This window comes from Camelus bactrianus, chromosome 8, assembly GCF_048773025.1.
Source record: "Camelus bactrianus isolate YW-2024 breed Bactrian camel chromosome 8, ASM4877302v1, whole genome shotgun sequence".
Taxonomy (NCBI): Eukaryota; Metazoa; Chordata; class Mammalia; order Artiodactyla; family Camelidae; genus Camelus; species Camelus bactrianus.
Window position 1 is genome coordinate 79949747 of NC_133546.1, and position 61532 is coordinate 80011278.

The 61532-nt window shown below is 42.5% G+C and overlaps 1 long non-coding RNA gene across 1 annotated transcript; it reads left to right on the top strand.

Annotated features, from left to right (window-relative positions):
* Positions 1–33384: 33384 nt before the first annotated feature.
* Positions 33385–57696, top strand: LOC141578491 (uncharacterized). The gene is made up of 4 exons (XR_012508876.1): positions 33385–34432; positions 38521–39093; positions 40466–40635; positions 57555–57696. It is a non-coding gene; the product is annotated as an uncharacterized LOC141578491 (long non-coding RNA).
* Positions 57697–61532: the final 3836 nt, after the last annotated feature.

Here is a 61532-nt window from a genome sequence, read left to right on the forward strand (position 1 = left end):
ACAAGTCCTCTCACATTGTTCTTCTTTTTCAAGTACGTTTTGGTTACTGAGACCCTCGAATTCCCATATGAATTGTAGCAGCAGCTAGTCAGTTTCTGCAGAGGAGCCCGCAGGGATTGTGATCGAGACCACGTTGAATATACGGATCGTTCTGGGGAGCACTGCCATTCCAAGAGCGCTGTCTTCTGATCCAGCAATGTGCTTGGTTTGTCTGTCCAGGTATTTAGGTTTTGTTCATTTTTTTTTTTAACAATGCTTTGAGTTTACAGAGTTATTTTACTTTTTTTTTTTTGCCTTTATACTGAGGACAAGTGTGCCATGTACCGGGATCAGAAGTGTATTTGAGCCCCGCCACTTGCTGCCACCATGGTCGCTGCGCTCTTGCTTCACGCGCTCTACAATCTTGCACAGAATAGGACCTCAGTAACTCTCTCTCTCGAATGATTATATGCTTGTTGGATGATGCTTGAGAGTCCGTGTGATGATTTTTTTTCCCCAGCCTTTCCCCACTTCTTTACTATGCCCTTTCTCTTCCTTTCCTCCAGCCTGGGTTTCAGTTTACCTGTGGCATTGATTTTTCTTGTCTGTAGACACTTCCTTTCACTGGTTCACGATAATTGTACATGTGGGCTGTGGAAACTTGCTAGATGTCAAGAAAGAGCCAATCCATTGCATGCTAGTATTTTTAGAGTGCATTATTGTTTTATCGATTGAAATTAAATCAGGGTGACCCCCTGAGCCCTCCCGTGAGCTGTTTTTGCCTTCCTACATGTGATAAAGCTCTGGTTGCTGAATGTGCCCTTTCCCCAGACTTGGTTTTGGAGTTAAGTCACCATCAGTGGAGCCCTCTCTTTAAAAGATGAAGAAAACATTTGCTCCTTCTCCCTGGTTGGGGACTTGGATGAGATGAGGTACCAGATAAATAATGGAGCCCCACCTCATTCTAACACCCGCTCGTTCCTTTCCTTTCTCCACGGAAAAAGAGTACAATTCAACACTATAAAGATTGATTGTGACCAAATGAGATAGACAGGACAACCGATCATTTATTAAATATACTTTCATGCCAGAAACAAATGTATTATACACACAAAAAGCACACAAAGCACGGTAGTACCGTGATTACAAAACTGGGTCCGAGTTCGAGTCCTGCTCTGGAGTGACCAATCCTGTGAGATGGAGAACTGGTAGGTCGGCTTAGCCTCTCTCGGGCTTGTTTTCTGTCCTGCAGAGATGGGGCTCGCTAGGCGTCCCTCCCCCGTAGAGGTGCTGTAGGGTGCAAATAATGCACGTGGGCAGCCCGAGCACAGCTGCTCGTTCCTCGTAAGTGCAGGAGAGCATAGCTTTTGTGGTGAAGGCTTTATAACTGCCCCGTGTAGACTCTCAGTGCTCCGAAGGGATGCCTTGTGGTTTGGAGATGGGATTCTCATTTCTGTAAATACCCAAGGATTGTGTAATTGGGCCCTGCTGATTTGAATCTATTCTTTAGAAAGTACATATTGTAGATATATTTTTCAAGCATGCATGCTTTTTTCTTTTATTATTTATAGTTCAACCCTCTCCCTTGGTGGGACTTTTCATGGAATCCAGGAAACAGCCCTAAGCCACCTGCCTCTTCACACGTCTCCGTGGCGGTTTTCTTCCCTGACTAGAAGAGTTTTCTGCATAGGAAATTTTCTTTGTTCCCCTTTTGTTGGAGTCTCTCTGTCTGTCTGCCCAACTCTCACCTGTCCAACTGTCCATTTCTCTACCCACTCATTCTTCTGACTTGTTCCAAAAAGCATTTCAGGCAGCTTACAGAAGAACAGATACCAAATAAACAGGTGAGAAATTGGGGCCAAGTTCAGACAGTGAGGCTAGGAGGCGAGCCTGTGTGAGGGTGGCAGGCATGAGAGACACGCGTCTGCCCTGTGACTTATAAGATCGACAGCAACAGTGTGCCTGAGGCTCCCAGCAGACACAGGGAAACAGGGTGTGTGGGAGATGCTCACTGGCTGTGAAATAAATAAGTGGCTGAGGAGAAGCCCAGCCTTTCCAGCTACTAAGGCTTAGGAGAATAATTTGAGTGTCTTCAACATCAGATTATTTCATCTTTTCTTTTGTCAGAGTTCTACATATAGTTGGTTACATTCTGTACCTTGAAATTTCTACAAAATTTCTTCCCACGTGAGTCCCATGACTCGGGAATGGGGTGGTTCTGCTCATTGACTGGGGATGGCCAGAAACCGAAAATGACAGCTTCAAAGGAGCCTGGGATTTGTCAGTTATGTTTTGTCAGTACTGTAGAGTTCAAAAAATGCTTTCACAGTATCTCTCCATCTGAGGCGGCAGCGTGCTCTCTTAGCAGCATCAGGAGCTCAGGGCCACGGGATGGTGGGGGCTGACTGCTTTGCCGTCAAGACAGCTGAGCTAGTCACTGCAGGTGTGGTTCTTTTACGTAAGGCCTTTCATGTTCTTTACTTGAATGTTTCAACAGGGAGTTAATTAACTGAGTCAATTAACATTTAATGAATATTATGCTTTGTTGTAAAGACAGTTATAGACATAATATAAGCTCTGAAGCCTTTAAAAACGGTTTCATTACTGAAATTTCACTAGGGGAGATACACAGTTTATCTTATTTATGCCTCTCTTTTAAAGTAACAAAGAAACAAGACAGAAAAGGCAGAGGATGGTTTCTGTTCTTCCTTTCTGCTTGCAGGTGCCCTCACCTCCAGTAGCATCCATCCAGACACCGGAACTGACACTGACCGTGCTCAGAACTGCCTCAGCCCTGAAGACACAACTGACAAATAGAAGGGGACCACGCCCTGTTACAGCAGGTGCTCTCACTTTCTGGATCCTTATGTAACTGAGCGGTGTCAATCAGGATTGCCCGTTTTACATTGTGTGGCGCTGCTGCGGTGTCTCCTAGTTATTTGTTTCTGTAAGTATTCATGTATTATTCCCCAATGCGTGGTACTACACGTCTAAAAATGCTTTTTTCAGATGAAAAATAATGTGCATTTAATATAATATGTCTGAAAAAAGGGGCAAAAGATTCTATCCTGGTCCCGCTACTCAGAGATAATAATTAACAATTTAACATTTATTTTCTGTTCTTTTCGTCACTGTGTAGCATCTCTGTCATAAAAACCAGTGAGCACTCCGTCCCTGTTTACTGTTCGGAGACCTCCATTTTCCATTCGGCTTATTACATGTTTTTCTACAATATTCTATCTCCCCTGGCATGATTTTTAAAGACCAGTGTAGCATTCTGTCTTATGGAGGCATGGTCCATTTTACTTCGGACTTAAATAAACTTTTAAATTCCAAGTATACTTAACTGAAATACTGAAAAGAGAACTGTGGTGGTACAGGAAGGCCCCTAACTCCCTTCCCATTATTTCCTGAGAGTAAAAGCTGTTGAAATTTTGGTATATATATTTCATGACCTTTATGCCTATGAGATACATATATATACACATATGAGAAATCAATATATAGGTGTGTGTATATATGCTTTATTTAAAAATGAGACCATACTATATGTTTTTCTGCAGCTCGCTTTATTCACTCAGGGGTATATCATGGACATCCTCCCACTCCAGACTCACCCGGCCCTTTCAGATAGATTGGAGGGGTCTCCTGATGTGTGGGTGTCGTCTCTTGTCCACGGACACATTTGGTGGGATAGTGCTGTGGACAAGGCCCTGGACCACGGCGAAACGCCGGCTCCCTCAGCGCCCGCAGCTCGCCTTGATTTACCGCATCATTGTCTTGATGGTGGACAGTTAAGTTTTCTCCATTTTCCACTGTCAGAAAGAATGTTTGAGTTGCATCATTCTTGTACAGAACTTCCTGTGATCTTGTATGTGTATTCCTTTAGTTAAGGCTTCTGGAAATTTAGTCCCTGGATGTGACATTTACATTCATCACAGACTCCTTTCAAGTGACTAGAAATTCCTTCTCCATTGGGGAAAGAAAAAATGCACAATTACTTATGTAACCAATTCTCTATCGCTGGATATGATTTCACTTCAGTTTTTCTTCCCACCTTTCTAAACAGTGCTGTGTAAATGCCCTGATGGGTACATCTTTTTGGACTGATTTTTTTTTTCCTAAAGGAAACGATTCCTAGAAGTGGAGTTGAGTCAGTGTGTATGTACGTTTTTCAGAGCTTACAAATCCATTGATATGTCATCCTCTGAAAAAGTCGCTCATGATTTGTTCTCCCACAGATGGACACTAGCTAGAATATCTTAAAAATATTTGCCAATATGATAAGCAAAAGTGCTTTTTCATTGTTTTTGTTTGCATTTGATGACCAGTGAAGTTTTGAGCATTTTTCACTCATTAGCCATTTGACTTTTTTAAAATGAATGATTCTTTTTTATCCTTTCCCACATTTAAGTGAGGGAGCTTCTTGTTGCTTTGTGACAGCTTTTTGTATGTTATGAAAATTAACTTCGTGAATTCATCAACATGTATCACAGAGCTTTTTCTTGTCATTTCTTTCCTTTCATTTTGTTCAGGAAGTTTTTTGATTTTTGTTGTGACTCAAACTATTCTTAGGATAGTAAATGTCTTCCTTATGGGTATTATCTTTGACATTATTCTTAGAAATACTCTCTTATAATGGAATAAATCTCTTCTGTAGTTTTTTGTTAATCTCTAAGATGGAGATTATAATAGTACATGTTATAGTGAGGAGAAGTTGAGTTAATAAGAGCAAAGAGTTGTATTTGCTGTTACTAGTACTTTTTAATATTTACATCGCTATCTGCAATTTATCTTGTGGTCATTATGACAGGAGTAGAATTTATTCTTTCCAGGTGATTCTCTGTCCCAGGACAATTATCGAATTCATAATTTTCTCTTTGATTTGAAATCCCACCTGTACAAAATACTTACATACACTAGAGTCTATTTTGAGCTCATGGTTCCCTTCTGTCCATCTCCTTTCCTTACTCCAGCACCATATCTTACATGTTGTAAAAATTTATTTAATAACTGGCAGTCTGATTTTTTTTGATTCTTTTCTTCCATCCCAAATTTTCTTGTCAAGTATTATGACTTTATTATTCCTGAAGAATTCCAAAATATTTTGTTCAAGTTATAAAAAATCAGATTGGAATTTTCACGGGATTTTTTAGTAAGTTTTGAATTATTCTTAGGAGAACTTACATCTTTACAAAACTGCTTTTCTCCATGCAATATGTTTATGTCTCTACATTCATATCTCTTACTTTAACCCTCAGTACAGTCCTGAAGTTTCTCCATTTAGAATATGGGCATTATTTTTGAATTTATTCCAGATTATTGTTTATGTTTTTGTTAATTTTGTAAGTGAGAATTTTTTGCTATTATATTTTTAAATGTTTAAAACTGACATTTAGAAAGGAAGATTCGGTTTGTCAATACTCACTTTGTAACTTGTCATTTAAAATTGTAAGTATTAAGTACTTGTTCCAGAATCCTTTCTTTTCTGTTTTTTAAAATTTGTTTCCAAGATTCTCAAAATGTTCATAGCTAAGTAGTATAGGTGGGGACACAGATGGAGAGAGGAAGTGTGGCTCACGAACAAACTGTGAGCACTTTCATGGCTGCCTTTAGGCTGGAGAAGCCACAGAAGAGCCCAGGTTAGACCAAGGGTGGCTTTGTATGCACTTGAAAGCCAGCTTTCCTGCCTGTATGGTGAAGCCTGGTGGGCGTGGCAGGTAGATGATCAAGGTCTGATCAAGGTCATTGGCTGCACAGAGCACTGTGTCTGTGAGAACTGGAGACCATTACCATGGGAAATGCTTGGCGCCAGGAACACTGCAGGGGAGCTGGGGAGCCTGTGTGTTAAGGATTTTCCAGCCCTGGGAGTGGGAAGATGAGACTCTGCATTCAGATCTGAGTTTGTATTCATCCTCTCTTGTTTACTGGTCCTCTGACTTTTGTCAAGTTATCTACCCGCTTTGAACTCCTGTTTTCTTGTCTCTCAAAACAGGAGAATTACAGCCTGCTGCTAGAGTGTTTGATCAGGGTAAATGATTTGTGTCTATAAGATGCCACGTACAGTCACAATCTCAGTGAGAAATGGGCTGTCGCCTCTTCTTCTGCAACTCAGTGCTCGATAAGACATCGGGGGAAAGCCAGTCCCTAATTTGTATGTGATGCAATGAGGAACAAAATTAACGTCTTGCCTTTCCCTAGCTGTATTCTTATTTCTTTGCTTCATTTACCTCTTTCCTCCTTTACTCTCCCCTTTCACCTCCTCCACCAAAAGAGACTGAGTCTGTCTCAGGACACTACATTCAAATTACTTTAAATGTTGGCTCATCCCCATGAAATTACAGTGAAATTAAAAATAATCTGTACACGTCCCAGACATGATTATATTTGATTTACACACACACACACACACACACACACACACACACACACACACACACACAATCAGGCTACCTCCCATTTGCTGAGGGAGAAGGACCACTTTTTCTGAGTTTTCATTCACTGAGCGTGAGAGCAAAGTCTCTTAAGCAGAAATTCGCCTGGCTTCTTGCATGGTTTTTTAAATTGGATTTCTGCTTTGTGTCCACAGAAATAGACTCCTATTAGAAGAGGGGAAGTGGAGACATAGATATTCTGCTGAGATATTGGTGTCATCATATTTGAGTTGGAAAGGACTTACGACAGCATAGAGTCGTACCTTTTTATGGGTGAGAATCCATGATAGTGTAACTTGGACAAGAACCCGGGTCTTCTGTCTTCATGTCCACGCGGATGAAGAGGTAACTGGGTGGGGGATGGCAGGGATCCTTGCTTGAGTTCCGGGGTCTTGCTAGTTTCCATTGTTCAGCTGCCTTTAATTTATGTCCATGTGGCCTCTCATGGGAAGGTCACTCTATCCTGATAGATTGAGTTTCTAATCAGCAAAAAGGTCTGGACCCACTCATGTTTCCCAGAGATTTTCTGCTGACCTGCTGACACTTTATATACATGAGATCTAAGAAACTGCTGGATATAAAATCCTTATTGTTATCATTTGCCCTCGAGTTCCACAGGAATGGGGTACTGTCTCAGGCTGTCTAAGGCCAGCTCTGAACAAAGATAGGGTGATAGGCTGTGCAGCTGGACACTCCCCAGTCGAATGGGATTTCCACCTTAGTTTTTAGAATCAGGCAGATGAGTTCAAATCTTACCTTTACCAGTTATTAGCTTTGTGACCTTGAGGAAGAAACTTTACTTTTTTGGGGACAAATTTTCTTTATCTGTAAATAACTTCAGTATTTATTTTAGGGTTTTTGTTTTAGAATTGAGTGAGCTAATTCCCTCATTTATTCCTAAAATACTGATCACATGGTTCTATGCTGGTGACTTAGTGGTTGATTACTAAGGGACTCAGTAGTGAGAATGTGGGTGAGGCTCCCTGGATAAAAGAGCTTATATTCCATGATATGCTTGTAAAAGACTGGATTGCAGTGGATTTTTAGTAAATGTCCATTCCTTTCCTAATCCCCATTGATTGTGTATATATCTTTATACTAATATATGAACAATTTTTTATTGCAATTTAAGTCTTTTTGTAGTATTTAAAGTATGTAGCTATAACAAAAATACGTGAAATAAAATGATTTGACTTTTATTTTCTTTTCAATAAGCAAAACAAAATAAAATAGAAAAGAAAAGAAAAAGTTTTGAAGGAGTAGAAATAATTATATTTCCGTGGAATCGACTCTCTATGTTAGGTTTTTCCGTTGTGTTCTTAAACAGCATATAAAATTGACAGGTTTTGACTTCAGTGTTGATAGCTGGGTGAGTATAGTTTCTTTTTGTGGTTGTCTTTGATGAATTATTTGCACTAGATCATAAATAATGTGCATGTTACATATTGGAAACGAGGAAAGAGTGGAGACATACTACCTCCAATGCAGTCATTTTGTTACCGAGTCCAAACTCATTCTGCTCACCAAATGACAGGCCAATAAACTGGGAGATGAGGTGTTGGAGCAAGGAATAGTGACTTTATTTGCAAAGCTGGCAGACCCAAAAGATGGCAGACTGATGTCCTGGAGAACCATCTTCCCCAAGTCAGAATTGAGTCTCCTTTTATACTAAAAAGGGGCGGGGCTGCAGTTGGTTGTTGGAAACTTCTTGTTGTATGAATTGCTTGTCCTTTGAATCCGCTGTTCTTGCAGCTGTCCATGTGGATCAAATCATGTTGCCCCTGTAAAACCTCCAAAAATAAAACAAAGTTATTCTCTATTTTGCAACTTGCCATCTCTACATAAGTGCAGATTAGTTAGCATCCTTCAAGATCACGGCCAGGAGTAGAGGCTGTCCTGGATATTTCAGTCTAAAGGCAACTTTCTTTTACAAATGGTGCAGAGATAGCAAGTCTGAGCCTAGAAAACAGGGCACAGGGTTAAAGCCAAAGGAACAGACCTAACATGGGGTCAAAATTGTTCTTTTCTATTACAATTCCCTTTTCCGCTTCATAGATAATTTTAGTAAGAAACATGAGCAATTTTGTATTTTTGCTCCTTAATAACCGATAAGTGGGCCAACTATATTTTTGTGAGCAGGGATGCTGTGCGGGCATAGGGGTCACAGCAAACTCTTGTTGGGGTGGCCGACCCTGGAACATGTCTGATGCCCCGTGAGTGTTGGTGAGGGTCCCCCTAGCCAGCGGCTCTCTTCAGGAGCCAGCATATGGGCATTGATATCTGGAGACCTCATTTTCGGCTGCAGGAAATTTTTTAGATACTGCGATTGATAAATCACTCCAGCTGGGGATAATTAGGGAAAAAAGGAAAAGGAAAGGGGTTTGGAGTAGAGTAGAAGAGAAGGACATCAGATCACGGAGCCTGAGTGCTTGGCAGCGTGGCTTCGGTGGAGAGGGGAGCAGACGTGGGGAGGGGCCTGGCCCCGGAACCAGCTCCTGCACCTGTCCCCGTGCCCAAGCCACATAGCTTTTAATTGGGCCACCTCTCTGGGCTGGATGTCACCCTGGGCAGAACCTTGAGAATCGAAGGTAAGGGGTGGGCAGCACTCACCTAGGGGGTCACTGTGGATTTCGGTCAAGTCCACAGTGCCTTTCCTGGTCATGTGTCTTCACTTGTCCTTTATCTCAGGATCTGAGGAGGAGGAGAAAGGAACTCAGGTAGAGATCCAGGAAGATATCCGACTGTGTTAAGAGAGGACAGACACAGTGACACGGGGAGCGAGGACACTTGCAGCAAATTAAAATGACTTCACAAATATTGCTTCAGAGCTGCCGGTGTGAGAAAGCCTAAGCCTGTCTCAGAGTGCAGGGGACAAGTGGAAAGGAATGGCAAAATTTCCGCTGAAAATTGAAATTTTGTTAAAAAGCTTGTATCACTTGAATGAATGCAGGCATATTTCTGTGGGCATTTATAGGTTCACTCAACCCCACCAGCCCCTCTTGCCCCCATTGGGGATGGGATTTCTCAAGCACAGTGCCCCTCCTGCTTGGGTGGGCCACGCTGCGTGTCCTCGCCTGGGGCCGAGCTGCTGCAGGGCACTGAGTCCCCGAGGCGCGGCCTGGGAGACACGTCAGGAATATCTCTGCTCTCGACTGAGGGCCTCCTTTTCCCCCTGCAGTGTAAGAATGCCAGTGACTGCGTTAGAAACATGCTCCCAAGCTGTCCGTGTCCTGCCATTAAGAAGCGGACCCTGGAAGCTTCCAAATTTCTCCAGAATGCGTTCTACATTCACCTTCGGCAGGTGAGGGTATGTCTTTACACAAGTGGAGGAATTACTGCCGTTTTCCTGGAACTTACTCACCACTAGTCCATCTGATTTTTCTGTGCTAGGATTCAGTATGGCCTGCTAAAATATCTGGAGTCAGATCTTGAAACACTGATGAAGAGGATCATTTATTTTATTTCTATATATGATAGCCTTTTACTTTCAAAATTCAGAATTTTTGGTTCTTTCAGGAAATTTTGGGGGGTTGGCGAAACAACTTTGCTCTTACCATCTTTGAGACCTGTTGCTTTGTGCCTCTCACCTGTCTTCTGTCACTTGTGAGGCGATTCCATTTGTGACCCTCTCCGGGTTGTTCATGTTATAAAACATATAGTCTGTTAAAGTACAGTCCCTTTTACTCCGAAGACATTCCACAAATACTACTAAAACCTGGGTGTGGTTTTAAGAAGACAGAATCATTAGAACATGTACTTGCAGGTTGCTAGTGCAAAGTCCCCAAATCAATAGTCTAGCTCAACATCTAAAATCTTTCTAATCTACCTTGGATTTGTATGGATAAGTGATGCAGTTTGGTAAGAACTCAAGACCAAGGTTAGAATACAGGCTGGTGTAGCTCAGCAGGTCCTCCAGATCCAGCACCGTGCCAGAGGGCGGGGTTGAGGGGGAGAGGGCTGGGCCTTGGGGAAAGGGGAGGGCCAAGAAGGAGGGGTGTCCTGCCGTTCCTGAGCTCAAAGTTTCTTGGCAAACACCTTCACCAGGTGAAAAACTTGGAGTTTCTTCTAAGAACAGTAGGTTTGAAAAGAGTCATAAAAGCACGGGAGTGACAATATCCCTTTTGTGTCTAGTATTGGAGAGCGTCTGTGGGGCCACATGTGAGACTCGTGAGTCCAGGTGTGCAGTGTTGGTGGCTCCCACCTGAGCGGTGGGACAGTCACTGGGAAAAAACGAACATACTTTAGGCATGTTTAGATGGTAAAAAGGAAAGGATGAATGATGTCTGTGAAGGTAGGATGGAGTTAGGCCCAGGTTTCTGGGTGGATTAATGAGGTAAGTCATGGTCCTGCTGTGCTCTGAGGAGGGAAAGCTGCAGAGGGAGCTCTGGGGGAATACTGATGAGTTCAGCTGTGGGTAAAGTGAAAGGATGTTCGATGTGTGGTCTGGGAGCTCAGGTGAGAGCCAGTAGCGAGTAGCGGGAGGGGAGAGAGACTGTCAAATCATTTTGTGAGCATACAAATAATTATGATTAATGATACCCTTACGTCTCTACATTCTGGATTTAAAACCCATTAACATTTTGCTATATTGACTGCAGAGGTTCCTAATTTTTTTTAACAGAAATAAAAAAAATAGAAACAAAATAGTGGAGTTAATGAACATCATAGAGTTGATGTGTGTCCTTGTATGTATTTTGATACCTCATCTGTTTATAACCATAATCTATAAAAAGTTAACTAGTATAGCATAAGTGTTAAACAGAGGGACGTGACACACAGTGTTGGGGCTTGAAGCTGATCTTCTCAGGCAAATTATGTCGCCTCTCTGTGCCTTAGTTCCATCTTCTGTGACTGCCCCCGGGCTCCTCATCACAGCTGATTTCCTAGACTAGATGTTGGGAGGGAGGCTGCTGAAGGGAATAAGAAGTGGCAACTGCTAGGGACACTGAAGGGAGACACAAAAAGTGATTAAAGCCGATAAACTCAGTACAAACAAATACTCTCAAAAGAGAAAGAATTCCGCAGTGTTTTGAGCCACTTAGCGTATGGGAAACAAAATCACGTGGACCCAAAGCTCTTGAGCATGTGAATATTGTGGGTGGGAGGGTGTCATCAGAAAAGGGTTGAGAAAAGGCCTTTTGGTTTCCCTTGACGTGTCCAGTAAGGATGATGAGCAGAAGAGAAAACCCCCTGCTTCACAGTGGAAGCTGCTGTTTTGTGCAAAACTGACCAAAGGTTGGAGACCAGTCATCAGCGGTGCTGGCAAATGAAGAGACTTCGGGATTGGGTGGGGCACTTGCTGCGACTTCCAGGTGACCTTCTGGCTGGGGGCTGTATGGCGGGCAGCAGGTTTGCAGGGTGACCCGGGCATAAACCCTGGCTCTGGTCTGACTAGCAAACCTTGGCACCCGCAGTCCTAATGGGGCAGCTCGGGATGTGGCCTGGGACACTTGCTGTGCTGAGGGCGAAAAGAGGGCTTCCCTGTGAGGGTGTCCCTGCGGAGAGTAGGATCGTGTTCCTGCAGGGGAGGAAGAGCCTCTGAGCAGGGTGCTGGATGCACAGGCAAGACCACCCTGAGCACGGAGGGTTTGGGGAGCCGGAAGTCACACAGTGTCCCGAGCAGCCTTGTTCCTGAGAAACTAGAGGGAGAAGTGGCTGAAAAGGCAGGCTAGTGTCAGTCCCTGTGGTGTTTTATGAGTGACAGTAAAGGACTGGTCCGGCAGGCACGAGAGAACCCTGTGGGAGTCCCAGAGGGGGCGTCACAACGGAGGGTGTAGCTGGGTTACAGACTTTGCCACTTATTAGCTGTGTGACTTTGAGCAAAATCACCCCACCTCTCTCTATATATCTTCATCTGTAAAATGACACAGTGACAAGCTGGTGTCATCAGAAGGCTTAGTTTAGCTCTGATCCTCTGTGTCCAGTCTTGTCAGTGCTTCCCTGCAATGTTCTGCATTGGCTGCTCTTACCCTCAGATGGGAGGGCATAGAGGGACATTGTAGCACCTGACGGCAGGAAGGGGTTGCTCTAAAAACAGACATGTAGCCGCCTGCAGCTGCAGGCCTGCAGACAGTTTGATTGATGGTCCTGGAGGGGAGTTTGGAGGCCTTAGCATCGTTTTAAGACTTGTTTTCCCTTGGGGGCAGCATTTGCCTTTGCAGATTAATGTTGAAGATTTGGGCTTCTTGCAAAGCTGTCTTCAGAGATGGTTATATATGTAAAATATCGTATAAAATAAAACGCTTTTATTTAATGTGTGGGACTTTGCAGCTGTTGGGAACAGCTCTGTTGGCCTGGTCTCCACGGAGGACACTAGTGGTCAGCAGAGCGTGCGGGAGGGCAGGCAGCCCGCCATGCTGCTGTGGGGTGTTCTCCCCAGCACGGCACTCTGCTGAGTTGACTCTTCTCTGAGTTTGGTTGCCAGATGAGCAGACAGCAAATTAATGAGTTCTGGTGGGATTGTATAATGACAGGAAGAAAGAGGGTCCCGTAGTTTTTCTGGACTAGAACATGCTTTTGGTTCCTGATCCAGTGTGTTCCATTACAGAATTGATGAGTTGTGTCTATTCTGGGACTTGTCGACTGAAAGAAATGTGTAGCCTGAAAGTTTAGAGTTATGCTTTATTTGGCGGGAGGACTCGAGGCGGGATGACAGCCTTCAAATCTGTCTGAGTGACTGCTCCCAAGAAGTAGGGGAGGAGCTAGGATTATATAGGAACTTTACAACAAAGACCAGGGAGTTGGAAGAATAAAAGATTGCTTGTTATCTAAAGAAATCCAGGCATCTCAAGTTCAAGAATTTAGTGATTTTCTTTGTATGGGAAGAAGTAAATATTTTGGCTCATTGAATTCACTCCTTTTACAAGCACCTAGTTATCTAGGGCCAGTATTCTGTCCTTTCTTATTCTGAGTCCCCTCAGAGGGCACCATTCTGAGTGGCTGCCTAGGCTGAGCAGGGGAGGAAGAGCCTCTGAGCAGGGTGCTGGATGCACAGGCCTGTCCTCCCTGGGAGATGGTGGCAGCTGCTGATGACTTGGTTTCAGCATTCTTTGTTTACTGACATGGTTGCCGTATTTTCATTCACATTGTAGTATTTTCATTCACAGTGCTCCCCCTTGGTCCTAAATTCGACCAATATTTTGAGAGACATTTCATGACCAATTTTGTCCCAGGGTGCTGTGAAGGCTCATTCCTAGTTCAGGTTGAAGAAACTTCTGACCTGCCATTCAAGGTGTTAGGTGTTTTTATCAGGCCCTGTTGATACTAAAAGTTCTCTGGATGGCCTGTCTTACTAGTCTGTTATGATCCAGGAAATGTTTACCCTTCGTTGCTCATTCCCATACCTAGAATCACACTGTTATAATTATTTTATGCAGGGTTAGAAATTTTATGTATTTCTTCAATATGATTTGCCATCATCAATCTTGTTGTAGGCCTAGCTACACTTTGGGAAATGTAAGAGAAAACAATCTTATAAAAATAGACAGGATATAAGTAATACAGCTAGTAACGTTAATAAAGTCACGATTAAGAATTTAATAGTCAAGAAGTTATATTTTTGGGTTAAAATTTTTCTTGTGTTTCTGACTGAGTTTGAGTGATCTTACGAGAAAGTTCGTATTTATGGTCAGGCTTCGAACAGGTATTAATTGGCCAGGTGAGGTCTCCCACCTTGTAAGATCAACAGTGGCCTAAACAGAACTATAATTTCCTTTTTAGAATAACGTTTCTGAGGGCTATCTAGTTAGAGCCTTGGAGTAGGGAAACCCACCAAGGTAACACAGAAGTACTAGACATAGGTAATTTACCATAAACTTAACAATTGGAGTAGTTCATAATCAAAGGTAGGAGAAATTATCAAAGTAATTGGTATACAGGCCTGATCTGGTGTCTTGGGTCAGCTGTCTACCTCATATGTCGTCGTCTTCTCATCCTGGCCTGGTAGCTTTTTCTCCATTTGGGCCTTGTTTTAAGGTGAGCAGTGCTCTATAGGCCAGTGCACTGCAGGGGCTCTTTCTGATTGGAAATGAATCTGAAAGTCAGTTTCCTTCAGCTTTGCTGTGTATGGTCTAGTTAAGAGTACCTGATAGAGTCCTTCCATTCATGTTGGAGACAGTTTTTAAAGTCATGCCTGTTCCAGTATGTATAATCCCCTGGCCGCATGTCATGGGGCATTGGATCTTTACCCAAGGATATATTACTAAGCTTCAGAAAGAAACATACAGTGTCCTTTTAATAATTCAATTAAACTTTGCAGCAATGTAACATGACAGCAAGGAATGATCTGGGAAGTGTCTTACTAAATATAGACCTCAATTAACAAAACGAGAATTTAATATCCACTAAAATATAATCTTTTTCTCTCTAAAGTTCCCTCATTTTTATCAAATATAGTCAAATCAAGGTGAATATGTTTACAAGTTAAGTCTGATTATTTGATCATATAGGCTCTTTTAAATTGGCTGTGTTGGAACTTTTAATAAGGACTTTTAAGCTAGAATGTTAATAAGGTTTGCTAAGGCCAGGAAAGCCCCGTCAAGGGCTTGTCATAGATTTCTGCCTAACAGATTTAGGTAAATTCTTTTCTTTTTGAAGTCCTTAAATTACCTTGAGGTTCCTATACCTGTTAGGAGACGATCTTCCTAATTTATCTCATAGAGCCACTGGGGACCTTAAAGATTTTAGTCTCTTGAGGGATCAGATAGAGAGAAAAGATAACTGTTCTAAGTCTGCTTACATAGGTATAATTTATCAAATTGACGTGAATCATAACTAGTTTAAGGAGAAGAGTTTCTTTATGTCTGGTAAACAGGTTAAAAGCCAGTAGTATTTCAGACAAAATCAAAAATTGTAACCATATTCGTCAGTTTATTCGGTCCCACGTAACTAATTCTTTTAATCAGAGTTTTCATTAGACCTTTAAAATTTCTTACCCAGTTTATTTCAGTGCTATAGTTTGAAATTTATTAGAAATCAGTAAATCTCCTTGAAGAGAGAGTATCTTGCAAAGTCATCAGAAGAAAACAATTACCTGCCTATAAATGACAACATAATTAACAGCATGGTTAAACAACATTACACTGTAATCTATAAAGAAACCTGGTCACAATAACCAGAATTATGACTGGTAACATTTCAGATATACCAGAATGTTAGGGAGTCCATATAATTTCTAGAATATCTATATTAATAATATTTTCTCATACAATACAACCTAGGAAGATTTATTATTCATTTGACAATACTTCCCATGTTAGTTAACATGCCAAATGAAACTTACTACTTTAAAATCTCTCTTTGAGATGTTTCAGGGACCCTTTGTAGCATCCCATAGTTAACTGGAGACTAAAAGAATTTTAATGAGAAATTGATATTTGGGGAGCTTGTTAAAAGTTTTCAAAACACTTGATCTGATAAATGTATAGATCACTGTAAAGTAGTACTTACTCATTAACAAGAAAATATTTCAAAGGTAAAGACACAACAGATCACTTAATTCGCATAAGAAGCTTTACAATTTGTTACTGAAGGTGGATTAATATTTTAAGAAAATTTTGTCCCCTTAACAGAGAGAAAACCAAATGTAGTCTTGTACCAGCTTACTTCTAAGATTCATTTACTTTGCCCAAATTGATTCTAAACTTAGCCAATTCTGACCACGTACAAAACTGTTTCCTTAGGGTTCCTCTTCCACAAGCCTTCCCCAGCTTTCTATACTCGTATTAGTGTGTCCCTTATTTTTTCTTCCATTCAGAAGTAACCAGATTCAGGACAAAGTCACTATTTTTCATTAACAAAATATAATTCCATTCCTTATATCTTCCCTTACACATTTATCTTACCTTCCTAGGTTACTGAGATCTTTCCCTTAATAATAGAGACTATTTCAGAGTGGCACCAAGCATTTATTAATATTTCTAAACACCTTTAGTTTCTCTGTAAGAGGAAGTCATATGTTAAGTAATTCATATTTCAATCTTATTTTATCTGAAAATGGTATAGCTATTAAATAAAATCCTATCATTTAACTTAATTTAGCACAACTCTAGAATTTAGATACCAAACATTTAGAGATTATCTTAAGCATACATTTTAAATATATATTTTAAAAAATTTACCCAAAACTCTCATCTCATTTGCATTTAATTTACTTCAAATTTTATCACACCACATTACTATTATTTTTTTTGACAAATCTGTAACATATATAACAGGATCTTATTTGACTTTCATTAAACCTAGGTACAGTAAAGGTATTATACTTAATATTGATGACTTTAAAGATGTCTATATTAATTAGAACATACTTAAACTAAACAATACCAAGTGTTATCTTAATATTGAATATTTTCCAGTTCACGTGAAACTGAAGGTCAACTTAGTCAGTTTTTATTTTAAAAATACTTAATTTGTAAGCTATTACTTTTTACGTCAATTAAGCAGAGCTCTTTGACTTTGTTTTTTTTTTTTTTTTTTAGCTGTAGAAATATCTCACATCTATAATGTGTACTCAGGCTTATAAACAGACCAAAGTTAGAGATCTCATAGCTTCACTTTAAAACTTACTTATAAGATAGGTATAATAATAGTTGGAGTAAGCTTAATTTGCTTGCTCTAATCACTAAGGCTTACTATTTATGAAAAAGACATTTAAGATTTCTTGACAAAGTCTGACGGACCCATCAGAGTTCTGAGCTCTAAAATGCCAAAAATTTCTTTGGCCTTAAGTTTTCTCTCATTGAGCTAATTAGGCTCAGTCCTAGGTCACTGTTTGCTGTATATACATTTCTGATCTGCAAGAAAATGACAGACACTTCCAGTTCCCCAGAGAACTGCTCTGTCACGCAGGCCCAATTGTATCTCCTTATTTGGCTTTTTTTGTATCAGTGAGAAGAGCTGTAAACAAAGAATTCCATGTTTTAAAACTTTAAGGTTCAATTTATCTTGTCTTCCAAAGCTTGCATAAGGCATTTAGTAAGGTCTCTTTTCCTTGAGTTATAAGTTAAACCCAGGGTAAACCTCTTATTATATTTTTCTATTAGCCACTGAATATTAGTTTTTAGTTTTACATTATATTGGACGGCTCATGTAACTCTATTGGTTTCCTTTATTTTGTTCAATTAATATTTTCTGAGGGACAGAAATGTGCCCAGCCTTGTAATACCAAGAAGAGGAAGCGTTTTTCCATTGAAACATATCTATCCCACAACATAATTAAGCAAAAAGTTTATATAAAGCCCATTTAAACATACCAATTTTACAAACTTTTATCTCAATTTTATTAACTCTTATACCTTTAATTTTAATATTTATTAGGTTTAATCAATAATTTTTATTTCTAGAAGGAATGCCAGAAGCCTTTTTCTTCTTTTCTTTCTTTTTTTTTTTTTCACTGTATCTAATTTTATAGAAAAGTCTCTGGGATCCCCAAGTTTGAGCCAAAGAACTTAGGCCCTTCTCAACTTTTAATTTGATTAATTGGTCTGTTGCCCCAGTCATTGATCAAATATCACAGTCTAAATATATTATATGTATCTATCCCTATAAATACATACATTTTAAACTGGGGTAAATAAAACGGACTTGTTTGAACTTTAATTTTGGGGGGAAGTAGGTGATCTCTTTGGCCACTTTTTTTTTTAACTTTACGTAGTGTAGTATTAAAACCTTGTCTCTAAATCCAAAAATGTCCATTTTATTTACTCATTCAAAATAACCATCAAAAAAATTTACCCATTTTGGATAAGCCCCTTATCTTTTTTTTTTTTTCCGTTAAGAAAAAAATCTTTCGACATTTTTACATTCTTTTTTCCAGTTACTCAACCTAATTAACATTAATTATTCTTAGATTTTATTAACATCTCTAAAACCATTAATGGGAAAGGAAAAACATAAATGTAGCTTTTTAAACCAGTTTTTTTAAAATAAGTTCTTAGATTAACCATTAGATATATTTTCTACCTTTAAACTTGATTTTAATAGGTACCAATAAAACGGCTGTTTATAATGAGAGCTCTTTCAACTCTCACCAATTTAAAAGATTTTCCAAATTAAGGGATCCATCATATGGCCATCAATTTATATATATATATAATGATTTTAAAAGAATAAGATGAAGAGGCTTTTCCAAATGAGAGTAGGGGTGCTGCCTAAATAAAATTCAAAAGTTTACTCTCCAAAAGGTAAAGCAATTCATGGTCCAGACTGATGCAACAAAGGTTAAGATGGCAAAATGCCTGAAAATTGGTACAAAGGATTGTTGAGAATCCCAATTTATTTGTGTGGCCACCATATGTACAAAATACTTGTACCTTTTGCATGGCAGAGTCCAAATTTTCCATTAAAAACAAAAAGGAAACACATATATACATACATACACACACATAAAACACCCAGCGAAAGATAAAACGTTTATATTTCAAGGACACATGAAGAGAAATCCAAGTTCCCCCTAAAAGGGTTTTGGTTTTTATAAGTCCAGAATTCCAAAAAATGTTTTTATCAGGCCTGGTTAGTTACTTTAAGAGTGAGAATTTTTTTTAATTCCCAATTAAATTTGTAAGTTTTGTATGTATATAAACCTGGCTGGGGAATTAGTTGGAGGCTGGCAATCTGTCATTTATTTTTCTTTATTTCCTTTTCTTTCTTCCTTTCTTACTTTCATTTTTTCTTTTTTTTTTTTTTTGAAAGTTCTATTCCCCATTCTAAGGTAGGGTTGTCAGAATAAAATTGCTAGTAGGTTTTCCCGCAGGGACAACTCTATGGCATGAAGTCTTTGCCTATACCACTCCTGCAAGTTTTCAGTCATCCAAGAAAACTGTTACCAGCCAGGAAGAGGGTCCCATTTTTGGAGTTGAAAGGTTCCTCATAAGAGTTTTACTTTTATACCGAAAAATTCAATGGAGGTAACCAAATTAAGGAAAACATTAGACCAGCCTCTTACCTAACCACTCAGTCCTGACCCCAGTGTCTTTCAACATGGACCCACTCTGGATGTCTCCACTGAGTATTTTCCTGGTATCTTTCAACCAGCCCCACCTTGGACGTCTCCTAAAGATGGGTGTTTCCCATTATCTTTCAACCAGAACCCACCCAGTATGTCTCCACTGGGTGGGTTATTCCCCCCCAGTATCTTTCAACTGGAGGGCCAGGTACCTGGATACACCGCCAAATAAAACTCAGGATTATCACCCAATATGGGAGATCTGAGAACCAAGATAGACTCACCCAAATTCATCTGGACTCCCCGAGGAGGTGGATGGGCACAAAGGGCCACTGCTGGTACCAAGGCTCCGGATACTCGGAGAGTTCAGGTGGAGAAAGTCTGCTCTGGGTCCCTTCATGGTGTCCAAAACTGTTGACTGAAATACATGTGCAGCCTAAAAGTTAAGAGTTATGTTTATTTGGCGGGAGGACTCGAGCCGGGATGACAGCCTCTCAGATCGCTCTGAGGGACTGCTCCCAAGAGGTTGGGGAGGAGCTAGGATATATAGGAGCTTTACAACAAAGATCAGGTAGTAGGAACAATAAAACATTGTTATCTAAAGAAAGCCAGGTATGTCAAGTTGAAGAGTTTAGTGATTTTCTATGTATCATTTGGGCTCACTGGATTCATGCTTTAGACAAGCACCTAGCTATCTAGGGCAAGTATCCTGTCTTGTCTTATTCTCATTCTGTTCAGAGGGCACTGTTGTGAGTGGCTGTAGAAGCTGGTCTTCAGGCCTGTCCTCGCTGGGGGATGGCGGCAGCCGCTGATGACTTGGTTTCAGCATTATTTGTTTCCTGACATGGTTGCAGTATTTTCATTCACATTGTAGTATTTTCATTCACAGACTGATTGTGGATAATCTGGATACGTGGAAAGGAACCGAGATAGAATTACTGCAGGTACCTTCTACTTTAATATTCCGTGTGCAAACATAAACACGGATGAAGCATACATTTGAATTTGGTGGTGTAGGGAAGGGTTTCTGCACATTACAGGAGAAGGCAAGGCAGAATTCCTCTACTTTGTTGGCAGGGATGTGGGTCCACCTGTCTTTTCTGTAGCAGTTTCTGAGAGCAGTTTATGGTAATTAACAAATATTGACAAACGGTGGCACACATTGCATTTAAGAGCTGACCTGTGCAAACTTGTGTATTGGACAGGTGGATTGGAGAGAGATGTAGCCCAGGCCTGGGCTCAGATACAGGTTTAAATCGCCATTTCCTCACCAAAGGGCCTTGGACTAGAGTGTAACCTCCCTTAATCTGTAGGTGAATCTGTGAAATGTGCATTATAATATTCGTTTCTTCCTGGGTTTGTTGTAAGTTGTAAACAGTATTATAACACTCATGAAACACTTAACAAACAGGCACTTAGCAGTGTTCACTGTGTCTGTCCGCCCCGCTTAGCGTGTGTCACAGCCATAAAGGTAGCATGTGCCTGTTGAGGATGCACTGGTAGCCCCTTGAATAGGTTGTGAATTTGGTGATTTCCTTTAATCCTTGAAACTCTATATGCCATGGGCAGTTATTTTCATGGACAGATGAGGAATCTCAGGGTAAAGAAGACTGTGTAATTTGCCCAAAGTCAGACCATAATTTTGGGTGCTGGGGCCTCGGTTCAGCATGGGCCCCTGGGCCTTCTGCCCTCTCCGTTCAGCCCCAGAGCCAGACGTGGGGTCGCCTGTCTCCCAGCCCAGAATATCCAGTAGGCAGCAACACAAACCTGGACCTGTGCTGCTTAAGCAAAACTCCGGAGGGGAGGCAGGTACTAAGGGAATAAATGTAAAAACAGAAGACTGCAAAGTGTGATCAGCTCTGAGAAGGAAAGGAACACGCCTCGCCACGCAGAGCTGGGAGCTTTCCCTTCGGGGCTGCTCTGGGGGCGTTCATCTCAGCTAAACAAACTCCGGTCCTGCACCAACGCAGGAAGGCAGGGCGCGTGTGACCAGGTTGACTTGGCCTCGTTGATCATACTCATTCCCCATTCAGCGGCAGCTCTTACGGGCACTTACCTAGTAAACAGATTTTGGCCATAATCATAACGCACTTTGCTTGGTAGTTTTATTGGCCTCACATTTGAGATGAGGTAATTAAAGCTGGGGAGTTTGTTGCATGCCCGTGATTACCTTGGAAATAACCCCACTGGTCTTTCAACCTAGACTGGTGTGGCTGTTATATCCCAGCCCTGTGAATGGCATCGTGTAGCTTCTACCAAGTGGCACAAATGACTGACATTGATTTTTCTTAATTCGTAGGAAATGGTATGTGACAATAAGAGAAAAAGGTAGTCAGAAATTGTTTGGAAAACTAGAACAACATCCAATTCTTCCCCAGCTGGGGAAGCGTACCCAGTGTCACTCACCCCACTCACTGCCTGGCATCTCCTCCCTGCCGACTCCGTGTTCAGAAGCCACTCTGAGCCTTTGAAGAACATTTTGCCTCATGACACTGTTGACTAGGACCTGCGGCCTCTCTGTCCCTGGTTAACTCTCTCTTCAAAGCCATTTAAATTTTATGCAGGCTCCTCAGCTCAGATGTAAGAATAGCCTCTTTAAACTTCTTGATGCAGCTCCTTAGTGAAGATCTTTCGAAGGAAAACTAGCCAAAACCTGGGAGGTATGCACACAGTGACTGCAACCTCAGCACTTTGTGAAGTTCAGAATCAGAGGGGTGGGAGACTCAGGAAAGGCTTTTTAAGGTAGAAAGGGGAAAGTGAAAGGACGCAGGCTGTGTGAGACTGAAGCATCTCGGTCCCAGCTAGCAAGGCAGCTGCGTTCAGGATGGTATGTGAGGAGTACAGAGTTCTCACAAAGAAAGAAGGGGTGGGATGGGAGGGAGGACAGATAGATTCTTTACTAGGGAAGGAAAAAGTGCGCTGAAAACTTCCTGGTTGAATAAGAGGACTGTGACATGATGTGCTTGAATTTTGGAGAGAAGGGTTTTGTGGGGACAGGCCTAGGAGAACGCTGTCTGGCTAGGGGGTCAGCACAACAGGGAACCACAGAGAACAGGGCCGACCTCAGGGCCCCTGCTGGGGGAGGGCCTGCCCGCCATTTTGAGCCCTGGGGGCTGCTTCTGTCCCTTAGCTGGGGCCTCAGAACTCCCTTCATATCCCAGTCCTGTTGATACAAGAAAACAGATGTGGGGCATGAGAAGGGCTGTGTCCCAGGCTTTGGTTGAGCCCCTGGAATGTGCCCCACCAGACATGGGTCCTTGGCTTCCTGCAGGAAAGATTTCAAGAGCAAGCCACTGTTGAGTAATGGTAGATTTATTCACAGAGACACATTGAAAGGCAAGAGAAAGGCCACGAGTTGTGGGGTTCGGGTGCTCAGATTAAAAGTAGGTACACACTCCACAGACAGAGTGTGGGCCTTCTCGGAAGAGGGAGAGAGAGTGGTGACCGCGAGGTGGCGCTGTGTTGCTCGTTTTCTTGGGCTTGGTTGTTTCATATGCTAATAAGTAGACTGAGCAGCCTAAGGGCAAGGGGCTAGGATTCCCAGGGAGTTGGCCATTTCCCACCCTGTGACCTTTTGTGGCTAGCCTTGGGATGGCCATGGTGCCTTGGGGCATGTAAATTCACCATGTTACTATTACAATGGGTGTATAATGAAGCTCAAGCTCTGCTAGAAGTTATATCTCTTCATCTTGAGCCTCAAGGCCTATTGGGGATTGAATCCTTCACCATTTTGATGTTAATTGTTGTGGCCTTCCTTGAATGGCTCTGCTCTGCCCCCTTCCATCCTGTCTCACTGTGATGACACAGAGAGAGCAAAGGCCGGGCCCTACCCGTGCTCCTGTATTTAACAGGGGGAGGGGTGGTGTGGGCTGAGGATGACTCTGAGTTGTGAGAAGGATGTTTCAGATTTTCCCACGTGGGACATGGGGACCTGCCAGCAGCCACTGCAGATTTATCTCACGGGCATTATCGCTTGTGTCACTCATCGTTTCTATTTTTCTTTTATTTTTTTCAAGTATTTAATCTAAATTTAATATCAGGTTTTTTTAGTAAAGATATTTCTCTTTTTGTTTTCCTTGGGGCTCTTTAGGGGGTAGATAATTAGGTTTATTTATCTGTTCGTGGAGGCCCTGGCACTTGAACCCAGGAAACCGTGCACGCTAAGCACACGCTCTACCACTGAGCTCTACCACCCGTCCCATCATCTTTTACTTTTTGCTTTAGCTGCCAAGAATCTTACAGCTGAATTTCTAGTCGGCCTTTAACACTTACCCTAACTTCATGGCATTCATTTTTATGACTTTACCTTCCCCTGGTTTCATTTAAGTATTCAATCTCCATTTTGTCTTCACTCTCACTTTTGTCTTTTTGTTGATATGGTTGTTAAGCCGTGTTTAAAAAAATTGTTTAATTTCTCTTTTAGCAGGAGGCTGAAAGTAAATAAATATGTAAACAAACTTATCACACTTAAATATTTTATACTTTCTAAGCTGTTTAGTAGTTACTTAAAAACCGAATTGAATACTAAAGTGATAAAATTTTTAAATTATTTTTTAATTTTTTATAAAGGTATAGCTGATTTACAAAATGATATGTTTCAGGTGTACAATAGTTGCACAATTTTTATTTTTATGTTCCATTTATAGTTATTGTAAAACATTGGCTATATTCCCTGTGTTGTAAGATCCATCCCTGTAGCGTGTTTATGTTAGATGGAGCAGTTTGTATAAGAAAGCTGGGTAACGCAGAGTCTGGGGAGTGGCTCTGTCTAACCCATGTTCATGGTCACCCTTCCTGTCAGAGCCCAGGCCCTCACTCCTCTCTGCAGGGGAGTGAGTGGAGGCAGCCCTCATCAGCGCTGGCACCACCCTCTGAGTGGCAGTGACAACAGTGACTCTCTGTGGACATGCAAATTGTTGTTCCAGGATCTTTACATGCATTTCTGCATTTATTAATTAAAGCCCTCCTGTGAGGAATCATTTTATGTTTTTAATGAATAATACATTTTATTTTGATTTTGATAGACTTCAAACCTCCAGAAAATGTACTGGAATAGTACAATAAACGCTTAGAGCATTTCACCTAAAAGGGCACTATTTGCCCTTTTGTGTGTGGCTTATTTTAGTATAAACTTTCAAGGTCCATCCATGTTGTAGCCTCAATCAGTAATTTATTCTTTTGATTTGATAATATCTTTTTTCTTTTTCTCGTTTTTGTCTATTTAAAAATATTTTCATTGAATTCTAGTCAGTTTATAATGTTGCATCAGTTTCTTGTGTACAGCACAACACTTCATTTATATAGAAACATACCTGTATTCATTTTCATATTCTTTTTCAACATAAGTTACTATAAGATACTAAATATATTCTCCTGTGCTATACAGTATAAACTTGCTGTTTACTCTATACATACTATCTGCAAATCTTGAACTCCCAATTTATTCCTTCCCACACCCTCTCCCCTCTGGTAACCATAGTTTGGTTTCGATGTCTCTGTGTCTGTTTCTGTTCTGTAGATAAGTTTATCTTTTTGTTTGGTTGTTTTTTCATTTTTTGTTTTTTTTTTTAGATTCCACATGTGAGCGATCTCATATGGTATTTTTCTCTCTCTTTCTGGGTTACTTCAATTAGAATGACATTCTCCAGGTCCATTCATGTTGCTACAAATGGCATTATTTTATTATTATTTTTTATGGTGAAAAGTAGTCTATTGTACAAATATACTACAACCTCTTTATCCAGTCATCTGTCAGTGGACATTTAGGTTGTTTCCATGTCTTGCTATTGTAAATAGTGCTGCTGTGAACATTGGGGTGTAGGTGTCTTTTTGAATTAGGGTTCCTTCTGGATATGTGCCTAAGAGTGGGATTGCTGGGTCATATGGGAGGTCAATTTTTTGTCTTTTGAGGAACCTCTATACTGTTTTCCACAATGGCTCCACCAAACTGCATTCCCACCACAGTGTAGGAGGGTTCCCTATTCTCCACAGACTCTCCAGCATTTATTGTTTGTGAACTTCTGAATGATGGCTATTCGGACTGGCTAGATGTGATATTTGATTGCAGTTTTGATTTGCATTTCTCTGATAATGATATTGAGCATTTTTTCATGTGCCTATCGGCCATTTGTATGTCTTCATTGGAGAAAAGTCTCTTTAGGTCTTCTGCCCATTTTTGGATTGAGTTGTTTGTTTTTCTTTCTTATGAAGTGTAAAAGCTGTTTATATATTCTGGGAATTAAGCCCTTGTCAGTCTCATTTATTGCAAATATTTTCTCTCATTCCATAGGTTGTCTTTTTGTTTTGCTTACTGTTTCCTTTGCTGTGAAAAAGCTTGTAAGTTTAATTACATCCCACTTGTATATTTTTGCTTGTATTTCTATTGCTTGAGTAGACTGCTCTAGGAGAACATTGCTGAGATGTATGCCAGATGTTTTGCCTATGTTTTCTTCTAAGAGGTTTATAGTGTCTTGTCTACATGTTTAAGTCTTTAAGCCATTTTGAATTTATTTTTGTGTATGCTGTGAGGGAGTAGTCTAACTTCATTGATGTACATGCAGCTGTCCAGTTTTCCCTACACCATTTTCTGAAGAGGCTGTCTTTATTCCATTGTATGTTCTCACCTCCTTTGTCAAAGATTCAATGACCAAAAGTTTGTGGGACTATTCTTGGTAATTTTGTTTATCCGTTCATTGATGGATATTGTTTGTAACCTTTGGCTACTCTGAATGATACTGCCATGAATATTGATGTGCAAGTTTTTGTGAGAATATGTTTTCATTCTGTTGGCTGTACAGTTGGCCCGCCATATCTGCAGTTTCCACTTCATGGATCCAGATGGCTGATTGTAAAGGGACTCGAACATCCTTGGATTATGGAATCCAGGATGGGGGGTTCCTGAAACCAACCCCTCGAGGATACTAAGGGATGACTCTACATGTAGGAGTGAAATTGCTGAGCCATATAACTCTAACCTTTTGAGGAAACAACAGACTTCTCCAAAGAAGCTGCACCATTGTCCCTTTCCACTGGCCGCATATGAGGTATCTCTGCCTCCTGAACAACACTTGTTATTGTGCATGTTTTGATTATAACCATCGTGGTGGTTGTAAAATAAGATCTCATTTTCATTTTGATATGGCTAGTGATGCTGAGCTTCTTTTCATATGCTTATTGGCCATTTGTGTATTTTTTTAAATCCTTGGAAAATTTAAAAATTGGGTCGATTTTCTTTGTATTGTTCAGGTGTAAGCATTTGTTATATATCCTGAATACTAATCTCTTATTAGATACATGCTTTGTAAAATTTTTCTCCTATTCTGCAGATTGTGCTTTCACTTTAGTTCTTTTAAACATTAAAACAATTTCTTTACAGGTGAGGTAATTAGATGTATTGATTTATTTTATTTTTCTTGCTAAGCACGCCCTCTATCAGTTGAGATACCCCCTTCCCCTGTCATTTCCCTTTCTTGATGATGTCCTCTGTAACAAAAAGATTTTAATTTTGATGAAGTCCAGTTTATCTGCTTTTTTCTTCTATCACTTGTGCTCTTCGTATTGTATCTAGGAAACCAAAGCCTATCCTAGGACCTCAAAGATTTATACTGTGTCTTCTTTTAGAAAGTTTATAGGTTTACTTTTTACGTTTCTGTCTCTGATCCATTTTGAATTAATTTTTATTTGTTATATAAAATATGGGGGTCCAGATTCCAGATTCATTCTTTTGCCTGCAGATACCCAGCTTTCCCTGCACCATTTGTTGAATAGACAATTCTTTCCATGGAGTGTTGTTGGCACCCTTGTGGAAAACTGACTGTAAATGTAAGTTTTTTCCCCTGGGATTTTATTGTGTCTCATAGATTTATTTATCCAAACTTATGCCAGTACCATACTGACTTAGTACTATAGTTTTTAGTACCCTTTAAAGTGAGTCCTCCCACTTTGCTCTGCTTCTTCAAGATTGCTTTGGCTGTCCTGGGCCCCTTGCAATTCCATATGAATTTTGGGATAAGTTTTTCAATTTTTGCAAAGAAGTCAGCTGGAATTTTGATAGGGATTCCACTGAATTTGTAAATCACTTTGGGAAGTCTTAACATTTTTAACAATATTGTCTACCATTTTATCAACATGAGATGTCTTCCATATATGTAGATCTTTTAAAATTTTTTGGTGATACTTCAAAATATTCAATGTACAAATCTTGTAAATTTTTGTTAAATGTATCTCTCATTTTATTTTTAATGCTGTTGTAAATGGAAAGGCTGAGCTTCTTGAGGGTAGGACTATATATCAATTTGTTTATTTCTAGGATTTCTACGCAGCAACTACCCTAGGTTTATATTTGCTACATAAATCTATCCACAACTCTTCCCACCCCCATGTTATAAGAAACCAAGACCCAGGTTAAGTAAGCTACCTGAACACCTATGTGGAAGTGAGAAATGAGACCCTTGGGTGGGGCTTTGTGAAGATAATACAGAGAGCTTATTTAGGATGGTTTCATCTTAATTTCTTTTAAACAACACTTTCAGAGTAGTCAGATATATTAAGAACATGCCCTTTTGATGTGCAGAGGAGCTAAGACTATTATCAAATTATTTCTAGAGAGAGTGTTGTACTTGAAATCTAATTTGCATCAATCTTTGAAGATTTATGTTTCAGGAGCTTTGACTAAAGAACACCTGTCTTTATTCATTAGTGACAATTAAATGCTCAAGCAACATGTAATAGTCTGAGAAACTGCCCCCGCCCCGTAGTGCTGGGTGGCTGCAGCTGTAACCGGAGTCAGTGCTTACCTTTCCCAGTATGCTTGTGCTGATCTGCTCAAAGCGGTTCGTCCAACAGTGTGTCTGTAGTCTGTTGGACATAGCCATAAAACATTGAGTTAAGGTTGCTGGAATGCATTATATTCTTATTAATAATAAGTAAGCACATATTGAGTGCTTACTGTATGTTGGGAATTGTCCCTCAGACTCACATGAATATTATTTCTCTTAAAACCTCACATATTTCCTTGTTATTCTCACTTTACAGATAAGGAGACTGAGAATTAAGTCTTCTCTCTTTTGGGTGGAGCTCATTATCAATGACGGGAAGTTGTAAGGAAAAAGATATTAATTCATTCTGAGAAAACATTTTTCTGAGAGTCAGCAGTGAAGAAGGTGGACACTGAAGAAGGTGATCATTGTTCGATTGAGACGAGCCCCGGGTTCTACGGAGTCAGCATCCCTGTCCTGGACACAGCCAGTGTAGAGCTGCGTGGTGGGTGAGGCAGCGATGCCGCGCAGGGAACGTGGATGCCGGGCCATTGGGCTGTGCTCAGGCCCGGTGGGGCTTTCTCCTAAGGGCAGTGGACCGTCATTGACAGATTTTAAGTAGGGGAGTGGGGTGCTCTCGTAGATCACTTTTGTCTTGTAGAATGCTTAGAAACATTTAGAAGGCTCAGCAGGAGGTGATGTGATGAGTCAGATTAGGGTGGCTGCCAGGTGTAGGAGTGTAGAATTTTCAAGTGGTTTTCAGTCCCAGTTTTGTGTCTCAGTAGCCGTGTCACTTTGGATGATGCACTCAAGGAAGAGAAACAATTTATCTAATCAATAAATGCAGTGATGTACCGACCCCCCAGGACTGCTGTGGAGATCCAGTGAGATAACATGTGCACAGTGTGCAGCATGGTACCCAGCACAGAGTCAGTGCTGAGTGAGTGCCAGTGAGTATCTGTTAGGACAGGTGTGGGTGGTGGGACTTGGTGACTGAGGAAATCTGGGCCCTGAAGGAGGGGTACAGTCACATCTGTGAGTGATGGGCCTGAGCTGGGAGAGGCAGAGAGACCTTGCCCCCCAACCAGGGGCCCTGGGCAGGACGGCTATGGGAGGAGCACCATGAAGTCAGCTCTTTGCAGGTGGAGTTGGAGTTGCCCTTGAGACATCTAAGTTCAGTTTCACGAGCTCAAAGAGGAGGTCTGGGCCCAGGCTGTGAATTTTCCTATAATCTTAATCCCTGAGGACGCCGAGGTATTGATCACTAAACATGAAGACATACTTTACAGGACAAGTGAATATTAGTATCATCTCTGTCATCAAAGCTCACGTCTCTTTATTCATCACCCGCTTTGCTAATTGGGTACTTACAGAGCTCACTTCACCGACCTCCCATGGGCTCAGGCTCCACAGTAAAGTGCTGGTGAGCCTCCCTCCTTTCTAGAAGATGACACATTTTGCTGTTAGCCTTCTGTACCTCGCCAGAATTAGAATTTTAGTTTGTTGATTTAATTCTATTTTCTGTTAGCCATCTCCTGACAAGAGAGACCTTTTACCTCATGGTCATATTTCAATTAGCTGTTACTGAGAATTGCTGATCTGATCCATAGAGTAAGTAGTATATTAACTTTGTAGAGTACTTATCATTTTTCTGTCTTTGCCCTTTAATTTTGTATGCCCTTTCTCTATCCTATTTGGGGCCTTAATTTTTTTTTAATTAAAAGATGTCTGTTTGCAGTTAAGTAAACAAAAGAAAAAATACACATGATAGCTAAACATAGAAAATATCTAGTGTGTTTTCTGTCTCGGCAATGGAGGGTTGTAGAAACTTGTGAAAACCTTCATTACACAAGTTTCTTAAAATGCGGATTAAGAAATAAAACCTTCCTTCCTCATCTTTCAAGCTGCACAGCTAATTGTCAAGAAAGTGAGGGGAAATCCTCAGAAGCCAAGACAAACCAGAAAGCAGGGGTTCTGGGTGATACATGAGCCTTAGAAGCCCTGGGGTGCCTGTTGGCTCCTGTACTGAGTTTCAGTTGCCTTGACAGTAGAGCAGGAGGTGAGCCCAAAGCCTCTCACACTGGGAGTTGGATGACTGATCATATGTAAGGCCAAGCCCATCCCGAGAAGCATGGTTTACTAAAGGGTGAACTAGGAAAAAATTATTCCTCAAGGCAAGACAGTAAGGAAAGTCAATTTTGTTGGAAGAGGGGAAAAATAACAAATCCAAAATAAGGATATATTTTAAAGCTCTTCTGGCATGAGAGTGACCACAAATTCCTGGCAGAGAAGCACAGCTACTCCTGGAATGAGAAGCTGTGGTTTGAATGAATCAGTGAGCAGTCATTCCGAAAAAGGCCTCCAGAGTCTTGTGGATCAAGATACTGGACGGCAAACACCTCTCTTCCAAGGTCTCATTCAAATAACCGGAAATGTTTTAAAGGAAAGAAGCCATATTCATAGTTCTATTTATTAACATTACTATATGCTAGGAATTCAGAGGTGACTATGGAGTTGACTCCTCATTTATGGACCTTACTTTCTCTTTGGGGAGAAAAACTGACATAGTTGGGGAGCTTGGTAGAGGGAGGTGTTAGTCTGTTGCAATTAGCCAGGAGAGGAGATTAAGAAAGTAGTGAAGGGTGGGTGAACGTTTTAGCTGAGGACAGACAGTCTTGTTCAGTTGGCTTTTAATTGTAGGCTCAATGAGCTGTCACTGGAGGGAATAGATCTTACGGAGGATGGACTTAGCTCAGGCCTCTTTAGAATGGACAAGTGAAACTGGAGAAAGACAGTCAAATCTGTGCAGATATTAAAGTTCACTTGAACATGCTCCATCCCTGAGCCAAAGATAGGACAAATATGCAGCACTTCTTAAGGACAGAGGAGTGGTTTCTAAGGTTCTCCAAGAATGAATCCCAGGGAACCGGGATGGCCAGTTGTCAAACTGTGACTTTGCTCTTTGGACGGTGTACCCACCAAGGTTATTGGACTTTTATAGGTTTCCATTACTCTTTAATACACGTCAGGTGATGAGGACGTGGGCACAAGTATTTGACACCTTGTCGAGGCGACTTTGGTTACCTGACTAGAAGCACGGGCAACTATTGCTGCGTCATACATCTTGCCGCCCATCCCGTTCCCCGGCTCAGTGATCACGGCAGAGTGGTCCCTTGTTGACCTGTCCGTCTCTTCTGTGACATCATAACCCATGAAAAGACCGGAGCGTATTAACGTGGATTTCTTAAAGTCAAAGGAACAGATCAAATATGGAGTCAGATTTGTTCTTTCCTACTTCAGTAGTGCCATGGAGAAGGCAGTTTGGGCAGCTTTTTGTAGGGCCCCAAAGGCTTTCTCTCTCAGCCTCTGGGCACCTTTATTGAAAACCCTTCATAGCTGTCTGGCGTGCTGTAAAACCACTCCGCCTGTTTTGCCCTGAAGATGTGTTCAGTTTATAACTCATCTCTACTCCTTGGAAAACAACTCAATAAAAACTCAGTTGGTTTCCCACCAGCCATGGGCAGGGGTGGGGGATACCTTGTTATTATTTCATAAAATAAAAATAACAATAATAATAATAATAGTAATAATAATAATAAATAATAATAATAAAAGAAGTCTTAAAATAGCACTGGGCACATTGGAGAGAGTCAATAAATGCTTCCTGGCTTAAGTCAAAAGTGATGACTCAGTGATTCCATGGCTGCTGTATTTGCTGAGCTAATTACTCCTTTGCTCCATTACACATTTTTTTAACTGAAAAATACATGCAAATGGTTAAAAAAAATTCAAACAGAGCACAAAACTACACAGGTGAAAGAAGTTTACACTCATCCTCTGTTCTTCCAGCCCTCCCTGGAGATGCCACTGTTTACTATCCTTTGGATGCTTTTCCAGATATGGTATGCACATTCCCAACTATGTATGTAAATTCCTTTAAAGTTTTAGTTATTTTTAACTGAAAGGGATTTAAATCCTCAAGTGGCTTCTGCCCGGGTAATAGAACAGAACAAATCTGACTGCATATTAGATTTTTTCATTTGACTTTAACCCCATGCTCTGTCTCCTAGGCTTCATCTTGCTTGTAAAACAATGTTGCTTAGAGCCTGAAATATACAGGAGAGCCTATTCTGAAGGCTCTGACCTTTAAGGATATTTAACACTTTTTCATTCATAAAAAGATAACAAATTACAGAATAGAAAATAACGTTTGTTTTGTTGGAGGTTTACAGAGATTTGACCCAGGCAGATAGCTGCAAGAACAAAGGATTCTAACAACAAGGAATTCCTACACCAGGAAGATTGCAAGAACCAAGCACGTAGGAAAGGAGCCTGAATTCTGACTTGGGGAGATGGTTTTCCAGGACATTAGTTTGCCATCTAGGTCTACAGAGACTTGCTATTCCTTGCCCTAACACCTGGTCTCCCAACTTATTGGCCTGTCCTGCACTGAGGAGAATGAACTTTGGACTCGGTAACACTCCTATCTACCTAGCAAGCAGGGCACTGTAACTGAGTGTTATGGAAACAACAGGCCAGCCAAGAAACAAGCACCACTGGGGGGGTTGGAGTATTCAGATTTATTATGCCGGCGGGCTCAGAGGGGCTTATGCTCCGAAGTTCTGAGCAACTCCAAGACATGCACATGAGGTTTTAAAGGGTTAATTACAAGTAAGGGGTATTACCCAATAAGGCTCAAACAACAAAAAGCAAGGAATCTGTACACTGGAGCTTATCAACTTGTAATAGATCACTTTACTGACATCTGTTGAGGTTGGATTTACGAGTTAGCTTGTTAGCCCAGTAAACTGACACTAAACTTCAGATTTACGAGTTAGCCCAGCAGAATTTAGATCAGTAAACTGACACTTATCACACTTAGATTTGTGACTTAGTTTGTTAGCCCAGCTGGGCTTTTCCTTTACATGAGGATAGCTCTCCCACACCCAGGGAACTACTGTGAGCCCTTGATGGTTCCCCGAGGGTGGGGAGTGGTTTACCCAGGAAGGATGGGGACTATGCACCAAAACTCAGGCAGTATGCTCCTTTTGGGATCTGACCTTGTACCTCCCGCTCCCCGCCAGCACAACACCTGGGACAGTGGAGGTAAGGCAGAGATCTTACCTGCCTGTGTCCCAGCGTGTAAAAGGGGAATATGTACTCTTTCCAAGGTAGTTCTGAGCGACAACACCTGCGGGTGCTTGGTTCCCAGAGGAACAGAAAACCCAGCTCCGCGTGGGGGCCACGGGTGTGATACCCATAGGGGTTCTGCAGAAGCATCGGATGGAGGGCTGGATCCGAGAGGTAAAACATGAGCTGTTGGCCTTGAAGGGTAACAGAATGGTACAGAGGCAGGACTGCCGCCTCCTTCGGGGTGCCCCCAGAGGTAAAGCTTTTCTCTCCATCGCCGCTACGACCCTCCCCTCTCCAGATCCATCCCTTTTCTCTGCTCTTCCGGTCCATCTGTCTCCCTCCACTTTTCCCCTCCTCTCCTCCCCCTCCCATCTTCTCCCTCCCTCGCTGCCCCACCTTCTCTCGCAGAACCCAGAGTGGATCGCTGGCCCTCCTGCGCATGGGCAGTCGGTGCCAGCTGGACCGCGGGTTGGAAGCTCCAGCTCCGAGCCTGGGATCGGCCCCAAAGGCTTCTCAGCTCTGTCGACCGGTAGGCCTTTAGCTCCTGCCCGGGGCCGGGGCCTCTGGCTGTGGAATTGCAAGGTGGGGGGCTCCCGGGAAAGGGGTCAGGCGGCTGCGGGAGGGCGGTCGGCATGTCACAGCCCCCCAGGGCGCCAGTCAGCCTGTGTTCAGCTGAATTGCTCTGGCCAGAACCCTCTGCCCGCGCCACCTACCCCGGCGCCCCGGCCACACCTGTCCATGGCCAGGTGTGCACCTGCAGCCTCTCACTCAGCCGGGCTCCCCTCAATCCGTGGCTGGCGTCCCCTTCCCCTCTCCCGCCCGCGAGTCCTCTCCTCCCGGGCTGCCTCTCCTCGGCCGCCGGCCCGTCCCCGCCCCTGGGCGGGCTGTGTCCCGGGCGGGCGCGGTCTGCGGACCCGAACGGGGGCAGGCGGCTGGGGCTGGGGCTGGCCTCCGAGCGGGGCTGCAGCCCGCGTTTCCACCAATCGCCCCCCCGCTTTCCCTGCCCCGCAACCCCGGGGCTGCCCTGCTCTTCCTTTCCTGCTCCCTGAGGACAAGCTCAGCGGCGTGGGCGCTGCTCCCTGGGCTGAGAGCCTCCGGCTGTAAAGCCCAGCTTCTGGTGGAGTCGGGAAAGTGGATCCTCAGTGCTGAGCGAGCTTTTGTCTCCTCCCTCAGTGTTTCTGCCCCAGGTAAGTACCTTGAACACTTTCAGGTGTTATGATGGCGGTTCTTGTTGATGTCACGTGTTTTTATAGTGCCAGGAATTACAGTGTTGAAAGCAGGGCTTGGTTCAGTTAAAAATGAGCTGAAGGCATGAGGCTGTGACATGCTCCTTCCTTCCCACTCCCAGTGTGAAACGTGTAACCGTCGATTTTAAAAAGATAGTTACAGTCCCTAACTAGCCCAGCCCAGCTAGGGTGCGTTAACAGGAACAGCACCACCAGAGGCCTTGGAGACCCAGGGACATTGCAGTCCTAAAGAGCTCCTGGGACGGTTTGGTTTGTTTTGGTTTTTTGTTTTTCTTAAATCGTGGGGAAGACTAGTAGTATAGAGGGAAAAATAATTGTCAAGAAATATGTTTTCATATAACAGCTTTATTGTGATATTGTTCACACACCATGAAGTCCATCCATTTAAATGGTACAATTCAGCAACTTTTAGCATATTCACAGTTGTGCAACAATTATTATTCCAGAACGTTTTCATCACATTAGAAAGACCAGTGGAAATGAGTGACATACCCACCCCTCCCCAGTGGTGTTTCGAAAGAAGTTTCTTGCCTATTCCTGACCATAAATTAACTTGTTACATTCCATGAAATATCTGGTAGGAATTCTAATCAGAATTGCAATGCATCTGTGTATCAAAACAGGAAGAATTATTGTCTTTATGGCATAAATTTCTTCTACCCATGAATATATCTGGGACTGTATCTTTTCATCTCTCCAGAGCCTGGCCCATGGGAAGTCCTCACTAATTGTTGGGCTTGTGAATGATGAGATTCTATACATCGTTAGATGCTACTGTAGCCTTTCACAGAAGAGAAAAGTAAACTCAGTGAAGCCAAGTGACTGTTTGATGGTCAGAAAGAGTGACAGACAGTGCTGGAGTGATCCAGTGGACTTGGTGCTTGCAACCAGGATTCTCCAGCAAATACATCTAAGGGGATTACAGAATTCTTTTTTTTTTTTTTCTTAATGGCGTTGCTTTTATTTTTACTTATTTTTTTAATTTACTTTTTATTGAAGTTTAGTCAATTTACAATGTTAGTTTCAGGTGTACAGCAGAGATTCAGTTATCAACATATGCATATGTATATACATATGTTTTAGATTGTTTTTAGTAGAACTCATTACAAGAAATTGAATATAGTTCCCTGTGCTATATAGTAGGTCCTTGTCATTTATTTTATATTTATTAACGTGTATCTGTTAATCTCCCCTTTCCTGCCTGCTAAGCACAGTTTGCTTTCTATGTCCATGAGTCCATTTGTAGCAGCACCGTTTTTCCTAGTAATATATGCTCTTTGGCTGCTTTCAGTTTCAGTAATTCCATGTTATCTGTGAGCGCTTTTCTTCTGGTGGCCTTTATGTGGTTTGCACACGTGGTAATAGAGATCTGGATTTGGGAGAACTCCAGGCCTAGTGTAGTCCCTGGTACAGAGTGCCCACTGAGTTGATGCTTGAACTGGGAAAAAAAATAGTAAATGTTGGAATTTCCACTATGGTTGAGACTTCCATGTTTCTGTAACCTGTTTACCACAACTTATTATTGGCTGCCCCCTTACTGGGTAATTTGGTGGAATTTCATGGTATGGTGGTGTAGAGACAGGGCCTTGTATGCTTCTTCTCTTTGCGTTTTCTAACACTCATTCTCCTGGGCCTCCCAGATCCTCCCCCAGTAGTGCCCAGTGCTGGCTTGGTGCTGTGCTGAGGCAATATTTGTTAATAAGGCCCTTTCCTCATCTCTTCTGACCCTCTGTTTCTTTCTCTGCACAATGAGGGCTTAGACTAGATAAGTGCTTTTCAGTTTCTTTTAAAGCCATGTTTCCTTTGAGAAACAGAAAATGCAAATCTCTCCTCCCATCCCAACACTTTAGATTTTGTTACTTCCTGCAAGGAGTCACATAGCTCTTTGTGGAAAATTGATGTGATTGTGATTCCAGGTGGCACAGAAAATACTCTTCAGAAATTTATTTGAGGGAGAGGGCGGAAAAGGGGCAGTATGTCACACTTTCTAGTGTGAGCACTGGAGCAGGGGCTTGGATTTAAATATGGTGTCTGTCGTGGCCTCTCTTTAATCTTGCACAATGTGACAAACCTCTCTACCTCAGTTTCTTGATGTGTCAAGTTCGGGTGATAATATTTTAAGGCTTTTGTGAAACATTATACACATAATCTATTTGTGTCTCAGTAGAAACAAGACCTGCAAGGGATTCAGGGATTTAAAACAAAAAAAAATCTTGCCCATCGCAATATGTCGCTGTGTATTTTAAATTTCCTGGAGGGTGATGGTTGAGTCTAAAGTCCATCGTGGGACAGGTGGCCCATAGTTCTCTATGCCCCAGATTGGCCCCTCCTCCCCAGTCCTCTTCCTCAGTCCAGGATGAAGTTCCCTAGTAGATTTACACAGAGGTCTTGTGGAAATGGCTTTTCATTTTATTGTTTCACCAAGAAGGGCTGCCATCATGATCTCTGTGGTCAGGTTTTGAAGGGCTGCCATCTTGATGTCTAGTCAGGTGAAGTCTATGCAATTGGGAGTTTCTACTTAATAAAAAGGAAAAATATTACAAATAGAAAATTAGAACAAGTGTGGTGACAGGGGCTCTTGGAAGTGAGCACCATTAGCTTTGTTAGCTTCAGGTGCAGTGGCCTCTTGCCACGAGGACCCATCCTCTTGCTCTGAAGTTGGAGGGACCAGTGGGTTCAGTGGGAATGTTAACTGAGTGTATCTCATGTGCTGGGCATTGACCTATTTTTTCTGTGTGTTCCTTTTTTGAGACAGTGAGCACATTTAACCTCAATAGCTTCTTTAAAAAAGTAGAAATTTTATTTTGAGATATAATGTAGATTCCCATGTAGTTGTAAGAGATAATATGGAGAGGGCCTATGGACCCTTTCCCAGTTTTCCTTAACGGTTCCATCTTGCAAAGTTGGGGTACGATTCATTACTGACTCACTAACAATTTGAGGTTTGTGTTATTGACATCATTTCTATTCACGATTAAACTGGGGCTTAGAGAAGCACACACGCCTGCCCAGGTCACCCACATGGTTAGTGTAGAGACGGGTGGAACGTGGGCTTGGGATTTCCAAGCAGTACCATTATGATGGTCTGTGGCAGGGAGCAGCATTCATTTTGCTTGTTTATTCATTCATTCAACAAACATTTATTGAGTAACCTCTGTGGGTCAGATGCTTTCATAGGGTTATCTGATTCTTCAGCAGTACTGAGAATCAGGTAATATTTACTTTTTTTTAAATCTGAGAAAATTAGCTCTGAGAGGTTATTACTCCCCCGAAGGAAATATAGCTCATAAAGGAGGGATAGTAAATTTGTAGTCACCCCTTTTTATGCAGGTGGTACCCTAGGCATTTTACATTTGCAAACTTCCGTAATCCAGATATATTCTTGTAAGTCAAGAATTCTTTTTTTTTTAATTGAAGTGTAGTCAAGTTTACAATGTTGTGTCAATTGCAAGTTGTTTTTTGAATTTTGAATTAAAAAGTATTTTTTGAGGAGGGTAATTAGGTTTATTTATTTGTTTCATTTATTAAAATGAGGTACTGGGACCTCGTACATGATAAGCATGTGCTCTACCACTGAACTGTACCCTCTTCCCCAAGGCAAGTTTTCTTATCCATTATTCTGCAGCTTAGGGGTTCAAATAAATTGGAATTGAAATCCAGATCTTTTGCTCCTACTGTTGTCCCTTTCTTTATATTCTGCTGAAGGGGGTTGCGGAAAGCAGTTCCTTTTTTCATTTCTTTATTCCGCATTTTTGAGCAGTGACTTTGCATCAGGGCCTTGCTAAGTGCTTTGAAACAGAAAACAAGAAATGACCCTTCTCTGCAGGGGCAGGAAGCCTAGACCAAAAGCTGGGTAAACTGATCCGAGCTACGGTAGCCATGTGCAGGCTCTGAAGGACAAAATGTACCCCTGGATTTGCTTGGGCATCCCCTGCCTTCTGGCTGGTACACACCAGGTCACCACAACCCAGAGGCGCCCGCAGCCCACAGTACAATATTTACCTCAATCTCCTCTCCCCTCTCGGCAGGGCCTGCTACAGGAGCATCCCTGACTACGTGCAGTGTGCTGAGGACTATGAGACTCTTCCCGTGGTGGTCAAACCAGTGGGGATCATCTCAGAGGAGAATTTCTTTTGCATCTATAAGCGAATCTCCTTGGTGAGCCAGATCAGCCCGTGCAGCTCCCAGGGCGCACTCTGTACGCACTACAGGTACCACTATGCGCCCAAGAATGGATGGAGCGTCTTCCAGACCCACCGCATGTTTGTGGGCCTTGTCACCATTACCGACTGCCTCTCAGCCAAGGCCTTCGAGAAGCTCCACGTGCAGAGGAGCTGTATGGCATCACGCTTAATGACTCTCAGCTCTTTGTCTTTGTGCTGCATGGGGAGGTAGCCAAGCAGCCGCGCACCGACGTGGCCTTCATTCTACGTGGACTGCAGGGTGGTGGAGAAGAGGATCGAGGACTTCAGTGAGTCACTCTTCATCTTGCTCAAGTCCAAGTGGCTGGATGGGGCCCCTGAGAAGTCTGGGGACAAGATCCCACTCCTCTGCATGCCGTTTGAGAAGGAGGACTTCATGGGACTGGACACAGACAGCAGGTAAGTTTACCTGGAGGCCAGTCCACCCTGGCTTTGTGCCGGGTTTCTTCTCTACATCCAGAAAGGGATCAGCACGGAATCTGACTGTCTTGTTTCCAAGGGGGGAGGGTGGTGCAACCCGCCGGTTTACAGACATCTAAAAGTGAATCCGCCTTTGTCTCAGAGAGATTCTTTTAGTGATAGTGTTAGAGCACTTACTCCTGCTTTTCAGCCAGGACCCTGGTGGGACCCCTGGAGTTGCTGTTCAATAGAGTAGCCACAGCCACTGATGCTAGGAGCACTGGGGAGGATGCTGGTCTGAGCTGAGATGTGCTGTAGTTCAAATGCACATGAGACGCTGATGCTTGTCTACTAAAAGCATATAAACTCTCTTGTTACTTCCTCTATTGATTACATGTCAAAATGATAGTATTTTACATACAGTAGATTATGTAAGATATGTTCTTAAAATCAGTTTCTAGTACTTGTTTTTTGTTTGTTGGTTTGTTTCTTTGTTTACCATTTTAAATGTGGCAACTGGGAAACTTTCTTTACATGGCTCTCATTTCATTTCTATTGGGCAGCGTTTCCTGGGACAGTCTCATCCCTTTGCTTATAGATGAGATGTTGATTCCCGAGAGGCAGAACGAGGCGCTGGTTGAGCTGGCTTGGAGCCAGTGTCTCCTGCCTCCCAGGCTCAGCACCTGTTCGGCTCAGGCCCTCTCTTCCTGCCCGACAGGCAGCATGCCATGTTAGGACATCAGAAACACCGCCAGGGACCTCCGAATGAACTGCTTATGCAGGGAAAGGCGTATCACGGAGCAGAGAAATGTTCATCCTCACTTTGTCCCTGTGATTAAGTCAACGGCCCCACTTTGACTCGGAATTACAGACGAGATCTTCTGGGCTGCCTAACCCCCCAACTTCTGCTCTGTTTCCCCGTGTATCTATTGTGCTGTCCCTCGGGCAGAAGAGGGTGAGATGCCTTTGCCGGGAGGTGGTCCCCCTTTGCTGGGGAGAGTGAGGGAACCTGTGTACCCCCGGCCTACGGCCTCGGTCCTTGAGTCTGGAGAGGGCTCATGGCGGTCCCACAGGTGATGGTCGGACGACCTGGCACGTGCTGCCGGGCCCGCTGTGGAGGCGGTGCTCTGTGATTCTTGAACTTAACTAAGATCAGATTCTACTTTCTGGTTGTTGGTAAGTTGGAGGAGAAGATGCCAGAGAACTGATAAAAAGAATATCCAGAACAGCCCAGTGAGTGATAGGCAAGAGGACCCGAGTCCCACCTGCGTGAGGTGCCTAGCGGGCTCTGGATGAATTTTCTGTTCCTCCGGGACATGCTTAATGAAGGGGCAAGGCATGTCGTGGCCATGATCTGTTCTTGTCCTCACAGGGCCCTGTGATCTACATGCCCGCGCTCCCCATCTCCTCCTTGGAGATAAGGTGTCAGGTTTAGGAGCCTGGGAACTGCTGAGGGCACAGCTGCCAGCACCGTGCTACACCGAGGCTGGCTCCGTTCACCTCACATGTCACCTCCTGCTGATCCCCCAGGCGTCAGTCAAGGTAGGTGCATCGGTGCAACGTAAGCAGGGACCACCTTCTCCCCCTGGACAGACTGGTGGGTGAGCAGTGGAAGCCTGGATCCCTGCCCCAGCCCCCAGGCCAGTGCCTCCTCTTTTGTCACAGGAGGCACTGGTGACATTTTTGCTCAGCAACTGCTTGGCTCTGAGTCTGCGGACCCACCAGAGAATTCCTGCTTGTTTTTGCCTTTTGAAGTCTGCCCTTGGGATTTGGAGGAGTAGCTGGATATGTGCTTAGACCATAGTGGTTGACACAGTCACCATTGTTTACCCAGAACCTCGTGTACCAGGCATGGCTCCCGGCATCAAAATATAGCAGCGCATTAAACCTCCCTCCTGGTGCGTCTGTCTGTTTTGGTACCGTAAGGTCTCAGCCAGCATCTTAACGTCAGTGAGATAACGCAGCCAGTGAGCTCGGGTCAAGCACGTTCTCCTCCAGTCACTTTTACTCCATTGTTGCTTTTACTATTCCGCAGACATTAATTTTTTAAACAATGCTTTGGTGCAGGAACAGAGCCTAATTCTCTCCTGCTACTCTTGGTGGAAGTGCGTAAAATTGTCCAGCCTGAAATGTGACCACAATTTGTAGCTTAACACCTGCCTAGACCCATGTATGTGGAGTTTTGGTTAGGGGCGCTGACCACGTTGGGGTCCCCCGGCAGCGCCGCTCCCCTCAGGGCCCTGCTCTCACTGGAGCAGGAGGTGAGGGTGGGTCTCACCATCCCCGCGTCCCTGGCCTCACACACTCACGTATATTCTTGTATTGCTGTCAAAGTCATTTTGGTTCTTGTGTGTTTGTAATTTTCTCTTTTTCCTCTTTTCCTTTTTCTTTATTCCTTTTTCTCTTGTACTGCCCTGTGAGCATGTTGTTGCGTCTGAAAATGTGGGCTGTGCACACCCAGCATTGGAAATAGCTAGATCACCCTCCGTGCTGTCTCCATTGCTTTAAAAAGCAAAAACTTAACAGCTGCCTTGATCCATGTATTATCCGTGTCATCTTTTTATTTTCTAATTTTTTTTTAGCACATCACCCACTGGTGTTTGATACCTCTTAAAATCCTTGCTTTAAGGAACCAGTTTTGTCCTCCTTATATTTGGTGACATATGCGCCCTTATTAAATTTATTTGATTGTTTTGAAGAAGTGAGATGCGAATTCATTTAGGCGGCTGCTGAGGGATGTTTTTCATGGAGTATTTAAACTTGTAAAGTCAAATTCTGCAGCATCTTGCTCCATTCCTTCTTTTACACAAACGTGCTTGGCACTCGGTTCCTGGCTGTCGCTGTGTGACGCGCGTGACGGCGCTGCCTGGCCGGCGGTCACTGGTGAGGAAGTGGTAGGCTCGGGGGTGAGCAGCTGTTGGAGGAAGCAGTCACCGTTTTGTTATTTAATTTTTTTTTTTTTTTGCATTTTACTTCCCTTGCCATTTACTTTACTTTGCCTTCATAAAGAGGCAGAAGTGGGTCTAAAATCCATGCCACTCTTTTGTTCCCTTTACGAGGCTGGTTTATCTGAGTATCAGGACAACATGCCCTTCTCCTAAGTAGCTGGCTCACCTGGATCTGGTGGACATAGGGACTGCTAAAGGGGACCGTAGCTTCCACCCTGCTCCAGCCAGTGGGCATCCAGAGCCGGGTCTGTGGTTTGCCTCAGCAGCCGTGCAGGCCTCCCTGCACCGGCCTTTACTTTTAACCCATGTTGGCAGTAAAGAGCTGACTCCGTGTCTGTTGCAGCTGACGTCAACCACTGTCGGCCTTGTCGTTAGTTTGCGGGAGTGAGTCACCAACACCCCAGTCAACTGTGAAGGAAGATGCTTTGGCCGACCTAGGACCTTGGATTCTCACCCCCACCATGGTTCATCTCACCCGGTGAAAGTGTTTGGCCACCACCATCATGCTGACCATGAGGCCTTGTTTCTCCTTTCATGCTCTGGTCCAAATGTGGACACTTCATTTTTCACTGAATTTGTCTCGCTTCAGACAGGAGAGAATATCTGAAGGAGTCCATCACATTGTGGGTGGGGAACAGATCAGAAGTAAATGTCGCATGTAGAAGGAGTCTAGTCTGTCCGGGTTGGCAAATGCAGGCTGGGATCTGTGATGGCCGGGCTATGCCCTGGACACAGGCCTTTCCCGTGGCTCCCGAGAGCCCAGGGGTCGGAGTGAGAACAGCCTTGCCTGGGTTCCTCCATCCTCGTCTGCTTACTGGCAAGTTTGTCCGCTAATTAGGAGTTCCCGCACACCTCGGGCCCTTCAAAACTCAGACCACGGTAGAACGTTGAGTCCCCTCTCCTGGGCCTCCTTTCTGAGAATACAGTGCCTTCTGAGGTGACCAGTGGCAGGAGATGCCTCCCCCTCCAGGGAGCACCCTTTGGAGGACTGTGACTCAGTGCACCATGCTGTGAGCTTGTGGGGTTCCGGCCATGGTCCCTGCAGAACCAGACTTGAGATGGGCTTAGTGACGGATATAAACAGGACTGATTCCAGGGCAGGGTTTGGGGGAGGGAACAGTGGAAATTGAATGTGACCTCAAACACATAGGTGGGTGCTGGGGCTGTTACTAAAATGGGGTGTCTGGGAGGTACCTGCCAGGAATCGAATTCCAGAGTAAATGGCGGACATGAGGCATTTTTAAGATGCCATTTGTCATCCAAGTTAGGACTTCAAAGAGGCACTCGGGTCTATGGCCATGGGGCTCAGGTGAAGGAGCCGGACTAGAGATACACGTTGGGAGTCGTCATTCTTATCTGGTGTTCACAGCCGCGCATGTGAATTAGATCATCTTGAGAGCTGCAGACTGAGGCTGAGGGGGGGCAGGGCTGTGCCTTTGTTGGAGGAAAGCCCAGACCATGCAGCTTTGGTGTGTCAGTCTGCGGCATTTGCGATTTTCAGACTAATGCCATTTATCCTTAAGGGCCTGGGGGTTGGGCAGTGCCAGCCTGGAAGAAATCTGAAAGGAGGGTAGTGACAACGTGTGTGTCTTGGGAAGATGCAGATTCTGCAGGGTCCGGGAGGGTAGACTTCTAAGAAGCTGGAGTTGGAGTGCGGAGAAAGTAGTCACACTCACCTGTGAGGGAGGGAGGGCGTCCTTGGGAGTCGCCACCCTACTGGACTCGCTTTCCAATGAACAGAAGGCAATCAGACAGAGGATCTGAGGTGAGAAGAGATGGGCACTGGGAGGGGAGCCAACCTGGTGAATGGTGCTTGCAAAGTTCTGGAATAGTCTCCCTGAAAATTAGAGTTAAAAATACCCAGACTCTTAAGAACATTGATAGTGACTGGGGAGGAGGCAGTTGTTTTTCTGGCCTCCTAAGGGTAATGCATGTATTCAGGGATACACAGAAGATTCGGGCAGTCTTTTCCAGGGGTTTCATCCTTACCAGGGGGAACAGTGCAAGTTTAAAGGGGGAGAAGGGCAGCGGAGGGAAGCTAGTCTGGCCCCGTGTCAGGTACCAGTCGGCAGCACTACTTGCGTGTTGCATTCTCATCCATGCCTCCCAGGTGGGCGATGGCAGCTCCCTTTTGCGGATTGGGAAGACTTCTCAGAGGGGTTAAGGAATTGGTCCGTTTAGCGGCTAGTCAATGCTGTAGCAGGATTCAAGCAGGGCCTTGTCAGACTTCAAAGGCATGTTCTCTCTACTAATTCCGGTACCTCTCTGTTATACCTGGATTGGTGAATTGGGTCAGTTTTGGAGCCTTTCACAAAAAATACTATTTAAGTGCCTCAGGACAGTTTCACAAAGCTCAGTGTTCTTTGATGGTTCAGAAGCACCGCAGTGCTTTTCACCCCACAGAGGTAAGGTCTTACTGCTTGATGATGATGTGGTTTCAAATGACGTAAAGGTGCAAAACCAGACTTAGCAGCTTCTGAAGGGAAACTCTCCAGTTCTCCCTTGATCGGCTTTCTTCCACGGGATGTAACTGCTGCAGCGTAGGCCTGAGCTTTCCATATGGAGTGAGGGTTTGATATCCAAAGTTAGCATAAAACGGTCAGATGAAGAAAATCGACGTTGAAAATTTATTTTTGGGTTACATTAGTGAAGATATTCTATCAGTTAATGACCCATATATCGAATGAAATTCAGTACAGAACATTGCAATTCTTACTTTCTATTTAGAGTTGTCTTACAGAGTAAGGTTGCCTGCTTTGAAACATCAGCTCCACCACCACGGCACCTATCAGTGTGTTGGTGTGATTGCATTTACGCAGTGAATGTAATGTGGGCTTCCTCAGCCCCAAACACTCCAGTGCAGAATCACCTGCTGTAGCCATCTCTTAGTCACGCAAATACTTCTAAAATTATATGATGCCAGAAAAGAAAGAAGAGGGAGAGAGAGATTGCCTTTATCAAAGTTCCTTTCTATTCTAACTGCAAACTGTGGCTGAACAGCTCTGATTTCCTTTGGATATGAATATATACATTTCTTTGCATGTAACCCGGGTTTTGGACTAGAACACCAAGCTCTTGCTGTCCACAAGCCACAAAAATAGTAGCCAAATTGCACACGTGTGAAATAGTTTATACTTTTTTCTGAGAAAGAATCCTTGAATTTGGGACTTGGGTTGTGATTTTTGCTTTTTGCTTCCCCCACCCGTCTTGTAATCTCTCACTCCTTCCCACGTGGCCCCCAAGAGTTCGTGGTTTCAAAGGAGTGGGCAAACACCCAGTTGGTCACCATGTACTGTTGCTATAGATGGAGCCCTGCCAAGACCTAAAGGACATTCTCAGAGAGGACTTCCTGGAAGAAATGGGCTCTACATTCAACCATGAAGACAGAGTAAGTGTCAGCCAGGAGAAGGAGTCAAGAGTGTGGCTCAGGTGGCAGGTGCAGCCCGGGCAGAGGCCTGGAGGCTTGTGGTGTGGGGACCTGGGGAGAGTGTCCTGTGTGGTCCAGGGTGGAGTGTTCCCCTGCTTGGGAGGACCCTGGAGAGAGCCTGGGGTGAATGGCTTTGGAAGACGTTGGGTTTTATTTGAACAGACACTGGAGTCAGTGAAGGGTGTCAGCAGGAATTGACCATCAGGAAAGGTACTTCTGGTTTTGCTTCTGATATTCTACAGACAGAGGGGTCGGGAAAGGCGAGAGCAGGTCTGTCTGTCCCTTTGAGACCCACCCCGTCATTCATTTATTCATAACACTCGCACTTCTGTGTGTCTAGTGGAGAGTGTATGGACCCACATTAGTAAGCAAAATGTATTTGCTTCTTGTGAGCTTAGCAGTGTCAGAAGTTGACTTAGCCTAGAATGTTCTAGGAATAGAGGAACAAGTTGTGGAGGTTGGAGGGAGGGAAGTCTTCCTTGGGAAACAATCAAAATGAGCCTGGAAGCAAGTGGGAATTAGGAGCAGTACAGGGGGTCCCTGAGGTCACTGGGGACCTGGGAACTGGGGTGAGGCTGGGTGAGCAGTGTCGGGGGCGGGGCTAGAATTCCACCAGGGAGACTCTGAAGGGTTTGAAGTGGGGTGATGTAATCAACTTTGTGATTTGGGAAGGCTGCCGTTGCTCTGTGTGTTTGTGTGTGTGTGTGTGTAACGGGGAAGAGGGGGAGGGTGCCACCAACTGGGGGGGCCACTACAAGACCATTCAAAGTCTGGGAGAGGGGCGTCAGGGCTGCTTGGGGACGGCAGGGGCAGTGTGGATGACGGATTTCCTTATGGGGAGGGCTTATTAACGGGGTCGCCCGAGAGGCGACTTTTGGCTGGAAGAAAAGAGATGGAGGCTGCCAGGTGGACTTTCCTCTTCTCTCCTTCCCTGCCTTGTGTGATGATCTTAGCTCAGCCAACTTTTGGAACAGAAGAGCTAAGTTCCAGGGTAGCCCAGGACTTTGTTGAGTTCGTTCGAGTGAGATCTGATAGGATTTAGATTTCTGTTCAGATCTGCATGTTCACTTAGCTAGAAACCTCCCGTCATTTCGATTTCCATGGGGTATTTTTCTTGATAAAGATTGCTTTCTTGATGAGAAGAAATTTAATACAGCTGTTGTCTTTCTCCAAAAAAAATCATATCTTTAAAGAAATTTAATATTGCAAAGAATAGCAAAATTTAAAACTGATAAAGTAAGGCTTTGGTGTAGTTTCTTTGGTTTCTGAGCTAATGTGGAGTTAGAGCCTTTGCATTACTTAATAGCACATCCTTTTCAGTATTTAAATAGCTGTTAGTGAGCACCCCAGGCCCCACCTCTCAAAACATCATTAAAGTTTGCTCTGAAATAGTGAGGTCATAAAGGTCTTGTTTGCAGAATTCAAACAGTTTGTTTATATTATGCAGCATAGCTCCATTTATAAAATAATAATAGGTTCAAAATTAAGAAAGTGGAAGATAATTGATTTTTTTAAAGCTGAACCATAAACTTTCTTGTGCTAATGTTGCAACTGGAAATTTTGAAAAGAAAAATCCTACTGTAATATCATCTACGTGGAATACATATATGACTTCCACATTTGAAAAGTAACGGCGCAGTGGTTTTAGAAGTCAGGAGCATTCCAGCTCAGATACTGGCATTGATGGTTGCTGGTTTTCAATGGAAGAGCCTAATTTGCCTTCTTAGCATTTTTTTTTTCTTTTGTAGTGAGAGGGCTGACTAGTGCTTTGCCAGCATGAGTTTGGGGCAATTTGAAGGCAGATGTCATGTACCAGCAGTGAGATATTTCCATGCGTTTAATTTTCCGGACATCACCAGGGCACATGTGGGGTTTGTGCATGCAGGCTGGGATGCTGCAGGACTCCCTAATCCATCACGGTTATGTCCTGGAGCTGCTCCGGTTAGTGAATAATTTTCTGTGCCTTGGAGGTAAAATGGTCTGATGCAGATGATCAGATATGTAGTTAAAGTGCTTTTACTTGAAATAAGAGAAACCTAGAAACATGGCTCTAACAATACAGAATGAGGGAAGAGAATTGGCTGAGCTGCGTGCAGTGGGGAGTCTTCTCAGGTGACTCCCATGCAGTGATTCCTGCCAATATCCGCCCCAGCCCTGCACGGTTGTCCTGCTGAAGGAAGCATGCACTTTGCTCAGAAACGCACTGAATTTCCTTGCGCCTCTGTTTGTTGGCTTTTTTTTTGAAAGCACATCTTGCCCTTTGTTTAAATGCCATCCCTGCAAGTCGCCTCTTACACTCATCCTTCTGGACCTCGTCCATACATAGCTGCTGAATGGATGAACAGAATGTAGAATCTCCATTTAGTGAAACATTATTCAGAAGTAAGAGTGAATAAAAAAGAAAAAGAGGAAAATGAAAAAGGCCACCTCTTCTAGGAAGTCCACTCTGACTGCTCAACCCGCCCTTTTCCCTTTGAAACACAATCACTTATGCTCCACTCTACTCTTTTTGATAGTACTTACAGCCCTCTAATAAACTTTAACGTTTTCAAAAAAAAAAAAAGAGATGCTGATACCACTTCAACATGGACGAGCCTTGACAACAGCATGTTAAGTGAAAGGAAGCAGACACAGACGGCCACATATGGTTGACTTCAGTGATCTGAAATGCCCAGAATAGGCACATGCAGAGGCGGAGAGCAGGTGATGGTTGCAAAGGGCTAGGTGGAGGGGGGTTAGGGAGTGACTGCTAGTGAAAGGGGGATTCTTTTGGGGTGATGAAGTGTTCTGGAAATAGATGGTGATGAGGGCTGCACAACCGTGAGTGTGCAGAAGATTGCTGATCTCTGTCTCTGGGAGTGCCTGTGGTTGGGGGTGGCTGTATTTTCTTCTCACCCTGCACTCTGAAGAGACATCTTGTGCAGTGGCCTTTCTAATAGTGTGAGTGGTGAGAATCAGAGACTTTGCAGAGTCTTGTTTCTTTTACCCCCCCCTGCTGAGTGTAGGCAAAATAAGTTTAAGCCTGAGAAAGTGCTCCATCTGCAGAAATGTATTTCAGTTTTGCATGGTGTAAAAATGTTGAGAGCTTTTTAATTGTTGAGGACAGTCTGTTGGGGGAAATAGCCCGTGAAGCCCTGGGGAGACCTGGAAAAGCCGCGCTTCCCTCCCTGACACGGGTGGAGTATTCACCCCCATTCAGGCAGTGAAGGGCCCAGACCCGTGAGCGGAGTTGACAATCGTGAATATTTACGTGTATCCGCTGCTTCATCTTGGATATTAATTTCAAGCTGAGTCAGTTTGTGGCGGCAGCCTCATCCTACATCAGGAATTTATAGTATCTGCTCTTTGAGGTGAAGACCTGACATATTTTATTATTTAACAGTCTCCCTTGAATTGATATCTCAGATTCCTTTGTCAAAAGCAAAACAGCAGAAATACAGATGTCCTTTAATGCCAATATGACCTGGAGCAGGTTTAGTCTCTGTGCCTCAGTGGCCTTATCTGCTGGTGGGGATGATGATAACAGTGTTTCCCTCAGAGGGGCTGGTGAGTGGAGAGTGAGGAGCACAAAGGGAGGACTTACACGAGATGCTCATGAATGACTGAATTTAGTGCTCTCAGCCTGGTGAGGCCTCAGGGGCAGAGATGTCAGAACAGAGCATTCCTAGCCAGAGCTAGATCCGTGTTGGCAGCTGTTATGATCAGAGTCACAACTGTGGGTTATCAGGCAGTTTTAAGACTTGGTAATATGAATTCATGAATAATGTATGAAGTCTAGACATCTCAGATTCACTTTACATAGTTCTCAAGATTTCCTCTGAAAAATGGATGGTTTTTTCCCCATCTTAAATCTGAGATGGGTCTCTAAAAAATTTCTGTATTCCTCCATCTTTTTGCTTTAATTCTCCATTTCTTAAAAAAAAAAGTTTTTAAATTGAGTTAGTGGGGACTGAACTGAGGGCCTCATGCACGCTAAGCACATACTCTCCCAAATGAGGTATAATCTCCCCCCTGATTTTTTTTAAAATTTACTTTCTTAGTATTCAGAGGTTAGAGGCCTCTAATTCTTTTTCTGGAGACTTGTCCATGAACCTGTAAATCTATTATTAATGGACAAAACATGGTTTATTAAAAAAATGAATAGAATATTCTGCAATCCATCCAAAAGGAAATGTTCATTGGCTTAAAATGTTTCTACTTTAAGGTGATTTCTCCTTTTTGGTCTAGCTCAATTTATTAACAGCCATCCTCATCATCATAATGACCAAACTCGCTCTGAGTGGACACCTAACTAAGGCTAAAGTACTTTCCTCATGTTTTACTTCATAGCAGGTGTTTGACGGTAGGTATCAGTGTCTCCTTTTTTGCAGCTGAGGGATTGAGAGATGGAGCAGCTTGTCCCAAATCACACGCAGCTGGCGGTGGCTAGCTCGGTGCTGGAACCCAGGCTGCACAGGATGCATTCTTAATTGCTCCTCTAATCAGCCTCCCGTTGAGTGGTTACCCGAACTCCTGTGACTCAATAAATTGCCGATTTTAGTGATCTCAGCCTGATGAGGCCTTCAAAGGGGAGACACCAGTGAGAATGTGAGACAGAGTGGCATAAATTAAAATTGTACATTTTCACAGATGTTTAATTCTCAGGTAGTGGCATAAAAAGTTAATTTTTATGTATTTTAGTGCTCTGTAAGCACTAAAAACAAAACATTAAAAATAAATACATTGCAAATGAGAAGGGGGCTTTGAAAGTCCAACCACTTCTGATGATGTTATTGTTTTTCTCTAGTGGCCCTTATTGACAGAAATACTTACAAAGACTGAATTGGTTTTATGTAGTCTTAATATGAAAGAAAAGATTGTCAGTGAATATTTTAAGAAAATCTTTATTCTTTTCTTTCCTGATGATGTGTATATAAGTTGTTTTCATGGCTTAAGTACATTTCCTCATTTGTGAAATTTGAGTAATATCGTTTAACTTGTCTGACTGTGAGAGTTACTAGCCTTGTATACAAAGAACCCAAGAGGTGCTTAGTAAAAATGTGCTGTCAAAATGACAGATATTTTAGAAGGGTCGACTCTGAATACTAAAGAGGGTGTCTTATTACTGATGCATATTTAATATGTATATATATGATATATATGAATATGGCTTAAAGTAACAAGGATTCATTTATTTTTTAGTGCACTATGAAGTTTTAATGAAATCTGTATCATTCTAGTGAGACAGGGACTAGTTAAATTGCCTTAAGCAGACGACCTTGAATATTATTTACACAGAATGTGTATTGTTAGAACTCAGAAGTCATGTTGCCGTGTAACCATCCACTCAGACATTTAAATTCGTTGGATTCTGACATCCACATTGATCATTTTCAGGGAATAAGCTTCTCTCTTTTGTGATTAACGAAAATTTTGATCTTTTTTCCTGCACTGTTAACAGGTTTAAAATATCAAAACATTGATTTGACATGTAACTTTTTTAATAGAGAGAATAAAGCTCATGCTGTTTTATTATGTAAATAAATGTTTTTGTATTTCAACAAACGTATGATTTCCTGGATTTTGAGAAGTATGTTGCAAGATACTTAGATAACCTACTTTCGGAAAAATACAGACACGACTTTTATGAATATAGGTCTAGTACAGATCTGTTCGTTTTTGCCACAGTGCAAGACATGAGGCCTAGGAGAGATTTGCTGCCGATTGCAAGGAGGAGGGATCCCATGTCTCAGTCTCCCCTCCTGTAAAATGAAGTGGCTGGACTGGATTCTTTCCTCTTCTAAGATGAGTTTCCATGAGCCTGTGTCTTTTGTTTATATTCAGGAGTATTAGCAATATCAGATTAAATACTGAGTTACCCTCGCTTCCCCCGAAGCAAAGTGCAGTATGTGCTACAGAAGCTTTTAGTTATCTGATTCTCGTTTCTGATCCTACAGGCAATTTTTGTGTTGCATGCTTCCTGGCAACCTGGAAGGTCTTTTTAGCCATAGGTGGCGCTTGTTGCCCCTTCTTACCGTCTTAATTTTCCTGTTTGTTAAAGAAGGCTTAAACAACGTTATTTTGTTTTGATTTCTTTGCTTGATGCTTCAGAATAGCACAATGTCCATTATGTCTGTCTACCTTGAAAAATTGTTCTGCATATATTTTAATTTTATTCTGTCATCTCGCTGTGAACATCTCAGACTTGCTGTGTAAACAATGGCAAAATTGGACTTTTCTTCCAGTGTTAGAAACCAGTGAGCCGGGAATTTATAAAACAGCTAGTAGCGGCCTCTTGAGCACCTTAAATCTGAAAAGTGTGCTGGGTTCCCTGAGTATTGACCCCGCTGCTGTGTGTTAATTGGTGGTAGGAGATTTGGTACATATAGGAAGGGGTGAATTTTTTTGACTTGGGTTTGCGTGCACGCGCTGCCACTGAGCCATGTGAGCCTGAGTCAGTTCGTTCTGAGTTTTTCCCTCGTCTGAGAGATTGGGACTTTGGTATCTGCTTTGTAGAATTGTGAGAATTAGAAATTATGTAAAGTGTTTACCACAGTGGGTATGTCAAGAGGGCTCATAATCTTTAGCTGTTGTTTGGTGTGAAGCCATCATTTTAGAGTCTTTGGCAATTACTAAGAAACAGGAAAACAAGAAAAGCTGGTTTTATGATGAAAGATATTTGAGGAGGTTCCATAGTTCCTATACCCATAATTAAGCATCAGCAGAGTCAGAACTGTTACACAGTCACCCTGAACCAACGTTAAGCCACAGAATTTTTTGTTAATTCATATATGTTGGGGCCTATGGGGATCCAATACTTATATGCATGTTGTCTCCAGCAGCCAACTGAGAGATGACACAAAAGAGTAGGCAGGCGATAAATGTCCTCTTTGTTACTGATGAAGCCACGTTCTCCATGAACTTCAGGGCTGTGGGAAAATGTGTGTCATGATACTGTGTCCCAGAATTAGAGACTCACCCTGTCCCAGGTAGCTCTGGGCCACAGCGAGCCTTCCCTTGAGAGGACCTGCCCCTTCATGCACAGGGCTGTCCTGACATGGAGCTGAGGATCCCAGGTGCTTCCCAATGGTGACCAACACTGGAGGGAAAGGTAGGCTTTCACATTCCCTGCTTGTCTCCCCGGACTCACACCTCACCCTGTTAGTGTGATGAGGGCTAGCTGTGATCCAGCGGCCAGGGGTATGAAGGGAGAAGCACTCTCCATGGCCCAGAGGAGTGGGGAGGAGGCATCCCCTCCCTAGTTTAAACAGGTGGTGGGATGGAATAGGAGGGTGCTCCCCAAGAGTTTATAAAAGGAGAAATAAGGATTTTCTTTGGGACTTATACTAGCCAGGAAACACATAATATTATTAGAAGGGAGACTTGTAAATCACTTTTATATTAAGTTGACATTTGTTGAACACCAAAAATGTGCTACATTCTTTTCTGAGAGTTTTACAGAAATGAATCCTTCAATCTTCTCAACAAGCGAGTAAGGAAGGTTTGATTGTTATCCCAGTTTCACAGTGTGGAAATTTCGGCACGGAGAGGGTAAGTAAGTTTGCCAAGGTCACAGAGCTAGTAAGTGGCAGAGCTGGTATTTAAACCCTGGCTGTCTGGTTTTGAGGCTCCCAGAAATGGGCTTTGGGTGTTTAGAGGTATCTGCATCCCTGAATCTTTGTACCACTTTGCATCACTTAGCCCAGAAAGGACAGGGAAAGGAGAGTTACACAGGTGCTCACTGTCATGTCTTGGCCACTGTCCACGAAGTGTGCACTGTGATTAGCGTTAATTATTTTCTAGGCAGTAGATCTGTTTGTATAACAGAAATTTAGTCCATTGAGTTAATCTCGAAACACTTCCTGCTCTGCTTCTGTCCATGGTTGCCATGTGACTGCCTGCCTGTGATTGGGCTGTGGAGGAGAAAATGTACTCATGGTTGAACTCTGATATTTCAGCCCGGTTTATAGTTTCACTTCTTCTGTTACATTAATAAGTTTCTGGTTTTCTTGCATCAGTGTGTGTGAGTTTGGTTAATGTGAAACCAGTCCATGGGAGCCCAGGGATGCTAACGGTATAATTTCTGAGCACACTGTTGCACTTCTACCCGTGCAGACCTGGCTGGAGGATGTCCGCCTTCCTCACTGATTTCTCCAAACAGCAGGGTCCTCTCCCACCCCCGTATATGAGGCTGGGAGCTCTATGAGTTGGCCAATCGGTGGCCAAGTCCACCAATCAGAAAATGATGAAGTACCTGGAAGTGGGTTTAATAGAATAAAAGGGCTTCCAGGTAGTCTGATGGGCTGTCCGTGTCCATTTGGTGAGAAGCTGTCCACTGTCTGTGGTTGAGCTGCTGGTTTGCTGTTGAAAAGTCTGGTTTAGATGAAGGGATTTTAAAAAGGAGAAAGGAGTGATTTCAGGTGGTACGTCCACACCGGTGAGAAGTGACGGATGACCGCCTGTGTGAGGCATAGACAGAGTCTTACAAACTTGATAAAACAGCTTTAAAAGCTCTGCCATCTGAGTGCACTTCATATGGGGTCCAGTTCATCACAGGTCGCGCTGAGTGGGCAAATAATTGATGATGGCGGAAAGGACACGGAGGCATCAAAAAGTCTCAGTCATGTTCCCTTTTTAAAGGATGTGGCACAATGTAATATATTTGAGCTGGTTTTTCACTGAACAATTTTTAGTGTTTTCTGGGAGTCCCCAGTGCCCCAAGGCTCCATGCAGCTGGGTGTCCCCTCAGAGCAGCTCTGTCAGCGCTTGCCCTGGGCTGACGTGGTGTCGCGGGGAGCAGGACGGTCAGCGTCCACGGCTCCTCCGAGATCCGTCTCCTCATCCGCAGTGCCGAGTTGCTCATCCGTGTCTACTTAGTAGGTTTGCTGAGAATCACACGTGATGGTTGTCAGGTGTGATTTGTGATTGTCTCTGTGATTGGCATATAGTCAGTGTTTGATAGAAACCCTTGTTTTTTTAGTATAATTGTAGCAGCTAGATTGCAGTGGTTTTTAGTCTGTATTTTTTTATAACTTTATTCTTATTTTTAAATATGCACTTATTTTTATTTATTTTTTTGGAGGTACTGGGGATTGAAGCCAGGACATTATGCATCCTAAGTAGGTGCTCTACAACTGAGTAATACACACCCTCCTTGTCTGCACTTGAAAATAAATATTGCAATACACAAAATAGATCTTAAACACCATCATAGGACCTAGTCTCTGTACAGACATTTGAACACGTATGCTATTTCAATAAGAATAAATGTTGTTGAGACATACATTTCTGAATCTGTTAATGTGCTTAAAAACGATCATAGGTAGTGATAAACACGAGTCTTGGATCCAGTACTTCTTAGGGTCTGTTTTGCCATCAATGGAAATTACATTCTACAGAGAAGGCTAATTGGGTCTCTTTGATATTTGGATGGTTTAGCAGATGATCAAGGCTTTCAAAAGCTGACAGAATTGTATTTTAAACTAACTACAAAGTTATCTTCTAGAAGTTGGAATTCCTAAGCTTGTGAAGTGTCCAGTAATCCAGGGGGTATGTGTCTGTGTCTGTGTGAACGTTTGTGTGTGTGATTTCAGGAAGGTAGAAATAAGTTCCATATAGACTTCTGATACCTTTCTCCTCAAGTTCAAGTTGTAGGCATATATTTACACAAATAAATTGATATTCTTTTGTCATTTTGCATATTGGGAATAAGAGGTTGTCATACTTGTTTCAGAAGTGTTGGGGAGCATGAGCTTAGAAAACGGGAGGAGAAAGAGGCCGGGAGGCACTTCACACTCTGTGCAGGATTTGAGGAACAGTAGCTTTTCTTTTTTATTCTAAAGCAAACTGGCGCTGAATTGTAACATACTATTACCCAGAATTGCTTTTCTGATCAGATACAATTGCCTCAGATTTTTGAAGGCAACATGAATGGTGAAATGTGTTTTAGCAGTTATCTTTAAAAGTAGTTTTATTTTTCAAGTAAAAGGCTATAGCCTGTTCTTTCTTCCAGCGGTACAAGACATGCTTATTAATCTATGTACATGATCTGTGTGCTTAGTTCCTTTGTTTTTTTTTTTTTTTTTTTTTTTTTTTGAAATGCTTGTTTCATTTTGGTTTGAATGAATGTTTAAAATTTCTGGATTTTGATGTTTAGAACATGCTGATTTTTGAGAACCGTTAAAAACCTGATTGTTCTTTGGTCCTTGTTTGTTGGGGCACCCTATTGATTTCTGTTGTCTTTTAAAGAGGGAAATGCTTCCTCTAGCCTGTAGATCATTAAGTGAATGGTTTGCAGTGTGCCTTTAAAATTCTTTGAATGCATTGAGCATGTTTGTCCAGTGAATTTTGAATTGACTCATTGTAATGACTTTGCTTTTGTTCTGTGGCTTTTGCTCCTCTCCACAAGAATTTGAATTCTCTGTTGCATTTTGTATATGTGTTCTTAACAGGGGAAGAAATTTTGCATTTTTTACAGAGCTGGGTTTTCCTATCCCCTCTGAATGCCATCTATACTTGATACAATAAAAATCTGTTATTGCAGTGCATAATTATTTCATAAACTATTTTTTGGCATAATCAGAAACAATGACAAAGAATGATAAAAAAATACAAAAACCTTCCTTCCTTTGAAGAATAGAAATGAGGTGGTCAGGCTCACGCCTGCTTTGTGCCTGACACACTTACTCTCATTTCATTGTGTATCATGATTCGGAGATGGAGTTGCTTCAGGTTTGTAGATTTTTGTTTTAACATTTGTGTTGAATTCTTTCTCCAGGCTGATGTTTCCTGTTGTGTTTGTGGAAAGAGTAGAAGGGAAACAAATACTTTGTTTTGTTTTCAGGAGTCCTGAGTTGATGAGAAAAGTGTTGAGGGTGGGCTGAGGAAAAGAGTGACACTCCCTCTCCTCCCGGCTGAAATTGATAAACAAATAAATCAATTAAGTGTATCGATATTTGACCAATAGTAGTTAGCGAGCCCAAAATGGATAGATATGCCCAATGGAAATTACTGAGTTCACCTGTAGAATTATGTGCTTTACCAAGATGAAGCAGCTTAGGGCAATCAGAAAAATCAGTAATATGATGAGATATAAAAGGGATTTCATATCTTTTATTTCTGAAACTTTTCTACGGTAAGTTGTGTAGAGCTAAAATTAAGTTTCAAGCACCAGGATTTAAGAGTGTGGCTGGTTCTGTAGGATCGTTATTCACGGATGTGCCTAGACCCTGCTAGAGTGGCTGAAGATGGCAGGAAAAGACCCAGAGGCAGGATTTGTCATCCTAGGGTGTCCTCCATAATGGTTCCATGTGAAAGCCCATGATTGGTTTAACAAACTGTAACACACCCCAGCCGCCTGTGAACTTTGATAAGAAAAAATATGCTTAGAAACTGCTTTGCAAGCAAGTGCCTGTGCATCCTCACACCAGTCTCCTTGCCTTAAAAAGCAGAGACAATGCTTTGCTTGCATAGTTGAGGTTTTAGATAGCACTCTGCTGGTTGCAAAGCAAGGACCCTGGCCCTCAGCAATAAACGCTGGGCTTGTGTGCTGTTAGATAGTCTATTATCCCCAAAACAGGGACCTGGCTGGTCTGGTGGTCTGCATTGTAATTCACATATCTAAAAATGTATCTTGTTCCCCTCACCCCATGACTTCCCTAAAGATACACTAATCCTTTGTACTCATTGTGGATTTTACAATCTTTGCCTCATCCCGTCTTTCCCGAAGTTCCTCCTTACTATCTCACAACTGTTGATGAATTTTTCCTTTGATTATACACAATAAATATGGGAGCATTTGAGAGGCTCGTGGAGTTGGCTCCCTACTCCCTCTCGATTTCTTGACTTTTTACACAGAGTCTTGAATAATCATTCCGTGCTGGTAAGACTTCTGCCAGCCAGATGCCACAGTTCCAGGTGAGAAGTATGCAGGCTTTATCTCTCCTACCCGAGGGAGAGAGAGGAGAGAATTGAGATATGCTCCCCCGTGGTCCCTTCTTGCCTCAGAGCCATTGCAGTTCACCTGAAGCCTTCTGGCCTCTGCTCAGAGGGCCTCTGTCCCAGGACTGACTGCAGCCTTTTCTTCCCTTGTCAACATTTCCTTTCAGAAGTTGGTCTCTTCTCTGCAATTCCACCCTGGCAGATGTGATGGTGGTCAGCGTGCTGGTGGGCAGTCATTTGGGGACTCCCAGGAGCCATGCTGATTCTCCAGAGTCTCTCAATCGGGGTTACAGAACAGTCGAGAACCGAAGGAAGCCCATTCACGTGAGGTCAACAGAGCATTACATCACTTTCATTTCATTTTTGAATTTTCAGTAAAGAAATTATTTGTAGCAAACTGTTCCAGATTTTCGGCCGCCTGCTTTCCTCATCACCACTTCCTTGCTGGCTCTGGTGCTTGTTTTACAGACCAGGTTTCTTCTCTGGTCATTTCTAGCAGCTGGGCTTGCCGAATCCTTGATCTGCATTTGAAGCAGAATGCTTCTTCGTGATGTGAAACTAATTTTCCTATTTCTGAATATTTCGTGTACACTCAGCAACTGTTTCAAGTGAAATGCTCTTGTCCAATTTCGGTTAACTCACATTTGCTGATCTCCTGCTTTCATGCTGAGGGCAGTTTCTTCTTCCTGTAATAAAATTTAGCAATTTGCATTTACTATGGGAAGGTACTGGCCCGAGGTGCTTTATTTCTTAACAATTTTAATACAATTCACCCATTAAAATGTACAGCGGTTTTTACTCTATGCCCAGAATTGTGCATCCCATTCAATCTTAGAACATTTTCTTCCCCCCAACAGAAAGCCCCGTATGCATAAGCAGATATTCCCATCTTCCCCATCCTCCCCCAGCCCCAATGAGCCACTCTTCTCTCTCTGTGGATTTGCCTGTACTGGACATTTCATTTAAATCGAGTCACTTCATGTAAGTGGAACCGTCTATTGTGACTGACTTCTTTCACACTGAGTAACGTTTTCAATGTTTGTCCACGTTGTGGCCTGGGTCAGTACTCTATGCTTTGCTATTGCTGAATAATATTCCACTGTATGGCTGGGCCCCACTCTTTACCCATTCATCAGGTGATAGGCATTTGTGTTGTTTCTGCTTTTTGGCTGTGATGAGTAGTGTCGCCGCGAACATTCCTTTAGGAGTTTTTATGTGGACATTTGTTTTCAGTTCTCTTACGTGTGTGCCCAGACAGCAGAATTGCTGGGTCATTCAGAAACCAAATGTTCAACTCCCTGAGGACCTGCCAGGCTGTTTACCAAAGTGGCCACTCTGTGTTACGTCCTCACCAGCAACTGCTGCGAGCTCCGCTTCCTCTGTGTCCTCATTAGTGCTTGTTATTTTTTTTTTTATTATAACCTATTGTTGTGGGTGTGAAGTGGTTTCTTCTAGTGGTTTTGACTTGATTTCCCTTAGAGCTAATGATATTGAACATCGTTTCTTTGTGCTTATTGGCCATTTGTATATTTTCCTTGAAAAATAACTTTTCAGATCCTTTATTCACCTTTTAATTGAGTTGCCTTTTTATTGTTGAGTTGTAGGGTTTTTTTTTTTTTTTTTCATTTGGAGATACAAATTCCTAATGAGATAAATGATTTGAAAAAATTTTCTCCTGTGTATTGGTTTTTCACTTTCTGGATGGTGCTCTTTGAAGCAAAGTTTTAAATTTTGAGGAACTCCAATTTATCTCTGTTTTCTTTGTTCCTTGTGCTTTTGGGGTATTATTTAAAATCTGAGGTATTTTATTTAAAATTTTATATATAAAATAACTTAATTCGTAGGACCGTTCTAGGAGATGGGTGCGGTTGTTGTCCCCAGTCTATGGATAGGAGACTGAGATGTAGAAAATTTCACTGACATATCAGTGTCACAGCTACCCAGTGCTGTGGGTGTTCAGACCCTCATGTTTGTCCCCAACATCTGTGCTTTTCACCAACATGCTCCACTCCTTCCTGGAATCGTTAATGAAAAAGTTTTTCCGTTTTTGATTTCTTGTTAGTTTGTTTTCTCTTTGGTGACCTCATCTCCTCATTTTCCTTTCGGATATCAGTGTAGATTTATTTTAGGTCTCATGTAGGCAGAAGTATTGCTATCAGTTAACTTCTTTATTACTCACTCTCCGATGATGATTGTTGCTATTTAACCTAATCAAGTCATGCTTAACTCTTTCCTGCTCATGACACTGAAAAGTGTCATGACTTAAAGAATGCTCAAAGAAGAAAGTACTTGATTGATTTCATCTTGCTACCCAATCAAACCAATCAAATGAAAACCCGGTGTTGACACAGATTATAAGCCCTCCAGAATAGGGTCACTGTCTTCCTTGTGTTTCATTTGTTTGGTCACAGTGTCTGGATAGCGCCTTGCTGTCCAGCAGTTTTGTGAGGATACGGTGCTCGTGAATCATTGTAAGGACAGAATTTTGACAACAGACTATGTTGTTCATTTCACAAGGGAAAAGATAATATAGAAATACTGCTCAGATCTATTTCAAAATTAAGCTTGGAATTTTGAGAAGAATTCAAGAAACCATACAAAGATCTTTTTCACTAATTTTAGATGTATCTTAGACACATTATGGTTACATAGCAGAGTAACTTATCAAGTAGATTTGACAAGAGGTGTGTACTATTGATTTTTTGTTTTAGTTGAAATATTCTATCTGAGATAAAGTAATCAGTGCCTATAAATGCACAAATATGTTTGTATTTCTATGCAACATGGGAGCAGACTTCATATGTTTCTATATAATACATATGACTGTGTGTTTTAATCTGTCTGTCAGTGTTTTTATAGTTTTTCAGCAATGTTGTAACTTTAGAATTCTTCTAAGAAATTCACTCCCAATACTACTGCAGTTTGTACTGTGTATCCTTTCTTATGCATGGGATTCCACTGTCCCCTCAGGGAGGAATTTCCACTCCTATTGAGTTAGTAGCAGATTTAAAGGAACTGTGATTTCTAGGCCTTTGCTCTCCATGTGTTTGCAGTTGGCTGTCAATCACGATTTTCCCTTTCTTGAGTTTTCATTCTTCAATTAGAATTTTTGAAAATAACTACTAATATGTTTCACATGTCTCCCTAGAAACTTGATGTGTTTGTGCTTTTCAGTTTTCAATTTATGAAAAATATAAATGCACCCTTGTTTTTAAGTAGTCCTTTTTCACTAGATATTTGTTTATCTCTTTATAGTTAAAATAAATTTTTCCCAATGAATGAATCGTTGTGCATGTTTTAAAAAACTTTACTTTTTACTTTTCTTATTCTAACAGTTGTATTCGTTGTAGAGAATTTATAAAATAAGGATAAACACAGTAATAACTTAAAATGGCCTCTAATCTCACCTGGAGATACAGTTGTAAGTTTTGAAATTGAGAATTACAAGTCCTCTCACGTTTTTTTTCTTTTTCAAGTACGTTTTGGTTACTGAGACCCTCGAATTCCCATATGAATTGTAGCAGCAGCTAGTCAGTTACTGCAGAGGAGCCCACTGGGATTGTGATCGAGACCACGTTGAATATATGGATCGCTCTGTGAAGCACTGACATTCCAAGAGCACTGTCATCTGATCCAGGAATGCGCGTGGTGTGTCTGTCCAGGTATTTAGGTCTTCTTTAATTTTATTTCAACTATGTGTAGAGTTTACATAGTATTATTTTTCTTTATTTTTTCCCTTTATACTGAGTAAAAATGTGCAAGGTACCAGAATGAGAACTGTATTATAGCCCCACAACTTGCTGCTACCATGGACCCTGCGGTCTTTCTTTGCCCTCTGTAAAATCTTGCACAAAATAGGACCTAAGTAACTCTTTCTTTAATGAATGATTTTATGATTGCTGAATGATGCTTGAGAATCCTTGTGATGATATCTTTTTCCCAGACTTTCCCCTTTTCTTAACTATGCCCTTTCCCTTCCTTTCCTCCAGCCTGGGTTTCAGCCTGCCTGTGGCATTGATTTTCCCTATCTGTGGACTCTTCCTTTCACTAGTTCACGATAATGTTACATATGGGCTGTGGAAACTTGCTAGATGTCAAGAAAGAGCCAATCCATTGCATGCTAGTATTTTTAGTGTGTGGTATTC